The 72,089-nt window shown below is 39.7% G+C and overlaps 2 protein-coding genes across 3 annotated transcripts; both read right to left on the bottom strand.

Moving 5' to 3' along the window:
• Positions 1-25,543: 25,543 nt before the first annotated feature.
• On the bottom strand, positions 25,544-30,787 carry HYAL4 (hyaluronidase 4). The gene is given in 5 exon segments (XM_074903198.1): positions 25,544-26,662; positions 27,806-27,894; positions 29,939-30,074; positions 30,076-30,729; positions 30,731-30,787. Coding segments are annotated over 5 exon segments (1,308 nt in total). The 3' UTR covers positions 25,544-26,290.
• Positions 30,788-42,593: 11,806 nt separating this feature from the next.
• On the bottom strand, positions 42,594-64,930 carry LOC141958703 (hyaluronidase-1-like). Of its 2 annotated transcripts, none has more exons than XM_074901580.1 (4): positions 64,832-64,930; positions 53,487-54,440; positions 46,658-46,747; positions 42,594-45,509 (listed from the first exon to the last, which is right to left on the bottom strand). In XM_074901580.1, the coding sequence occupies exons 2-4, from the start codon at positions 54,402-54,404 to the stop codon at positions 45,081-45,083; spliced, it is 1,437 nt and encodes a 478-aa protein (XP_074757681.1). In that variant the 5' UTR covers positions 54,405-54,440; positions 64,832-64,930; the 3' UTR covers positions 42,594-45,080. The 2 variants fall into 2 exon arrangements, with proteins under 2 accessions (XP_074757681.1, XP_074757682.1); XM_074901581.1 differs by lacking the exon at positions 64,832-64,930 and adding an exon at positions 58,985-59,088.
• Between the last annotated feature and the right edge of the window lie 7,159 nt (positions 64,931-72,089).

The raw sequence follows: 72,089 nt of genomic DNA, 5'->3' as shown, positions 1-72,089 counted from the left end.
TAGCAATCTACATATTAAAGACATAAAAAGAACCACTTGGAGTCATAAAGACCAGTGCCAAAATAAATTCAGGAAGACCCATGGCAAGTGAAATCGTGATTCTGGGCAGCAGCGTCAGTGTTCATGCGTTATTTATCTCAAATAGTCTTAAAATGTTGTTGTACATTATAAAAATTACACTATGTTTCAACATGGCATTACCCAATATTTTTAGGCCCTAAAGGAATAGCTTTGGGAAATGGTAATTTCCATGACAATTTCATGTCTAGAGTACATTCGATTTTCAATAGCTTAGTTCTTTGCAATATAGGAATAGAATTTCTGGAGGGTATTTTTTTATATTCTTCAACTAGTCATTTGAGAACCATTACAGTTTTCTTCTGTGCTTGACTCTACTTGGAAAATGTCTATATAAAGATGATATATGAACTTCTAGAACACCTGTATAAAAGAGAGTGAATTACTTATTTCTGATTCTGTCTTTCAGACCCCAACTACAGGTATTTGAACTTGCTAACAAAACCACCTGTAATCAGTTCATTATGAAACAAATAGAATGTGAGAGCAAGATAGAGATTTAAAAAATGCAAGGTTTTCTGTAGGATTGCTTTAGATGGTGGAGTTTTTTTGCTTTTTTTTTGCTTCTGTGTTGAGCAAACACTAAATCATCTAGGACAGATGTTTCTCTGAACAGAAAATAAACTATTAGTTTAATGAAAAAGGGGAAAGCTCTTGCAAGCTGGGGAGATCCTACAAATGTAGGGGTTCCACTCTGAGTGTTATATCACCAATGAAAAAATGTTAAGAAGCATCTCTTTCTCTCCCTTTATATTACTTCTGAATTCACATGCTCCCAGATAAAAGAGGAAGATAATAATGGATTAGATACTAGTTAGTCTCCTATTTCTTAAACGGGGATTTTATCATACTTATTTTTTAAGAAAAGCTGAGAGAAATAATCACTCATTTTCAAAATCTATTTTCAAAGAAGTCAGTCACTTCCAGTTACCACAGGAAACACAACCATTCTACAACCATATTTAGTAGATCATCTTTTTTTTATTTGTTACTTCAAGCAGCTTTATAACATGTAATTATCTATAAAGCACTGCTGGGTATCTCAGGAATAGATTGAGAGTCAATTAATATACATCTTCCTCTGATCCCGCTCTAAATACCTGCTGCACCTTCACATAGGAGGAAGTGTTATGTGATTAATCCTAAAGCATATAGCATCTCTCCATAGCAGAGGGAGAAAGCTGTCTTGCTTGTGGCCATTTTATAAGAACTTGTTCAGAGCTACTGATTTACTTTTTGTAGACTCAGTCTGTGTCATAATCTTTGGGGCGGAGTAATTTCCATGAATCCAAAACATGTCACTCATGTGAATGATGAGATTATTATTTTTATCTTTCCTTTGCTATAAAACAGCTGCTTCTTGCTTGTAAATATTTCCATACTGGTTAGATATGAGCAGAAAGATTATGCTGAAGTAATTTGTTACCAAGAGAGTACAGAAAAATTACTGGGAAAATATACTGGTATAAAAAAAGATGTAAAAAAACCCCAAAGGGTAACTTCTGTTTGCTAGAGGCATATAGCAATATGACTCTTCATTAGTGTGACATGTACACATGTGCCTCACAGGTAAAACTGCAGAAAGGTGTACATATTTATATGTGTGCATGTTGATGTGCACTGAAGTTACATGCCAGCTCAGCGTGCTCAGCCTCTTCAAAATCCTACTAGAGTCTTATCTGTATTTTCAGACAGGTGTTTATTTTTTGCTTAGCATGGCCTATTACGTGAATGGCCTGCAGATCTGCCAGAAGTATGGTCTGGTATGAAAAAAAAAAAAAAATCATATTGAAGGAATGACAGGAAAAAGTTGGATTCAACTCGGTAGAGACATATGCAAAAATTTATACTGAGGTAAAAAATCAACTGAGTAGAATACTAAAGATGCAGCAGAACACAGAAATCAATGGAAATCTAGGAAATACAGCATGGTAGGACTGAAGGAATGAAGGACATTCTTTAAAGGAGATTATTAGGAAAATGTGGTAATAGTTTTTATAGGCACAAAATGGGAAAAATATTAAAAGAGATGAAGGAACGCTTACATTCTCCATGTCCACTAGGGGTTAGACGAGGACTAATGAATCTCATTAACAAAGACTTAAATTGAATAATAGAAAACTTTGTAGCAGTAAGAGCAGATGTAGAGTAGAAAACTGTGTCTAGGAGAGTTGGGAAATCTGTCAGGGAAGGCATAAGTATAATTAATCCTAACTTTGAAAAGCAAGGGATAATTAGATGATCTCCAGAGGACCCTTTCAGGATTGTATTCTTTGAATTCTGCAGTATTCAAATGTCTCTTTGACTTAGAATTATTTTTTTTACTTTGGTTGATACATAATATGTAATAATTTTTGGCTGCAGATATGTCAGACAACATTATAATTCAAGAGATGAGACACATTGCAAGATTGTTTGCTAGATAAAGCCTTTAAAAGCTGCTCAAATTTTTACTCCAAGTGTAGAAATATGAGAACCAAAGTAATTTTGAAAACTCCATTACAGTTTCTGGTGCCGCATATTTGTCTCCAAAGGCATTAAAAGCTCCTTACACTGCCTTAGCCAATGTAAGACTAATTCAGAAATTTTAACTAGTAAAGCCTCGACATAGTTACCTTGACATTGCACCACTCAGAATTAATAAATATGTTTTAAAATATGGGCCCATTTTTTTTTTTCCCAATTGCTCGGATGAGAAAAAATCAGGTTTAGGCTCATTTATTTCCACCTTGAGCAAAACCAAACTGAATTTCTGTGCAGCCAGTAACACTAGAATAAGTTAAACTTCAAACTCACACTTGATCTTGCTTCTGCACTGCAAAATTCATCCAAGACCTCACAAGACAATACTAAGCAACCTGTCCAAGACTGGTCTGTGTAGCCTTGCGAGGAATTTTTCAGTGTAGCAGCCAGTTTTTCACACTTGCGTGCAATATGATTACAGAATTATTAGAACTTTTCAAGGATTTTAAACTCTAGAAACATAAGATATAAAAACCCACTAAAAATTCATTGCAGGCATTGTTATCAAAAATAGGTCATCTGGACTTGAGAACATTAAAATCTTCCTGAAACCTACAATCTTTATCCCATACTTGAACAATAATGATCCTTTCTCCATCCCTCTATTAATGAATTCAAAGTATCTACAGTAAAATCTATTTTTTTTTCCCCTCTATCATGGCATCAGAACTAAGTTGAAAGTTCAGTTCCAATCTATCCAGTTAGTATCTTAGCTACCTGCTGCATTCACATAAAATTGGTATAGTGACTGTTCAGACCTCTGTCATAAAATTTGCAGTATGTCTGAAAGTAACTGAGTTAATGGCCATGAAGACTAAGCTATTTTCCAACACTTCAGGCAAATCAGAGCCTAATAACCTGAATGATACTCACAGAATGTTACAGGGAAATTTGCATCCTCCTGCCTATTTTATCCTACTGGATAACTTAAATATGACTACTAAGCTGCCAAATTGATATTTCCTTTATCATTTAGGAGGAAGTTCTTTCATCCATCTAAAAGTTAGGTCCCTGCTCCAAGGTAGTTATTTGAGACATGCTTTATCATTGACAGAAAAAGACACAAACCCCTAGAGCATGACTCATCCCATCTATGTACAACATACATCTAGTAGATTTATCCTTGACAGGAGATACCTTCTGCCTCTCCTGACTGAGAGAGACATAGCGGGGTCCACAGACCTAACACTTAAATGGTTACAGTTGTAAGCACTGAATGCCATGGTACAGTTTGCCCAGATAACTTCAGGCATTTAGCTGAGGTGCCTACTTTAGGAATGCAGTTGTCACAGACTCACATTCCTCACTCTGCAGGAACCTCTCAAGTTCATCTCAAGTCCTGAGTGGTGGGTGAAGGAGGAGGAACCACCCTGCAGAAGTGCCTGTCTCTCTTCATTGTCTGCAGATGGTACCTAATGAGAGCAGGCCTCTATTTAGCGCATGAAAGGTAAGGTATGTAGATGAATTTACAACCTAACTAGTCAGTTATTCACACAGAAAATGAAAAGTAATTTCTCTCCATAAGAGTTGGAAGCACTTTCTGCATTATATTGCACTACTCAGGATGTGATAAAGGGCGATGTGTATATCATCATACAAAATTACTCAATTTGAAAGTCACTGAACAGTCTGAAGGCATACTAGGGACCCACTGGGTCAGCAGTTGTCTGGTTTAGAGGTTTATCTACATTTTTCTCCAAGATGCTGCATAACTGAATGCTTGATGTTTAATCTAATTTTCAATAAAATTATATAAAGATAAATTCTAATAATTACTCACTTAAAAAAAACCAGACAAAAAGTAAAATGAAAACATGGATATCAGTAACTTTTCCAAAGAGCATATAGCATTAGACAGTTTAATCAAAGCATTACCTGGACCAAGTTAGCTCTGAAGACGCTCACTGTATAAACAATTCTTATCAAATTGCTGCAGTAATACACTGGAAAAATTATAGAGAACAAATATAGGGCATCACTACGGTTACCAATAGGGTCTGAGCAGTAACCGGGGCAGATTCAATAATGGTGACTCAAAGAAAATGAATGCAGACACCAGTAGCTGAAGTAGTTCATACATGCAAGCACACACACATTCAAACCCTTTGGCTTTATGAGTTACAACAGGGGCGCTACAAATAGAGTTTTAGAAAATCGGGAATGTTAACAGAACCTGAGTGCTTAATGACTGCCATCACCAAGCACTCATTGATCTCCCCGTAACTTAAAGAAATGGCTAAAATTTAATTTTTATTACAGATTAATTACCCAAATATTGGCCTCAAATACTTTGCAAGCAGAGAAACCACCCTCTTAAATTAATTTACTTTCAAAACCAGACGTTAAAGCAAGCCTAATTAAAGGAACTGCCCTGTAGAAACCCAGTATAAGATACTGTCCTATTTTACATGGGGTTGCTGCCCTTCCAGGTGACATGTGAATGAATGCATGTTGTATCAGCCAGCCATGAAGATGAAAAGAGCTGGCATTTCTTCAGTCCCTTCTCTGCATCACCATAGGTAAAAGTGTGCCTGGGAAAAATCACCCTAGTGTACTGCCCATGACTTTTCAGCAGCACTTGAAAACACAAAATACTTTTGCTGTGAGATACATTGCATATCAAAATGAAAGAATATATCTGCAAAACAGGAAGGAAAATTACCCTCTTTTTTTTTATTCAGATAACATATAAATTGCCATCTGGAAGCAGGATTCATAAAATGTAGCAAAATAGGTAGTGACAATAGACAACCTCAGGAAGAAAAATTGTTTGCACAATCCTCACCACTGCTCTCAGGCTGGGTTCTGTATCCCAGCAAGGTGCAATCTGTCTGGGAGCTGTGGGAGCATGCACGACTCTCTTACAGAAAATTCTTCCTTTAAAAATTAACTCATTATCTTGGATTAACAGTTGGCACTTAGCAAATAGTGTCTATGCTCTACTGATTTTACCTCCTTTATAGCTTTCTCTGTGACTGCCCTTGAGTTAATGGTTACATCATGTATGGCTAGGGTCGTGGTTGTCATTCGTGTCCCAACACAGTGAGCATTGTCACATGCTGGATCCTAAACAGGTCTAAACCCGCCTAAATCCTGTGTAATTAGCTTTGGCCCAGCACATGGAAGCATGATTGACAATGAGCATCATTGTCCCCATCGATTCCACAAAGGGAGGATGGGAGAATTCAGCTGGATGATATTAAACAACCTGGCACCTTTTTGCAGATAATAGTGCTAGGGTTGCAAGCGAGTGTCTCTGCATTGCACTGCAGGGATTAGAAAGCTGCAGAATGAGTTGTGATGGCCTATAGTGCTTCAGTTCTTTTAGTTCTCACCCAAAATAATTCAGGCAGTGATAATTTACATATTAAATAAAATATTTTATATTTTTCTTATACAGGAACAAGTGCCAGGTTAACTTATTTTATTGAAAGTATCAATGATATTGAGCTTAATCTCATTCTCTGAATATAGCTGTCAGAATCTTCCAGGTGAGATAAAGTTTAATAGGTCACTTGGACTGTTCTTGAAAAATATATGTATATCCCCTATTTCACATATTCTTTCAAATACTTTCCACAGAACAAAATAATCTTACAAGTTTAATTTTACCCTAATATTCACTAGACTTTCCCTCCTTTCCTAGGTTTAATCCACTGTTTTTATTTATACCCTTTGACATCAGACAAGGTAGATCTCTCCTTGTATTGTATCACAGCAATTTTTTTTATGGCCTACGATTTTGCCTTCTTTTACCAGGAATCACTGTGTAATTAGTCATTATATATATATATATATTTTATTTTTTTTTTAATGTATATAGTGGTCTCTTCAGTTCCTGTTCGTGTTCTTTTTCCCTAAATTGCTTATAATGCTTAACACATTTCTGAAGTAGGGTCCTGCTCAGATCCATGTGCACTATTGTAAATGCAGGGATACTGCTTCAGAATGTCCCACCACTACATAAAATTTAATTGGTATTTTTTTACAGTTAGCTGAAGCCACTAGTTTGTCAGCCACCGATATTTATTATTCCCTTTTAGCATTTCTTTTCTTAGATACAACTCTTCCACTGAACAAATGCTTTAAATTACTTTTCTTCAACTATCTTTCTTTCCTTGAGGGAGGAAGATTTTTCCTTCTCTGATTGTAACTACTAAGTTTACCCTATGCCCACTGGCCTGTGAAACTTGAACAATTTACTACAACTAATTCCCTGAGAACTACTACTAACTCAGAAAATGTACTTTTGTTCCCAGTGAATACAATTTTCTTACTCAGTGGCTCTTCTTATCTCTGAGGGAAAATCAAGCAGAGATAGTTCTTTTCTTGCTTTTACTTGTGAATAATTCTGAGATTGTTCATGCAAGGTAAAACTAAAACACTGCAGTATGAAAAGAATCAGCACCATCTTATACAACAATTTTTTGTAAGAAAGAGATGAAAGGAAGAGGACTTGGCCTAACAAGAGCATTAAGAAGCAATTCAGAAATAGGATGGAAGGGTAAAAAAGGCAACCAAATGCTAAAAAATTAGAAGTTGCTAATAGAAAGGAACAAAGAAAAGAGAATAAATGTATATTGGCTGAGGAGGTCAAGTAAATATATTTACTGCATTCATTCGCAGTTCTAAAAAAGCGGATGAAATACCTTGCCTAAGGATGTGATCCTGTGCCATCAAAATGAATGTACTTTTTTTTTTTTTTTTTTCATTGACTGTACTATGAGTAGGACCAGGCTCTAGAGTTACCTAAAGATTTAGAATGGAAAGAATTTAGTGGAATAGGACTGTTAAATTGCCATGAGCTGAGAGAGAGGATTACTTTGTAAATGCATCACAGGAACTGCTGCTCTGCAGTGATGCATTTCTATGATGAAACTTGGAGTGAAAATGTTTTCAGGAGCCACAGGAAGGCAGTGTGTAACAACTTCATTGTAGTTTTGAAAGCTTCATGTTCCATATCTGAGGAAAGGATGTATGATATCTATTGACCGTACTATGTAAACTCAGCTTAGAGTTGGTCAAATATTTTTCAGTGGCACATTATTTACAGGCAGAAGATGCTGACTTTTGACCTTTTACTTAATTCTGACCTTACCGTTTTGATTGCTATAATGTAAATGACTGATAAAATGTAAATTTGCATGTAAATAATCACAGGGGTGTTCAACATTTATAACATTTCCATCTTCAAAGTGAAGTCAGCCTTCTGTGAATGCCCTGAAGCAACTGCAAAAACCTGAATTTAGATCAGTAAAAGATGAGATGTGGCAAGCAGCAAAATGCCTAAAGCCACAAACATTCAACTGTGTTTCACAGTCCATGCTGGCCAGCTGCCCCTGGGTGGGGAGACAGGATGCTCTTTGAAGTTTCTTTACCGCAAGGAGGCCAACCAGGACCCAGGAGTACCAATTTCAGGGACAACTAATGAAGGCAGTAAGCAAAGAGCCCCTCACTCTCCTTTTTGGCTGCCATGTTTTAATGGCCCAAATGCTCAGATCAGGTAGCCAGGGTAAATGGTGCAACCCAACATGTAATTGCATTTCTTTGTGTCCCTTCAGAGGAACTGACAGGCAGAGAGTTACACCTCCTCACATGTTAACATACAAAAGGGCTGCAGTCAAAATCCCTGCTCTTTCAGGGTCCAAAGTATAAGATATAAAGAGAATCACTCAAACCTGCTTGAACTCCTCTTTTCTGGTTCCACTCCTCCTCTAATCTTGTCATTATTCCATTTTTGTCCTTGTGGACAATTGCAAGAGTAATAGCAACTATTAAACCACTAGTGAACAGTGTGTGAATTACATTTATAAAAGGAAGTGATGGGAGACTGGTGTATAAAATCCCTTAAATATAGCTACTGAGTGGCTGTCATGTCCTGGTGAAAGGGGCTAATCTAGTTGTCCTGTCCCCAGTGCTCACTCTGTGCTTTCTCCATCTTTAGAAATCTGGCCCTACCAGCATGCGGTCCTGGGTAAGCTGAATTCCCTGCAGAGTTGATAACCATGTTTCTGCCGTGTCTGTATGGAAAATAACAGTTTAAAGATTTATTCACAAATAATTCACAATATTACTGGATTCACTGTAAAATTTTCCTAACGTTTGACCTACATTTGTCTTCTGGATCACCACCTTTAGCCTGATACTCAGCCTTTTTGGCAATAAAACGATCATATGAATGAACCTTCCACATATTTTACTATTTTCCAAAGGGAAGAATATATTTTCTTTCAAAGATCATTTTTCAAGTTAATTAGTTAACATTAATACAGATTTTTCATTATGCAAATCACTTACAAGCCCATTAGCTCTTGGGGCTGTTGGTATTCTTAACTAGCTTAGTCCTGTAAGATGATGTGAAACAGACTCAGGCAAAGGTTTTGCTACAAGAAAGAAAAACTTATTATCCCTCTCACTTCGCAGGGATATATTTCAGCCAAGCAGAATTTCAGAAGCAGCTGTGTTTGCCAATGGGTGAATGTCTATCATTGAACTTGGATGGATATAACCTCCTGATGGGGGATATAGAGAATTCATCCAAAAGTAAAGCAGAAATTTGAAGAATATTTTTCTGAAGCAATAGCAAATGCAACAGTAGCAAGGGATAACAATGTTTTGTTGAGCTTTGCAGCTTGTATGTGGTAGAAAGGAACAGCTGGCTTGTGACCCTGAGAGAAGTTTTTTGAGGTATTTGCTCTTTGCAGTGTGGAAACCTAGCAACATTCAAGACCCAAAGGGGTCTTGACCTTCAATTCTGCCAAATTCTGCCCAAAGCCAGTAAACTTTGTGTCTGGTTTTGTGACCTTTTTACATGTTAGACTTTCTATGTTGCCTAAATTGTTGGTTAAAGTATAAAATCTAATGTTTATATACATAAATATTAAAAACAATGTTTTCAGAAATAAGAGGAAATTCAGAGACCTGAATATTCAGAAGCTTTGTTCAGCTTACAAAAAGCTGTCCAGCTGTAACTGAAACTCATTCAAGTTTCCTGAACCAGGCAACTTTCCTAAGTGATGTTTTATAATGCAATTACCAGTAATTTATCTGTTCTTGATTTTGGTAGGATCATCAGAGTAGGATATCTTCTTGCATTTTTTGCTATTTCCATTTCCATTTAAAATAAAAGAAAATATTGCAAGGAGTATGGACTGTGAAAGAAAACTCTTTTTTTTTTTTTTTTTTTCATTTTTTTTTCCCCTAAGAGTTCAAACTTAGTTTTCTTTAGGGTTTTGGTAAGGCTCACTGAAAGGTGCAGGTGACTGTTACTAAACTGCTTCTTTAGCCCCAGTTCTCACTTAAATTTGGGTCGTATTTCTTGTTCCTATTTTCAGTGGTGTAATTCCTGAATTACCAGTATCAATATAAATTAAACCAGAGGGAGTAAGTTTTAAGCCCACAGAACCACTTAAGCATTTAAAGGATTTCAAAGCCTGAATTCTATTTAAATCAGTTGGAGCTTGGTTGGTAAAATATATTCTTAAACACAGATCATAGAGTTCAAAGTGTAAATGTTAGAAAAAATATCTCCATCATGTGTTTATTTGCATTCTAAATATCTCTGGCTTTGAGATGTTAAAGACCCTCTGCATGGGTGGAAATAAGCAAATGATATGTAGCATTCTGCAGAATGCATCGAGCAAATATTTTAAAGATTATTTTGACTTTAGTATTTAAAGAGCATGAGGTAGATATGCTAGAAAAGCTGTTTTGATTAAAAAGAACACTACTTTTAATTAAACATATTTCTGAGATGCATTAAATTGTTTACTTTTTCTTCAACATAAAAATCTCAGTAAAAAAGGGAAAGTTGTAACAATATAAAAATATTCTGGAAAAAAAAAAGTTTGTCAATTCAAATTATTTTTTATTTTCATTTTGATTTTATATTTACTTATAAGTTAAAAAGCTGAAGGCAAAATCATTTGCTGAAAATGAAACAACTATAAATGGATTTTTTCATTTCTTGACTGAAAAAAAATTGGAGTCTTTAAAGTGACAGCCAGAGAAGCATCTGGGTTGTATTATCTGAATCCTTTAGAAATAAGAGAACATAACTGCTGGAAAATGCACTTGAAAATTAAGATCTCTCACAGTCATTCCGAATATTTTCGGTTTTTCCCCAAGCCTTGCCTTTTGCCTGCAGGTTTCTTTCAGAAGCCCTGATCCTGGCCTGGCTCTGAGGGTCAAACCTGGCCCAGGGCACCGGCACCTCACCCTTAGCAGAAGGAGGATGAACTCTTCCTTTGGGTTACACCTCTGCAGCTGGTGGGTGCCCTGAGCTGGGGTCATGCCATGGCCAGAGCCTTTCACTTCAGGGCATTAATCCAGGGGAAAAGAGAGAGAATTCCTAACCCATTGCCTGCATTTCTACCTTACCTGTTGCACTTTTATCTTTTTTCTACTTATCTCCCTAGGAAAAGGAGGTGTATTTTGATAAGTGACACTTCATTTATGATTTAATTAAAAAAAAAAAACCACCAAAAACAAAACCCTTTCTCATTTCTAAGATCTTGTTTTGTTGATTCATCTTATGGGCTGCTTTGTGTTGTTGAACTAACGGTAAAAACAGATTTATCATAACCTACACCCCCACCAATGTATTGATAAACAGAAAGACAGCAGGCCAGGCTCAGGCTGTAAGGTGTTTTCTTATATCAAAACCAGGTTTTGTTTTAACAGCCAAAAAATTCTATTTCATACATTGTTCAACTGCATAAATAATGATTGTAGTACCTTGATATAAATACTTGCAAATGACAGCACTTTCTTTATTGCCATTAACATGTGCAAACACAATGAGCTGGCAAAGATTAACAGGCTCTAACATTTTGTACCAACAGAGTTTGTCTACCTGCCAGCATCATGTTCTTTCATTAATTGTGTCTCTCTAGGAGAAGAACATGACTTTTTGAAATCTCACTACCGTTACTATTGTCATTAATTTAGTAGGAAGACACCATCTTGACTATCTGTCAATTCTGAGAGTTATTTTTGGTTTCGTATCCCCTACTTATGGTCTCTTAAATAGATATTTTAATGCATACTGTGCCAGACTGGTGGGAATTAATGTACACAATAAAACTCAAACACAGTCTTGTTATCAACACTAACACTGTTAAGAGCAGTAACCAATGCTGTAATGTTTATAGCAGGCCTGGCTGTGTACATGTAAGTAAATTTGACAGACTGAGCAATATATTTGTGAAATGATGCTCAGTATCCTCCAGAACATCTTTTAGTAGATATTCCTCACATAGTTCAGCTATTTTTTTCCCAAAGGAAACAATTTATTTTCAGTTGCTTGCCATATCTGTGCATAAAGCTCTTGATTTTTATTTTTTTTCTGGCTGTTTAGAATATTAGAAGCTTTGTGCTAAAATGTGCTAAAAATGAGGGGACTGTACATAAAAAAAAAATGCAATTTCATGGTTTTTACATGCTAAGTGATTTGGAGGGGTTTCCAAACTTGTCAGCAGAGAATCGGTGTGGTAGAGCTACTCTCTTCCTTCATTTCACTTGTTACTGAAGGAAGTTCCCTCAAATCTATTTTCACTTTCCTTGTACTTCTATTTCTCTACATTCCTGACCTCTCTCTGTGCAGTCCTAAGGTTAAATGAGGCACACAATGCTTTAATAAATATGTAAATTCCAGTCAGAAAAATAAATTGTATTAGGAGTAATTGGTGCTCATATTTCCAAAGCAGATCTTATGAAGATGATGAATTAAGAAAGTTTTTGAAGGTCAAAAATAATCATAGACTTTTGTATGCCTACAAAATATGTTAAGGACTGAAGCAGTTTCCAAGATGTTTTAATCCAGCACTTCATCCATGGCCTGCAGAGCTCTCACCTTACAAGAAGGTACCTGGTCTTGAATTTATTATTTGCAAGCTTCAAAAAACTCTTGCCCTGCCTTTCTTAAAATAAACACCCAGTTAGGGCACACTGCTGGGAATTCAGGGAATTTGAGCCTTTTTCCTGCTGCACCAAGGTGTTAGCAAAAGTACTTATGTCACAGTGTCCAAAGCTTCTCATGGATATGGCTCATCTCATGCCTGGAGCCCTTATCTTCCACATTTTGGTAATCACAAACAAAAGGTGTTCAACAAAAGGTGTTCAAACAGATCTCTGTCATGGCCCAGAAGGCACTGATGGCCTTTCCATCCCTGCTCAGTCCCCCTGGGGCCTCCGTCCTCCCCAGCCCATGGCCCAGGAGCCCCATTTCAGCTCAGCCTGGGGCTCTTGGCCCTTGCCCCAGAGACATTGCAGGGGTGCCCAGCTCCAGCCCTGTCCCTGGCCGTCTCCTGGGTATAAAGATTCACCAAGCTTTGTTAGAAGTTGCAGGAGGCCTGGGTTTAAGTCTCTGCTCCCAAACAGGATCAACAAAAGATTTTTCAAACACATTTCCTACAATACTAGCCTGTTGAATAAAATGAGATAGAGTTGGGGTTTATCGGTATTAGCTGACTCTCCCTCAGATGTCCTGGAGATACGTTTTAAGGACACCTATCAAATCACCCTTTGGCAGTCAGACAGATGAGACTTCCAGAGAATCCCACCAAGACGCAAGCGTGAAATAGATCTCCAGGTAACCAGGCTGCAAGAGAGGTCAGGTGATGATGATACATTACTAGGAAAGCCTCATGTGCTGAAGGAATGTATAGGTCTATAGAGTTCTAGGAAATAACCTGAGCAGAGGTTTTTTAGGAGTTCAGTAATATCTGCATGCTAAATGTAAGCATCTTAGTGCACTGTGGTTGCTACCAGTGCACATTAGTAAGCATAGCAAAACAAACCACCTTTGTGAGTGTCCCTATGCATTAGGACATACATTTATTTTCTAAATGCAAATTTATGCAGGCTAACCCCCCCAAAAACAGCGGAAACAGTTGTAAAAACACTTGGTGATGATTCACTTGTCTATATATAGTACATTATAACTGCCCTGTTCTTTCACAGGTATCTCCATGGGGTTGGCAGGTATGACACAGGATGCACAGGAGTCCCGTGTCCCTCTGGGACAGCAGCTGGAGGCCATGGGGGATATACCTGAATCCCACCCTTATCTTAGGAATGACCCAGCTTGAATAGTAGCAGGCTTAAACTAAAATAAGCAAATTCATGCAGAGTTTTTTTTACCTGGTTCTGATGAGATCTGCTGCTTACAAGGCTTTACAGGAGAAAGCTACCAGAACTGCCTGTTCCCAGGCTACCTTACCTTTATACTGGCTGGCAGAAATCCAGTTCGTCCAGTCCTTCCCTAAGTGGCACAGAGTGAAGTTTGTGGCACACCACTTGTGCCCACATTCACTTGTTACAGCATGTACTCTTTGGCACAGTAAACAAAGCGATCCCAACGTCCTCCCAGTGTTTGAAATCAGGAGGGGTGAGGGCTCTTGGTATGCAGACGGAAGCATTCAGTGCTTTGTAAAAACTCAAGTCCCTGATCAGAGATGTAAAGAGAATGAAAACAGGCCACTGGAAAAGCTGCAAGCTTCTGAAATGCTGGCACGCATCAGAGGTGTGACAGACAGCTGGAGACTTGAAGTGAGTGTGTTTGTACTTTTTACCATACTCTTCTTGAACTAGTGCACCGGGCCTCCTTAGTCAAGGAAGACATAGCTCACTAGTAAGCAATGCTATGTAACAGCAGGCGATGGGGATGCTTGGGCAGCCAGAGCACATTTATGAGAGCCATGCCCAAATGCCAGTGTGCTGCTGCAGACCCAGAGATGTTCTTTTCTGGTTACTCTGAAACCCCGTCCAGCAGAAGCAGGGCAAAGTTGCAGAGGACCAGTAGAAATCCTGCTCTTCACCAGCAGGAGTGAAGCAAATGGGTGCCCATGTCTGCTAGTGTAAACAGCCTGCATTTCTGATTCCCTCACCCTGTGTGGCCAGGCTAATTGCATGGAGGAGTTTGGTTTGTCGATCCTGTTGCTGTGTGGCTTCACCAGGTCCCCAGGCTCCTGCTCACAGCACTGCAGCACAGGAAGGGACTCGGAACCATTCAGAAAGAAGAGCCCTGGGAACCAGAAATGGGGCACATACAGTCAGAAAATATCTTTTCTTTTTTTTTTTTTTTTTTTTTTTGTCCTATCCCTTGAGTCATCCTGGAAAAAGATTTGGATTGCTTTGTCTAAAAATACATACTCAATAGTGAAGTCTGGAATAAGGAAAGGCAATGTCACTCTTGTATTTTCAATCACCAGAAAAGTTTGCCTTATTTTGGAAGCGGTCCTTTCCTAGGAAATAATATGAAAAAGTCATAACTCTCGCTATATTTGTTCATTTCTACACCATCAAATCTTCTGTTGAGCAAAGAGAAGATAAGAGATGTTATCTTGCCATGGTTTTCAAAGCAATGAATTGATCAGTGCTACAAAGTCTATTTGAGAAACTAGGTAATCACATTCCTCTAGGCAGATTTCAATAGATATGTGACCCTGTTCATGACCCTTTTCTGTCTGTTTCCAATTAATATTTTAATGAGCAATTTTTCTTTTAACAACCTCTTGAGGAAACCACAAATTTTATTTGAAAGGAGAGAAAATTTCTAAAAAGTAAATTTTACATTTTTGCCCATTAACAATTGCCTTGAAGCTTGATTGAAAGAATTTGATTGATCTGGTCAAACAGATCAGGTCACTCAGATAACATGATAAAATTGTGGCTATTGTTCATTAACCTTTCCCAAAAAAAGGACAGAACATAAAAATGTAAAGTTTTTAATGTAAAATTCAGGTACTGCATTATATTCAAGACGTAGGCAAACCATGTAAATAAAGCCAATCTACTACAGCTAAAGGAGATTTTATTTCATAGGTTTTGTGGCAACATAAAGAAATACCTTTTCACAGACTGTAGTTTCTTTATGTTGAATTTGGTATATGCAATAACATTTTCAGCAAGTAGACAAGACAGTTCTCAGAGTGCTTACATGTCTGTAACTCTGTTTTAATACTGTGAACAAAACAAACACGTGAACTAGACACCACACGGGAGGTTCATGGCTCTCCTCCCAGTGGTGCCGTACTCCCAAAGGTGTGTGCCCAGGGAGGTTTTGTTCCCACCGCTGGCGAGCAGGCTGTACAAGAGCAGCGCTGGTCCATGAACAGCCTGTGGCAGTGAGACTGGTCACCAGAGCTGCTCCTTTACAGAGATTTTAGAGACACTTTTCAGTTGAGTTCCTTCTTGCTTTCTAGATACTGAGCCTGGGGACCGTCTTTTGCAGCTTGCTTCCACAGGCTCGGGATTTAGTAATTTAGGACTTTTCTATTCAGCAGCTGAAACTGGGAGCAGGCAGACGAGGAGAGCTGGGAATGGTGCTGTGAACTAGGCAAAGGTGTGCATTTAAAGTGAGTGGGACTGACTGTATTGAAACCCTCATGTAGCACTTTTATTCAAAAGTAAAGGGCCCTTGCTCAAGTTGCTTTAAGAGTAAAGGAAAACTGGGTGAATTAAAGCTACTTTTACAAATTAAAAAGCATTCAAGAAAGGGTATGATCTTTATTTAAACCAGTTAAGACAGATAAACTGCTCAGAGCTTCACTTGGCAAACTCTGAAAACCCTTGCTGATTGGAATTTGCCTTTTTAGTTATTTTTATTCAAGTCTGTTTGTGATTTTTTAATTATTTTTTTTTTTAATGAATAAAAGTACCAAGGAGAGATAGACCATAGGTCATTTCTGGTACCATTCCTCACGTTTACTTGCTTTTGCTGGGAACAGATAGCATCAGGAGTTCAAGAGATGTACACTGCCATAACAGCACTGATTTGGCAAGAACTATGCCAGTGATTTTAACCGCAAGCACTGAAAAAAGCATGAGAAAGACCCCAGAGGAAACATAGATTTCTGAAGCAAAGAAAGGACCACTTGTCCATTAGGGCCTGCCTGTGCTGTTCTTTGGGATGTCTTCTTTTGCAGGACATACAGTCGCAATAGTTTGTGGTAAGGTGGGATTCTGTTCATCCTTTGGCTTTGGGGGTAGCATGTTCATTTGGCATCCAGGGGCTCTTGTCCTGTTCTTGGCTCCACCATCAGCCAGCTGCAAGACTGTGTCTTTGGACTACAGTCTGACTATCTATAAAATGGTGGTTTATGACCTTTGTAAAGCATTTCAAGATTCACGGTCTGGACATGCTATAAAAGAGCAGGTATTTACTGTAATAATTATGCAAGTGACTTACAAGCCTCCAACTATTAAAAACAATAGGCATTAAACTCTTATTGACATTTGGCTTTATGAGTTTTCAGTCATTTCTCCACACCACATAGGTTAAACCTAGTGTGGCTTGAGTGGTGGTCCAGCACTTCTAGGAGATGTTGGCTTTCTGGGACAAAATTTTTACAGCTTATCTGCAGAGAACTTCTGCTGTGTTTGAGATAGATACATCGGATCTGCAGCATGCACAAAATAGACATGCTGTTTCTTGACAGGGTCAGATTCAATGCTCAAATGTTATTTATCTGATCTCATCTGTAGCTATGAACATGAATAGAAATGCCAGACAGAATTTTCAGTCAGAAAAGGTGGGCATGCTTGGAGAAACCAATCTACAAGCTAACCCCAGCCAAATGCTCTCTTTCAGAAATGAAAACCATTATTTCTTCTGTACTCTATATTTTGCCAGCCAGCACTGGATAAAATCCTTCAGGTATTGAAAAGCAGTGGTAAATGTGCAGGGGTTAGTTAGCAATGCTGGCCAAGCCAAGGAGTTAGCTGATGGCAACTGGTAAGTAGCCCAGCAACTTACCTACCAGTGCTTCACCCCACTGCAGAGCACATGCGGCCCCAGAGCCCAGAAGCCACATCTCACCCTCACCTTCCCCTTTCCTCCAGAGCTTTGTTCAGTTCAGGCATTCTATGTGGACACAGCTCGGATGCATGTCATGGCCATTCCTTTCCCTGCCCAGGAGCTCACTGGCACGTGGAGGGTGGCAGTGTCAGGGGCTAGGGTGCAGGTAGCCCAGGGTGCAGGCAGCTCAGGGTGCAGGCAGCTCAGGGTGCAGGCAGCCCAGGGTGCAGGCAGCTCAGGGTGCAGGCAGCCCAGGGTGCAGGCAGCTCAGGGTGCAGGCAGCTCAGGGTGCAGGCAGCTCAGGGGTGCAGGCAGCCTAGGGTGCAGGCAGCCCCGGAGAACATGACCTCCTTGCAGCACTGCACCCAAGGCCTGGCTCCACAGTGGTGTTCATCACTGCCCTTGCTGCTCTGCCTTCAAATGCCACCACAGATTACAGTCCCAGCACTACACAGCTGAGAAGTGAATGTGTTCCTCTAAAACTCTGTCTGCCATCATTGCACAGGTCCAGTCATGCTGGTAATTCATTTTAAAGCTCTAATATGTATTTAATGACACCAAATTTTCTGCAATGCCCGTTGGTATGTTAATATCCTTAATAACAGCACATATCAGTAGCATTATTACTTGTTTGTGTAGCACTCCACCTTCACTGTGCTATGCTAGCAGTAACTAAAAAATGCACATTCTAGGAAATTCATCCATCTGAAGCTGATTTTTCTGAATAAAGCTTTAACTTCAGGGAAATGGGATGTGAGCTCAGTGTGGGAGTGGGTGTAAGAGAGATTTCACAATCTTTTGGAGCTACAGACCAGCTTCCAATTTCTGCTAAGGCAGAAATCAGTTTAAAAATAGATAATTCCACCTGGGCCATTTGTGTTTGTGCTGCTCCAGACCCAGCCAAGAACAGCAGACCCGTTGCACAAGCCAAAGCTGCCAGGAGGTAGGAATCCAAGATGGGGAGATGCCAATGTACCATCTTTCAAACAATCTTCTCCATCCATCCTCCCCATGAGTACAATATTATTAGCAAGAACAGATGAAATTAACAATATTTCTGGGTTACTAGATCAGTTTTGGGGTGTCTGATGAGAGCAGCCTCTTATATGCAGATGTTGGGGAAAAGTAGAAAACCAGGCCTAAGATTATTTTAGGTCTTCTGTTTGGCCTTGAACATTCTGCTTTACCCAAAATACCATGCAGTCATAGGCCTAATCTATCAAGTCAGAAAGGCAAAAAGTTAGGACTACAGCCAACAGAAGGAAGAAGAAAGCTAAATTCTACAGCTTGCTGCTGAAATTGGCCCCAGCCCTGGGCAAATGCTGTAACTATTTATAGCAAATGCTACAGATGCTTCTGAGGTGATTACTCAAAAGGTGGTTGGCAGCACTTCTAATAGGAGCCTGTACCTCGGGTGGTGCTGTGGACCCTCAGTGGGGGCAGATGTTAGCCAGACTTGTGCTGAATACTTGTCCAGGTTGGGTAGTTGACTTTTGCTATCTATTCGTTATATACTTGGTCCACACACTGAGCATCAATACCTCGACATCCTACACAGATCATCTTTTACTGGCACCGCCCTTCTTCCTGTGCCTATTTAGGAATCTGGTTAGCATCAGAGAGCTGGTGCTAATTTTAGACACACTGTTATGCTAAGCAAGACCTGTTTTGTCTCATAGCAGCTCCCAGGATGACGTGTATGGGATTTCAGTTTGACACGGTCACCTGAGGTCCTTCCTTTGGCTCCACATTGATAGCCAGTCCTTTGCCTTGCCCTACCCATCTGCTGAGATAAATGATCCCATCACACAAGTCCCATAAGGCTGTATTCACATTTCATCCCCTTTCACATACTTCCTGGCTACTTCTCTCTCTGCCCCAAAAGCATGTGAGGCTATAGCAGCTGCTTTGAGAAGAACCTGTAACTGCTACCTGGGCAGCCACTAAAAATGTTGAGAAAATTTTCTTTGCAAAAATTCCAGCAGAAAGGCCAAGGACTGAACTGGCAGTTGAATGTTTTTTTCACATCCTGACTGAAAGTTTTTCCTATTGATTGGCAATTAGCCTGTTCTAAAAGACTCAGGGTCAAATTCCCAGCTGGTGTAAATCAGAGAAGTGTCACTGAAGTCTCTGATTTATTTTCCAAATAGTTTAAAAATTCAGCAGGAGCTTTAAACTGCCAATGTTATACATCAAACAGCTGGCTAAAATTCATAAAGACAGCACATTTTCTGTAATGCTCTTTGACATTAAGTATTCCTAATGGACAAGAAAGATATAATCAATATAAGTGCTAGGGCAAACATTTTGAAGGTTTAAAAAATAAAAATAAATATTCAAAACAAAACACAAAAACCCCACAAAAAACCCCAACAAAAACTGTGGACCTGAGCAACATAAGTTTTAGGAATATGAGTTAAAATGTTGAACAAAATTTTACATTTTGAGGTTTTGCTAGCCTTTACAGATGTATGTAAGTTATCATAATGAATAAAACTTAAGTTTTAAGAGTCTCACACTTCTCTTGAATGGAAGTTTGACACTCCTGTCAAGTGACTGGAAGGATTTTACTAGCTTTTAGTGGGAGTGGATTGCATCCCTTGTGAAGCCTAGATCCCCAGCAGGTGTAGATACTGCCTATGTACATAGCACAGTTGTTGCTTTTCTGTTTCCTTTCTCTTTTCAGTTCTACTTTTCAAAACGTTTAACGTGTTGCTGTTCCAGACAAAACTTCTAATGAAACTAAAGGCCTGGGATCTGAAAGGCCTTGAGAGAACTAGGCAAAAAAAGGCAAGGGAAGCTCCAGAATCTGCCTTTTATCTGGTAACAGACAAAAACTTTGTCTTGGGAGATAATAAACATTGCCTGGACTTGTTTCATAACTTCTGGGAAGTCTACTGTCAAGCCTGCCTCTAACATCTATATATTTTAGGAAACTTTTGTAAACCTGGTAATTCTGGCTGCAGTTTGTTTCCTTCAGTTGCTCAACGAAACAGAACTGGTTTGGGGCTACTGTTCTTCAGTGTACATGTCTTATTTCTGGACATAAGTACAGCCATACTGTTTTCTCTATCTGCTCCGCATTGTTGTTCAAGCAAGCTGCTGCTACTGAAGTCTATATTGTATCAAGATAAGATTATGATATATGTGATATAGGGTGGTGATATTTCATTTTACCAGACAGAAACTCTAATAACCATTTAGATAAATGCAAGACCAGGCTGTAAATTACACATTTTTTTTTACCCTGAATTTATTTAAAACATAACCAAAGTGTTTTCTGGCTATAATAGAATCAGATCCTTTTGTATATTTAAATACAATAAATTACAATGCAGAATACAAAAAAAGTGTAAGGAAATGTGTGTTATTAAAATAAAAGCAATATACTCAGAAAGTGGAGAAAAGGATTTTACCACCTATAGAAATCGCCACTTCTTCCCTTCCAACAGTTACAAGTAAATTTTTGTATTCGTGTTGCCTGAACTGAATGCTAGTTAAGTCTGTGTTGCTTTCTGAAAAATAGTGATTTTCTTGGTAGCAGAGATGTGTAGTAGTCTTTATTTCAGAAAGCCAGTCTTTTAATCAAAGCACTTTTCCCTAAATGCTCAGCTGCCATCCCTTCTCCCACTCTCTGGGAGAAACAAGCCAGAGTCCTGTTTGTTTAATGTAGATGGCTAATATCTCACTTTTAAATACTGAGAAATCCAAGTGTAGCTTAGACTTCATTTTCTGTAGGGAGTTCATAGGGTATGTTAGTCTGTGAACAATGATCTGAGTAAGGAATCCCGTTGCCTATGTTCACATAGCAGAGGAAAACCACACCTCTGAACATTTTTTTAAAGACAGACCTGTTCAGCAAAACCTGCATTAAAGTGGGAGCCCAGTAGAAAATTCAGGGACTAATTCAGCAGGTTAGGATTCAAGATAAATAAATATTTAAATGTAATTCTGAAATTTTCAGAAAATTACATAACTCAGACTTTCACCAGTGGAGTACAAGGTGGAAGTATTTATGTAACAAGATACAAGAGATCTATAATTTGTTCTACTATTCTCAAAACAATGACAGTGGTGATTAAATTATTCAATATAAGCATAAAATAATCTGTCATAACTGAGAGTACTAGGGCTCAGACAGGTAGTTACTCTTTAGTGCTGTCTACATGAAAATGAGAATAGAAACAAACTACTAATCTGATTCATTAAGTGTATTTAGGAGCCATATTCCCATCAATTTCAGTACAGAATACAATTAAAAATGAATGTGCAATGCAATCTATACCATGTTTAAAATGCTGTATTTAACACTGATATTGCGGAGTTTAGCCATCATTTGAAGGAGTTATGCACCTGAATTATGCCAAGGCAAATCTTCCTGCACTTGACTGTCAAACTGATTTGCAGCAAAGCCCAAGCCTGGGATTAAGATCAACATTCAGACATCTGGAACTGGTTGAGTGATAAAGAAAAATCCCTGTCTGTAAAGCCAAGCAGTAGAAATGGGCAAGAAGATGCAGTATTACCCTTCAGCTACCTCAAGGCTAATGTGAGGGAAATATTTTAGTACTAAGTTAGGATGACTGGCACAAGGACTGCCTATAACAGATCAGAATTTGTGGTTTCATTTGAAACACTACTTTAACTTGCTGTCACTTGGATCTGTACCTCCTAACTGGCTACACATGCAGATGGGGTTTGCCTGGTTGGATCTAGATGAAGGAACAAGGCCACAAATTTTACTGCCACTTGACGGTATGACTACAACCAGGTGCCAGCTTCAAACATCTGTCTTTTGCCAGGATGACAGTAAATAGAAGCAAAAAGATATCTTTGTCAACATAAAGCCAGTGCGAAATGTGGTAAAACATGCCAATGCCAGAGGATTACTATAAATGAAAGTTCCAAATAACCTGAAATTCAGAATTAGTATCAGTTTAGTATCAGTTTTCCCATTTCAAAGTGACTCATAAAACAGCCTGGGAGGGAGATCAGCAGGTAATAATGTCAGAGCAGTTTTCTGTTTGTCCTGTTCTCATTCACAGCTGCAAACCCACTTCAATAACCTTGGTTGCTTCTGCTAAAAGACTAAATGTACTGAAAATTGTACATGGTTTCAATTATTAGTGAGATACATGCAGATATTTAGCTGACTTAATCTTTTGGCTAGGCAAAAGAACACAAGGTTATTCTCACGCCTTATACGAATAACTATTGTTAAATAGCAAATCACATAGGATATTTATTGGTTATCTAAATGCTTAGTAGCTTATAAAAACCTTTACCAAATTAGATAAACTCTTTTAGATGTTCTTTAGATATCTTTTGTATTTAGGTGCTTCTTCAAAATTTGTTTTTGCTTGTAATGCATGCCTTCTGATCTATTTTAGGAATGTTCTAGCATGGAAGACACACCTATCAAGGTCTCAAGACCCTTGTGGTGTAATTTGCTGGGAGACACCCCAGCTTGATGCAAGGCCTACTGAAACCAAGGGAAGCTTACCGTTGGTTTCCTATGGCTTTGGGTCAGGCCATCAAAAGCACTGACTAAAACATTTCTGTGCTGATCATCTGTTCTCTGATTTTTATTTTCATATATTATTATTTTCACATGATATTACTAAGAAATGTTTAGCCTCATAAAACATTAAAGGAAGAATCACAATTTGTACTATTATAAGAGAAAATATGTTTATTATACTTAAAAGCATCCATTCTCAGGGATGTACAGAGATTAGTTCATTTTATCATTACCAGTTAATAGGTATAATAATGTAAATTGAACTTTAATCCTCTGCAGAGAAAAGTCCTACATCTAGAATAATTTTTTCAACTGTCAGTTTTATTATGACATACTGCATTGCATTCTACATCCCACATGCAACAGTTTTAACCATGCAGCTGCTGAGAGTCCAGGTGCAGATTTTCAGGCCTGTTTAGGTGTCTAACTGCTACTGAAATCCGTAAAATAATTTAGTCACCATAATGCTCAGTTTCAGCATACCTAAATCTTAAGGGTATGGACACTGAGAGGAACCCACAGTCTGAAGTTTAAGCAGTTTGATTCTTTATAGGAAGCTCTATGATGGTTAGATCCCAGGAGAAAAATTTGCAAATGCCAGCACCTCAGTTGAGGATTGCAAAATATAGCCAACAGGAAACACAAAGAGAAGAAAACAGAAATCCAAAAAGTCATAAAACTGGAAATCAGAAGTACTCCTCACAGAAGAGAACAGAATAAAGTGGTTTGATCTTAGAGGTGCAGCTAATACATATTTATACCAGATCTCACAATGCCTGAGTGTCCAGCCTCAAAAGGAGAGGGATGCTAGCAGAGGAGACAGAAGGGACACCTGGCTCATCTTTCCCTGTGAAAACAGACCGTGTATGTGAGGTACCCTGATGTGGGGTTAACCTGCTATGTCCTCAGTGTACTGTCCTGCAGGTTATTGCTGCCACACAGGTCTTGGCTACTTGAACCTCACAGGATCATCTGGCCTGCCAATACTGCTGACAGAGATGCCATCTCCAACAACAGCTGCCCAAGGGCTACTTACCTCAAAACCAGCTAAACCCCACTGCACCTGAATTTGTCCTCAAGAGGTGCCCTTCCCCCTGATGGGTTAGATTCTAATTTAGTTGTCTCACTTCAGTGGATATATTGGGTGGGAGAAATCTGGGCCTGTGTACCTGGATGCACATTTGGATACCAAGGAATATCATAACATTTATATGAAAAACATTAATGTATTACACACGGTTGCTAATTTAACACATTCACAGAAGATATTTAAATTTGATTTTATAAAACACTAGTTCTCTTTCCCATTGTTTAGTTACTATGAGCCGTAAGATGTGACCTTAATGAAGACAGCAAGAAGAGTCAAAGCTAATATCTGATACAATGCTGCTCAGAAAACACTGACATTTTGTTTCCAATTAGCATGTACTTCAGTTCTACAGCAAAGCAGAATATAAAATGAATCATTTTACACCTTTTCCTTAAAAAATACACCACAATCATCACTTTGATTTTAACAAACTGCATTTTTCTGAGAAAACTGTTCCATAAAAAAAAATCAACCAAAGTATCTATAGTTTTCTTCACTATAAAAATATGCTTTAGAAGATTTTTAGTGGATCTCCTGCATTTATTTAAAAAAAATAATAGCCAGTATTTAATTTCTATTTTTGGGTTTTTTTAAATAAGGATCATTCTAAACTCAGTTTATTTCTTATTGATTGGCTCTGGTTTAGTCACAGTCTCCCCTTACTTAAATAGAATTTAAAATATTTCTTTCTACAATGAAATTCTGTCATAAAAAATAATGAAAGTTATTCTCACTTGCCTTCAAGAGCTTTATTAACATAGTGTTTGTTCACCTTACAATTATTTGTTTAACATAGTTATTATGGCAATAACTCACTGAGGCTAGATATAAGGATAATAGCATATGTTTGAAGAATGAAAAGCTGCTAAGAGGTGCAAAATCACCAAGGTCTGAACCTGATGGAATCGTTAAGGTTCCGGTACAAAAGGAATAATGGAGGCCAGTGGGAGTTGCATAGCATGTTTCAAATGTCTGCCTCAGTCAAACACAAAGAAAACAGGGAACTCAGCATAGGTCTCATAGATTCCTCATGGGTATTTGTCTGTTCTTTTTCCAGCTACAGAGGAACTTACATAAAGACACAATTATTTCACGTATATGTGTGCATATGCATCTTTTCATGTATATTAATAATAACCAAATGATTTGTAATTATTTCATTCAAGTAAATTCTCTTTCAAGAATACTTAACCCCTGGGAATCTGGGAAGCTGAGGAGCTGGAGGTTCACAGAGTGCCTGGAGCCATGCCAGTTATGCTTTCTGCTCATGGTAATCTCTAGAACATTCTTTTCCCTGCTGACTGGAAGAAGAGCCCTGGGAGCTTTTCTACCCCCTCCAGAGGACAGATCTTACAATGGCACTTGGGACATAAATAAGTTTCTTGTCAAAGATGGTAAACTTGCCTGATCCTTGTTGATTGCATCTCTGTAATAGCCATGGGGTGCTTTCATTAGCTTTACATTTAAAAGTCATTGGAATATTATCATAGGTTTGGGACGGAAGTAGACCCAGCTGAGATGAGTTGCTGCTCCCAGAATTACTTATTAATTTTATTTTGAATTGTCATGGCATTAAAAACCACAGGGAGATCCTTTGGTATTGGATTACAATATATACATTCCTTTCTCATTAAATATACTGATCAGCAGATTGTGGCTTGTCTTTTTCTTCCTGATCTCCTGACTCTTTTATTCCTTTCTACCTCATGGGGGGCTCAAAGCATGAACTTCTCCATCAATGGGACGTGAAAGAGGAAAATGGGGGCTTGAATTCACTCAAATAGAAAAGAAACTAGAAATCTCCCCTCATCTTTCATTTTCTGGGAGGATGCTCTATCCAGTATGCCATCCAGTATGAGGCAGATACGGGTATACTTTTTGCAAAGGGAGAAAGCGAACCTCACACTATTTTTTTCAGTAGTAGCAGGCTTCTGCTGTCCTGGTTGTGGCTGTCAGATGGGCAAAAACCTCGCTTCTAGCCTCCTAAACAGCCCAATCTCAGAAGATGGGATCGAGGGCCAGACATATTCCTACGACTTGTGTGGTTTTTGACTCAACCTTCAAGATGTCCCCCTCTCTCCATGCCTTACAGGCATTAAAGCTTAGGACACAGCTGCAGGGTTTGAATTACGTCTGGAACCATGACATGTCCAGTTCCCAGATGCAGAACATGTGAGACTTTTTGTTGGATCCACTCTATCATCCCTCTTGACTGACTGAAACCAGCCATTTGACTAAGCAGTCGTTAGAGAAGACTCATCAAAGGCAAAGGAAGCAATCAGATTGCTGCAAATCTCCTGGGTGAGACAGAGTCTGCAAAGCTCAATGGATGGTCATCAGCAACTTTAAATTTGCCACAGTCAGTTCCTTCATAACCCTGATAATAGTGGCAAACAAGTGTCTCTGCCATTATATCCAGATCTTCATTTGATGCTTTTCCTCTCCCAATAAACCCTTGGTCCTCCAAGGCATCTATCCAGAAGCTCTTAGGTTTCAAATGTAGATCTGTCAAGGCTCTCCAGGTTCTTTGCACATGTCATCCGTTGTCCTGACAAAGATGCCTGATGCACACCTCAGCTGCTGCTGTGACATTGATAATGTAGGGCCTTAATTCAGAATCAACAAATTCTTGCACTTCTGTGCAGTTGCCCTGTTAATGGTAGAAAAGAAATTTTAGCTCAGGTGAAACTAACCTCTCTATTTTTTTTCTTTTACATCCTGAAAAATATGCAATATGTAAGCAGCCTGCATTAATGAATTCATTCAGGATAACTTAAATTTGACAAATTTAAAGGATTATTAGTAAATTTCATACAGAAAATATAACCCAGTTAAGGTGCAAAGAGTTCTAACAATTTCTACTTCCCAGAAAACACCACAGTCTGTAGATCTACAAAGAAGCCATGATGTACGCTAGAAACACAGGTGATGACAACACGGTTGTGACAAGACTGTGGGGGTCTAGAGCTGATGGAGGTGCTCCAGGGCTTGCCTTTGTGACTTGACCGAGTCGGAAGGAAGTTCACCCTCCTAATCACATTGACTCTGACAGAAACCACAACTGAATATTTACAAAAACTTGCTGAAGTAATTGAATTTGCTGTGGACAACTGAAGACTTATTTTCAGCCATTCATTCTCATGCTGTCTGTGTTTTCTATACTATCTGTGAGGAGAAAGGCAGCCCAGAACACTCATTTCACAGAGCTTTAGGGACAAAGTCTTTTCTCGTAACAAAGTTTGATGTGCAGCTTTCTGAAAGCTCCAGGACATGACAGAACCTCAGAAATAAATCACTGATTTTAACGTGACTAGGTCTGATATCACATAATACAAAGCCTCTCCATTTGCTCTCAACAGCCTGCTTTATTTTACTTGCCCACACAGAGGCACAAATAGAGTTCCCATAACCTGAAAAATTGCTGGGCACCATGGGTACACCTAATCTGGCCTGACTGATGTGCTAATCAGGATCTAGATGCTTTCCTGGTGTTTTATCCAGCTGGAAAGAAATCTGACCAGGATGATAACTATTGAGGAACTGTCTTCCAAAATGCCTGATGTTAGCCATTGGCTTCCTTCCTTACCACTGGTTGCCTGTAAGTCTCACAGGACCTTGCTAGGCCAGGAAGTATTGACCATATTCCATCATCCTGACTGGGGGACAGCAAAGACTGGTTAAGCAGTCATCTCTGCTGGTATTGAGTACTCAGGACTGGTGCAGTCAGACAGTGTCTATTAATAGGGTAAAATGAGGATCTTACACATTGCATTTAAATCAGGCACAGGCTTACATTTGAAGAAGTTAAATTCATATCTCACCAAATAACAATGCCTGCAGTTCCCTGGCCACTCTCTCCAATAGTGTTAATAAGATCTTGTTACACTTAAAAGAGTAAAGACATCACTGTCAAGCTAATGCAGCATTTTGAAACCTTTCTAAAGTAATCTAATGGTTTATTATGTAGCTGTCCCTCAGACTACATTTTCTTTTCATTCTGGTCCTTATGGACTACTTTTTATTGTGGCTAAAGGTTTGCTGTCAAGAGTACAAAGACTATTAAACAAAAGTTGCCATGTTAGGTACTGCCTGAGACGTTGGTAATAAAGCAAGTGAACAAACACTGGGAAAAAATGCATTTTAATTTTCTTTGAAGAAAAATTTAATTATAGGTATTTGAAATCTCATCAATTACTAGAAGCAACTAAAATATTTTAATTAAAGTGGGATTCTTAACATGAAAATTCCCCCAAGCATTCCCTCAGTTCTGTTTTTGCTCATAAGGGGAAGGAGAGAGACATTCTGCTATGTCAGTCAGCTGCTTTCGGCTCCCTCTCCTATTTGAAAGCTGTGAATCCAAAGGCATGCATTGTTCTAGCTGCTTTCCCTAGGATCTCAGTCAGATTCTTATAAAAATGTTAGAAAAAGTGACTGTAAATAGGCACACCCTATACAAGGCAGAATGTTGGCATTGTGCAACCTTAAATGAAAGAGAAAACGCAACACTTGGACAACCTTAAGAATTTCAGATTCAGTTTTCATGCTCTTTCTAGGTTTGTTTCAGAGAGATGTCTTTCACTCTACCTTTTCCTCATATCACAGGCTGTAAGGAGAGAGTATTTGGTCCTTGGATGTTTATCCTTAATTTGAGCAGTGATTAAGGATCAGCAACAAGTGAATTATTATGCCACAAGCACTGAAGATGACAGACCATTGATATGCAAGACAACATCATCTATCTAAGGGAGATTGAGGGGCACAGCACATCAAGAATAAAAGTAGAAAAACTTCACAAGAATTAGTTGCCTGAAGGGGAAAAGAGGCAGAAACTGGGCATAAAATGGCAAAGGGAATGCACACCAGCTTGCAGCAGTTACTGATGTCCACCTATGCTCTTGCAAAGCTAAGGAAGGGCAATCTGGATAAAACCACCAAAGCAGCTGTCTGCACCTCCTTTAATGTCTAAGAATAGGTGTTTGCCTTCAAGATGGAGAGAAGTGCAGCTCCTTACTGGGAAGTGTAGTGAGTGATGGCAGTTCTAGGGGAGTAGTAGGACCTAGTAAGAGAGAGAGCTCCTTCCCAGACAAGGTGCCAGCTTCAGACTCTGTACCTGGGCCTGAAAGACTGAACATAGACTTTAATGAGTGAATGCAGCTCACTTGCTAAATTCTGAAACAGAAATTGAGACCTTATGGTAGTTCAGTCACTGTCTACAGGGGAGAATGAAGCCAGGGTTGTGACAGATAAGTTATGTTGCTTTGTCACAGGAAACCTACTGTCTTCATCCAGTTTCTGGGAGGATGTCCAAAATCACGTAAAGAAGGACTAGTGTAAGATACTTATCCTGAAAATACTTGCGTGTGTGTGTGTGTGTGTGTGTGTGTGTGTGTGTTCAGGTGATGTGAACAGTACTCCTCAGTTCTGGTGCACCTTTTGCTTGCTCCAAGGGAGGTATGGGACTAAATTAAATGTTTTTGAGATGGAGGCATGCAGAAACACCACTGGTTTCAATTTCCAATTCTGATGTAACACAGAGCATGTTTCTAACATCTCTGCCTCAGTTTCCCTTGTGTAGAAGGGGCAGCTATCTGGGGATTAGTTAGTGACTGCATACCTGAGCAGAAGAAAGTACGTCAGGGAGAATTAATGTATTAACTGCCTCCTATGTACTACCTCAAATTGCTGAAAACCTTTTAATCCATTCAAATGCATGTTGGAGTATAGCTTAGTCATGAATTAACACAAAAAAAAACCAAGTATTTGAGATCGATTTTTTTCTTCAGAACACTGAGCTCTTTAAAGCATGTGGACAATTAACATGAACCAGCAGAGTTGGCCAAGTAGGAGGTTTTCCATCCTGATGCACCATCTGCAAGAATGGTTAAAGCATAAATGCAGCCCACATTGTTCCAGCAAAAGCTTACCATAGAGACAAATAGTAAAGGTTCATCTCTATAACCTAGTCAAGTATACACAAATATGGGCATATAATCGTAGGATGTCATGGAGGAAATCCTTATGGATTCATTCAACCTAAACTGAGAAAAGTACAGAATGTTTTTTACTATTTCCAAGGGGTTTCTTAATGTAAGTGGGAGGATACAGGGCTGCACTGATATCCCAGAGCCAGGAGAGATCATTGTTCCTCAAAACTTCACTTTTGGGGCAGGAACCAGTGTAGTTCTGATCACAGAAACTGTAATTATGACAGTCAGGTTATAAATAGTATCCCCACAGGCCCTTTGGTCTGCTTTTCATTCCTAATGCAATTGTTTCCTTCATAAAAGCTTTTGCACTTTCTTCAAAGTAAACTCTGGGTAAATGTTCAATATAATTTACTGAAATATTGCCTTCCATTTCAGTTATGAGTTTTCTGGACTTTCTTCTGTAGACATCTTTTGCATCCCAGTTGTGGTCCCACTGAGGTTTCCAGTGCTCCCAGGCTATGAGAGCTAATCCACTGAAGTCCTCAGCTAGGATGTAATAGTTAATGTCAGAGTCATTTTTTTCCAGATGAGTTTGCAAACTGTCATTCTAGGGTAGGCCACCATTAACAAGGACTTCCTGTGATGTGTACCAAGGATAGTAGCTGAGCCTATTAAAATAAAACATTGTCACATTGTGCCCTCTTACGTTAGTTAATGGGCTTCCAATCATACGGAACATTTTCAGGTCCAGTACAGTGTCGCATCTCTTAAGGAGCACAGGTCTGCCAGTCATTCCAGGTGACTACAAAAGCCTTCCTCTCCCAAACTGGTGTTTCGGCTGGTTTCATAGCAAGGAAAGTCCAGATGAGTGCTATGTGCAGGCATGCCAGGGGCTGAAAGGTGAACAATGCATAACAGTGTCCCATTTTCAGGCTGTACTTTCACAATTAAGAGAAAACATTAGTCAGATCTCCCAGTCTGTCTGTAGAATGTAATAGAAGAGGCATTAGCACTTATTTCATATATAGCTATATGAATTGGTATCAACCACTTCTAAGGCATCTATCATGCTAAGACTGAAGAAACCAAGTCTGTACAATCTAACCCAGAAGGCAGGAGGAAAATTCACAGCTGAAGTAAATCAGTGGGTCTGTGGAAGTCAGCATAACCACAGTTTCTTGTCTCATCAATCCAGGTCTGACTGAAATCACCAAGGATGATCCCATCACTTCAGTGGGCCCCAGGGTGTCTTGGTGGCTGTGGCTGTTGCAGTTGGAAAGGTTGATGAAGAAATGGTTTCCTTACTCTCAAGCTTTCTCAATAATAACAAAGGTAACTATAAAATCAAACCTTGGGTTTTATCACCATTTTCACAGCTTCATGAACAACCCTGACCTGTCTAGTACATGGCCAGCCGGAGATAGTCCAAATAGCTCTAAACAAGCACACGTATTTCACTGTCATTTTGCAGTACCATAAAGGGATACAAGTTCAAACCCCTGACAGCACTAAAGCAGATCCATGAAAGCTTGCTCTGAGCTATTTATTAGACTGGCTGCACTATCACATAGAACTAGCACCTCCCAGACCAGCTCCAATAGCTCTGCACAGCACTGCATTGTGCAACATGGACTTTGATGTTAAGGCCTATGGCCACTGCTATGAGCAAAATCATTAGTTACAAGGCCCCTGCCGATTACGTGTGTATTAAGCAGAAAAGAAACCAGATATACAGCAAAACTTACACACTTATATGTAAGAGAGTGAGTCTTAGCCATCCTTCAACTTCAGGCTCCCCCCTGCATTCAAAACCCTGGGGAAATCCCACACAGTTGTACGATGAACCATCAGGGATGATCATGGATTTGTATTTGAGTCCTACTTGTTGTTCTTCTTCCTCAGTCCTTACTTATTTGTCTCTCCTGGGATTTGACCTACTGGAGATGAGGATCATGGGTGTCATATGCGCAGCCAGACCATTACATATGCTAATGGGTATAGCGCATCTGTGTTATCCTTCGTTTCTCCCCAGACAGAATGGTTAAGAATATCTATGCACATGAGGTACTTTTATGGACCTCCCCACACCCCCATTTCTTTGCTATTTTAGGGTAGGACTAGCATGGCCTAATTTCAGATACATGCAGCAAAAACATCAACATCCAAGTTAGCCAATCTAGGTACTTTTAATAAGACATGGATGCTTTTAGGATGCAGTAATCTGATAGTTTGAGACACCAGAGTACTCTGAAGTGTCCAAGATGTGCCCATTCCTCCTGCTGACCAGGCAGGCAGTCCACAGGACCAATGCAGTATGGTGTAGACACTAGATAACTCAATGTTTCATCAGAGAAATCTATCCCTATGAGACTCACAATACTTTGAGTTTAGTGGAGGCCCAGGTTTTCAAAACTACTATTCACATATCCATAAGTTCCCTACTGGCATTAATGAGCCTTTTAGAAAATGGTGTTAATGAAAATTAGCCTGATTTGCTGAGTATCTCTCAGAAAGCATATACCATACCAAGAAGTCAAATTCAGCAAAGCCACTCAGGGCTTGTCAGCATTGGTGGCCAAACTGAATTTTCTCTCTAGAAGGCTGTATAGCTGGAGCTGGAAGATGGTGGACTTGCTCTTGTGAGGAGACCACCAAGGAAAGGACCAGCTTTAGAGTCAGGCTTGCTGCCCCGTTGCCCCAGAGAGATGGAGAGAAGGGACAGAGCATTCCTGCCAGCTCAACAGCTCTGTCCCTGACACCAGCCCTGTCTGGGATCAGCATGTGCTTTCCAGGAGAGCTGCAGCAAAGCTGCAGCAGTGATGCCCAGCAGTTTGCTCTGCTTTGCTGACAACCAACAGGAAAATGCAGACACCTTGCTGTGCTGGAGGATCACCACTGAGCACTTCTCTTGCAGTTCACAGAGAATCAGAGCTGTAAGAAAATCCTGCCAGAGGGCAGCAAATCCCTACAATTTATTGGGTTTTTATATTGCAGAATGTGATTTTAAATTGTGGCATGTTGTGTTCCCCCTGTGAGAGCTGTACCACCATCCTGCCTCTCTGCTCCTGTGCCTGTCACAGTCTGGTTCAGGGAGGTGTCACTTGCTGGGCTGGGCACATCCCTTGGGTGATTTGCCCCAGGTTTCAGGGAGCACTTCCCACACAGGACCTATATCACTTGGCACAAGCATGACAGTGGCATGCACCTCTGGCCACCCGTGCCCTGGGGCACCTCACGGTATCGCTCCTTGGGGCAGGCAGGGCCAGCACTGCAGTCTAGTCCGTACAAAACCCCATGGGTCGTGCCAGATGCTGCTCTCACTGGGGTCTGCCTGCTGGTGAGAAGTGGTGTGAAGAAGGTGAGAAGCTCAGCACTGACATGGATCTGTGCGTCCCTCCTCTGGCACGGCTGGGGTGTAATTATCCTACACTTTACTGCATACTGGATATAATGATTTGCTGCACCAAGGCCCTCTGATCTGACACATGGGAAAGGCAGTATCAGCAAGCTGAAAATAGTAATAATAATAATAATAATAATAACAACAACAATAACAACTACTAACAATATCAACAACAACAATAATATCACTATAGATTACTGAAGACTGCAGGGAAGTGGCAAACCACCCTGTCCCCTGAGAAAAATTGTCATGGGGGACTTAACACAGAAAGGTATTTATAGTTGCTCTATTGTTAATGAGGAAACAGTTACCATTTTATATTTTGTATGAGGGCAAATCACTGAGGTTTCCTGATGTCTGATTTTATTCTATTTGATGTATTTAGCCACCACACAAACATAAACATGCTCCAAGTGGGAACAGGCTCTAAAGTCACTTATTTGCAGCATGAAGAAAGGATGTCCCATGCCCAAGCTCTGCTCAATATTTTTACCTTTCCCCAGGATTTTCAAATTTTCTTTCAGTTGTGCAGGATCGTACTATGCTAAAAAATCCTCCCCCTCTTTTTGTAGGTATTTTTCATTTGTACCTGTCATAGTTGACAAAAACCAGAATGGATGTATTCAGTTATACCCCTCTCACTAATTATATTTTTCACTGTAAACCAAGGCAACAGGAAAACAGCCCATCTTGGTGTCCAACTGACAGTGAAAATGCACAGTGGGCAGCAGTTCCCCACAGAGAGAAAGTAGAAACCATATATCTTTGTTAAACAGCAAACAACTCTAGCTAAGTCTAAGCAAAATCAGCTTAAAACAGGTAGTTCTGAATTGAATAAACATAGAGAGAAGTACCTGAACCAGATCACAGGATACTGCTGAAACAAATAGCTGGCTAAATGATAAGAATATGACTGAGCATTTATCAGATGGTATAAACCCTGTCTCCCTCTCCCCCAATTAATCTAGAGCTGAGGAATGCACTTTCAAGATTTGTCATTTATCTTGTAACAAAAATCCTACTCCAGTGATGTTACACTATTCATATCAAGGGATTAGAAAAATTACAAATGATGAATGAAGACAGTGATCTTTTCTCCTTTCTGGTTAACATTGTTACGACAGTATGACATTGATGCAGCACAACCCTGATGGGCTTAAACCAGCCTGTCTCAATAGGCAAACCGATTGCTAAATACCCTTATCAAAGACATGCATGGCTTTTGAAACAAGAATTTTCACACCCACATAGATCCAGTAAAATCCCTAGATTTTTACAGAATAATCCTTTTGTTGACTTTTTATCAGCAAAGGTAAAGCTGATACACATGGAAGTCTGATGGGGTGGAATAAGTTTTGTCCAGTTGCAGTCATGCTGTTAGCAGCAAACCTTGCTCTTTGTGCCAGATCTGGATTTAGAGGCAATATGGTTGGAGTCTGGTGACAGAGAAGACCCTGAGAGCTACAGGGCTTGCAGAAGCCTCAGGGAGGACAGTATGTGAGTATGTGTTGCTGCCGTCCTTTACCTTCCCTCATATGGATGGAGGCTTATTAGACCAGGGCATCCTTTTATGATTGGCCTCAGTGAGATTCTGCAAAGTATCTCTCTTATGTTAGTAAATGCAGAGGACTGAATATGCAACATAATGGATAAAAAAAATTGAGCAGGACATCACCTCACAATTATCTGACTGACCCAGTGACATTGAGGGCTTATTATAGTCAAGATCCAAATCTCTTCAGTACAGTGCTTCACTGATACTGATGAAGATGCTAGGAATCCTGCGCATCATGAACTGCCAAGAGACATTTTAGGGTAGGGCACCCTCCAAATGCTAGAAATTAAAGCATGAAATTGGTGCAGCAAAGATATTTCACATAGCACCTGGAAGGAATAAGCTGAATAAAGCATCAAAAAATATAATTCAGAATTTTAACACACGTATGGCAGGTTGGACGGCGGGTACTGATAGCAATTTTGTAGTAAAATTTAACTTATTATGATGAAAAATTCAGACTGCAGAACAGAGGAGAGCAGATTTTAGCAGACGAGCTACAAGTCTGTGTGGAGTTAATCAGGACTGTCATCTGGCATCTATAATCTCAGCTCCTTTTGTCATCATAATGGACTTTTCTTATTTTGTATGTGAGAACACTTTCATTCTAGTGGCCCACTAGATAGAGGAACTCCTGAATATGGAAAATGAAGAAAAGTGATTGTGTCCTTACGCTATTTACTTCTCCTCTACTTCTTGCTGCATAGATGTCTCTCATCTGTAGGCAATTACACCTGACAGTGGTCCATCCTGGGAAATTAGGCTTAGTCCTAACAAAACAAATAGTGCTTAGTCCTAACAAAAAGGTGGTTTGATGGAGTGATTTAATGGCCCACAGAAACATCCATAAAATCGGTCTTTATGCTTAGCTTGTACGTCCTTGTACTTCCTTGATGCTTTTGATGCCAGTGACTGGGTCATTTTCTGACTTACATTGAAATAGTGTTCCATACCACAATTCTTCCCTTTTTAATCTTAAATTTTTACAGTACCCTCCTTTTTCAAAGAGGGTAGCCTTTGGACTAGGAGCTATATTTTAGATGCTTATACTATAGAATCAACATAATGGCCTGAATCCTGGAATAGCATGAGTGGTCCACATTGCTACCACATTGTCTTCATATGATAGCATATTAGAAAATTATATGGATTATACCATGTGCAAAGCAAGAAGACTCACATTTTTTAAGGGTATGTCAGCCTCAAGATAAGAAGACTTCATTCTGGAGTGAGCTCAGACTGACTCCCAGGATGCCCAGGTTTCATGCCACACTGCTAGTTTACATGTAGTTCAAAATACCCACACTGCAAAGAGCCATGTTTGGGATGTGCTTAGAGGACCACAATACAGTGTAGCCAGCCACCTGACTTCAGGCTGCATTAGAAAAAAGTTGGAGTCCATTTTAAGGCATCAGAATTGCTTGGGCTCCCCCTCTCCAGGGAGCTCCTCAGCACATGGTGCATCTATCCAGCATGGATGGAGCACATTTTTGGACCAGAAATGGCTTCATGGCATGCCATTATCACCCTTTTCTTCCTGAATTTCTGAGGCTGAAGGAAAAAAACAAACACCAACAGATTAGTGCTGACTAGCTCTTATTCTTCATAGCATTTTAAATTGCATTGAACTGATTCTTTTAAAAAGTAGCTTTCCTCTCTGTCCACTTTCCAGATTCAATTGTATGGTAAATCTTAACTGAAAACTGAATAAGTGATGCTTGATATTCTGAGCATATTCTTCTCACAGAAATTAAACAAAAGTTTAGCCCTGCACAATAGAAAGGAGCTGTCTCTCCTCCCACTAACTTTACTGGGTGTCCAGCAGAGTTACTTTGTGTTTGCTCTAGGGTAAGACTGTGCCCCCAAACTGTGCAGAACAAACACCCACACGCACACTGGAGTGATTACAGCTTGCACCCAGTACCAGCAGATTCTGGTGACATTCCTTTCTTCCTACTCCTACAGAACTTCTGTAACACAACAACAAAAAGAATTTGATTTCACCGCCCCACCAGCTGAGTATTACATTAGAACTAAATGTTATTGTTGGAGGAAGTACAACAATTCAGTCTTGTCAGTCTAAGGGATTACTGCAATTATTTTAAGCCAGGAGTCATGTAAACCTTGGTCAGACTCATGTATGGATGGAGACTTTGAACAAATCTAATGAGCCTTGCTCAGTGGCTATGCCCCAGCGTGGCCTCTCTGTCTAGCTCTTGTCAGCTGTCATAGGACCTGCTGCTTTACTGGGGGAACAGAGGGGGATATTTTGAGGAACTACTGCTTGCTGTCCTTGCAGCAGCTGGTGGGTGCTGGGAACTAATGGACTAATGCCAGCCTAAAAGGAAAAAATCCAAGGGTGAACAAAGCAAACATGAATATTTCATGCCTGCTTTTCAGCTACTGCAAATCAATAGATATGCTGTTTTACATCAGATGAGGTTGTGCCCCTTTAAGAGCAGAGAAATCACAACAAAATTAAAATAGGAGATTGCATTCTGGAAAATCAGAAATCAAGTGCTTTAAGTCAAAAGTGAGGTAACTCTACCACTCAAGTCAGCATCTTCACTGCGATCAGGTCTGTTTATTACTGGGTTATAATCCAAGTATATTCAGAGCTGAGTATTGCTGCTGAGATATGAATGAATCAATGGTGCTTACACATCACTCTATTCATTCTAAATTAAGGAACATCAGTACCTGACTTCCTACAGAGGTCCAGGGAGAGCTTGTCTTGTTCCTTCTTACTTCTAGGTTTAGAAAAATTTTTATTTGTTCAAATTCCACAAAAAAAATTTGATGCTGAGACTTAAGAAAAGAGTAGTGGTCCATGGAGCATTCCAAAGTTTCTGAAAGGCTTTAGATCATGCTTGTGTTAATTAACCCCATGTGTTCAGCATCACTTACCATTATAGGTACTCAAGGATTTTGCGGGATTGTTGTTCATGGTTTGGTTTCACCAAGCTTGAAGAAGTTCCTGTGATAGAGCAGTGGAGTGACATGCACTGCCCTGCCTCCATCCTGTCCCCCACAAGGCCAACTTGCATCTCACCTGGGGGCATTACTTCCCCATCCTCAGGTCTCACTGTAGTGCACTAAGGGTAAGGAGGGGTAGGAGGAAGATCAGCATCACAACCAGGGCCTGTGCTCTCCCCTGTAGGGGAGTCCTGTACCAAACAGCCCCCACCAGTGCCTTGGGTCCTTCCCACATCTGCGGAGCCAAGGCAGCCCAGCACAGGGGAGGCAATACCTGGCATGAGCCTGTTTTAACATCCCCTTTGGGAGCCCTGTGCAGAAATGGAGAGCCAGGTTCAGTGAGTGTTAAAATGCTCATACTAAAGCTCACTTCCACTCCCTATGGGGAGAGGCATGAGCAGCCATACACACAGGGCAAGAGTAACGACACAAGGTGAATGCAAGTGTCACCTTATGAAAACCCAGCTGCCAACACCACAGTCCAGTCAAGGAATGAGGCGCTGGTCCCATAGGGTTTCCATAGCACGTTGGGCAAGTGGACACAAAGACAAGGAGTAGCTTCGGTAAAAGGAAAAACAAAATGCTTTTTGTTTTGCCCTTGAAATCCAGCATCTGAAGGAGCAATATAAAAAATGCTCATAATAATCTGCTGTCTAATTGATGGAGAAGGTTATTACTAGCATGAAAACAAACATGATTTTTCCAAAAGCTACCCACAAATGTCAGACTTCTCAACTGAGGAGAAAAAGCAGGACTGATACTCTAGGCTAATTTGCTTCTCGCAGATATTGGAGAGCACCTTAACTAAAAGCCAAGACAGTTCTTGCTGTAATGGAAAAATGAGAAAGGAGCTCTGACTCTCTCTGAGAAAAGAGGCTGCCAGCATGTTAAAATATCATCCTAGTCAAAAAAACAAATAAAATGTCTGAAGAGGACACATCTATTGTTGAAATAGGAGCAGCCACATGAGAGAAATTTAAAATATTGTCCTTTGAAATTATAGAAGTCTGCTTATTTTTAGCTTGTTAGATGCTGTTAGCTTCCTGTATAAACATGGTTACATAATAGACATAATCTGCACGGCAGCAGAGGCTATACATGCCAAGCTATAAGGTTACACAACTGCCGCTGAGCTTGCTCCCACCAGGCAGAAAACAAAGCCTCACGCCCATCATAATTGTTCTGTGGCTTCTGCATCAAACTTAGAGACACATGTATTACAATATACACATGCATATGCTTATGCATATATACACATACATGTAAATATGTAGGTATATTAACAGACACACATATCCCTTTCTTATTACAGCTTAAACAAGGTATTCGTTGAATCAGAAAAATACTACGTTGGAATTACTCTGGTGACATTAAAGGGATAAACTGGTTTGTTGTAACTATTAAAAGCAGCACAGTTAAATCTCAGATGCACACTTACTTTGGGAAGCTACCAAAACAGTTCTCCCTTCTTTTCTAGTGTGACCTCTAGCTGCTCCATACTGCTGCATGCTGTGGTATGTGGGAAGCATGCAGTGCCATTGTGGAAAAAGAACAATTTACAGGCTTTAATTTCATGAAGCAGTGTGTGACAGCATTGGTTTTCCTTGGGTTTTTTGAAGGATCAAACTTTTGTCTCTGAGAATCTGTAACTTTCCCAGCCACTATCATTCTTCGAAGTGTACAAAACTATCATTTCTGACTTATTTTTAGAGTAACCTGTGTTTGCAAATACTCCCACTTTTTGAGTCTGGCTCAGATTGACGGGAAATTACTTTTCCTGAAACGTACACAAGAAAGAGGTTGTGGCTGCCTCAGAGTCTTAAGCATATCAAAGTTTCTTTTGTAAAAAACTTTCATGTCTTCTTATTATGCATGATTTGTAATTTTAATTCACTATCTACAACGAATGTTTTCAGTGCAAAACCAAAGTAAATTTTAATTTAAGCAATATTTTTTAACTTAGCAAGGAGTTTTAACAGGTGAAATGTACACATGCATATTTGTGCACAGTGCTACAAATCCAAATTTATCTGAGATTTGATTCTGTTGGTTTTGACTGTGAGGCCTGTTAGTACTTTTTTTTTCTAACAGTATCATTCCAATTTTTACAAAGCCACTAACCCTAGCTGAGAACATTTAGAAAAAGCTGATGAAACACAAAAATGCCAGAATGTTTATGTTCAGCCAGTGCGCTTTTCTCATCTTTTTTCATTTTAAAGACTCAGTGGCAAAAGGGGACTCAGAAATATTTCAAATATCCACATCCCCGAGTTGGACCACTCCAGACAAGATTTACCTGCCCCAACTTTGGCATGTGAGGAGGCACCGAGGTCTGGGCTGGTTATCACAAGGAGCCCTCAGTGTTGGGGGACCCCAGCGGGTGCTGTGGCACAGCAGTACCCCCCCTCCTTGGACAGACGTGCTGCCCGCTGTCCCCCATTGAGGCACAGAGGAGGGCAGAAGCTGCTGGATGCTGCCTCTCCACTGTCACAGAGACCTGGGGGATGGGTTGGGTGAGCCATGACTGGTGCTGCCAACTATTATATACCAAAGCTGCTTACTCATGATGTACTGCCTTGAGTGGCAATACACAACTTACAACTTTGTTACCACTTCCCTATGGGTTTTGCCCACTTCCTTAGCCCTGGCTCAGTTGTGTGAGTCAGATAGAGGAATTAATGTGACTTTAGAAAAAAAGCCCTGGAGGGAGGCACCTTTTTTTAACAGGGGAACTTTCAACCTGGGTGGTTTTCCAATTCATATCAGCACAAGCACACCTGAACAGCCATGCCAGCACAAGGAGGGGACAGCACACCACAGTACAGGCATGGGAGTGAGAGGAAAGGTTGGGAGTGGCACCAAAAGCTGGTCAAACTGGGACCACAGCCCCACACATCTACCTGTTGGACTGAAGTGGAACAAAATGAGTCCCAGACTTTCCATACATTGATGAGTTACTCAGAACATACAACATTTTATTAAGTGCAATACCCAGCAGTGGTGGCAGAGAAAAAGGAAATGAGCACGACTTTGTCCCAAATTTCAAAGTTTTGGAATTTTAAATCAGCAAATCTGAGAAAAGTTGGAAACCTATCAGTCATGCTTCTGTTGGTATTGTTTACCCTCTGACAAAAAGCAGAGGATTAGAGCATTCTACAGCTCAGCATTTAGGAAGACTAAAGATATGGGGTCTGAGTCTATTATCATCTTGAAGCAGAGGTGGTTCAGATTAAATACAGAAAATCCTTGTTCCTATTACCTCTGGAAACCAATGCCCACTTCCCAGGATCACCTATGTTTTAAGAGCTAGTTCTAGCTAAGGATGTCATCATAAAGGTTAAAGCATGGTTCTCCGCTGCTTCAAACTCTCTCTCGTTCAGATAATTCTGCCACACATAGAAACTAGGTCTTGTGTCTCCAAAGACTGGACCATACAACCTGACTGTGAGGATCAATGAAAAAAAAATAAACAAAACAAACAAGAAAAGACATTCAAGCCTTCAAGTTAGCTGGGCTTTTCAAGAAAGCCTATTCACCTGAATTTAATTTCAGTATTGAGACCTGGATTAAGTGAATCAGTTCATTGCTTATTTTGAAGACTGGTATTAATTTAATGGTAACAGAAGGGAAAAAATGCTTGTTTCCAAGGTTTTGACTATATTTCACATTTCTCCACAGGGAAGATTAAAAAAACCCAAAACACCAGGATACCAGATAAGCCCTCCACTGGAAGGGTGCCGAGTCTCCCAGTGAGGGCAAAGCACCCACAAAAGAAGGGAAAGGAGCAGAGGAGCCTTTGGCCTCCTTTGCTTTCATGGCAGCTGGCCAGCTGCCCTGCAGGGTGGTGCATGCTCCTGCTGAGCATCAGGCTCAAGACAACCTTGCATGATCCCATCCTGCATCCACCCTGGTACAGGGCACTGATGCAGCATCACACTGTGACCCTATCCTGATAGGTCACCTAGGGCATAGTCACCTGTGGAGATAAAGGGATCAAATGCAACCTGACTTTAGTACTGCTTGGGGGAGTCAGTGGTCCCACATGGGAGCCCACAAGATGTGGAAGCCCTTACATTCATCTGTGCAACCTCTGCCTGCCCTCAGTCAGCAGCATAGCTGCCTCCAACCCCACCACTGGCAGCTATAGTTGTAAAGAACTTCCAGGAACATTTTCTAACTGTTAATCTTATTCTCTTTGCAAAAGAAAGGTCTCTAACTAGCTGAAATAGAAAAAATTCTGTAAAATTACAGTCACTTAGGTACTTGGTTTCTTCAATAATTATTAAGAAGCCCAGACCAAATTCTGGTTTTAGTCTTCTACCTAAGACAACCTGGTGATGAGCATGAAGAACTCTGCTTGTGGTTCTTCACAGAAATTATATCAGCAAAATTTTAAAAACCTTTGTTTCCAGGCAGATGTACTAGCATAGACACTCTTACATTCTTCTGTGTGAAGTGGTAATCTAGACTAAAGAACCATTGGGCAAATTTACACCTGACATAAACTGACAGCGCCCTAAGGACTTTAATAGGGCTCTGCCAGTGTATCTAATAGAGAATATACATCACAAACTGAATCAGGAATATTGCCGCTTCAACTACAGCATTTGCATAGTTTGTATACACTTCCCACAATGTACCAGAACTTTGCTGATGAAGACCTTATGTCAGTTTATTTGAATTATGCTATCCAAATAAATTGTGTGTATAAGTCACAACACAGTTTATTCTTACAAGCCTACAGAAATAATGGAAACACTTTACAGAGACACATGTTTTAAAAACACTTTTCACTGACACAGTGCATGAGGATTACAGCATGAGAATTCACATCACCTCTGGTTTCAGAACGCAAGACAGCATTACACAAAGCAGGAGTATCCAGTTTAAATACAGACTTGCACTGGTGACAGGTGTTTAGCAAAACTGGGCTAATAGTTTCTATGCTCTCAATACCCTAAAGTATGTGTAAGTTACTCCTGAAGTTTAGCAAACTCTGAACTGAATAAAGGAGCTAATGAAGAATGTATATAATCAATAAAAAATATCTGAAAAGGTAAACACCCTAGTTGCAGTCTAAAGGCATAGTTCTTAACAACTGTCAGTTTTTCTAAACTTGAATTTTAATCCTTTCTCTCCAACACCATATTAATGACATTTTTTACCTTCACCTTTGCTGTCATCCATTGCTGTTTCATACTACAAAGCAAAAGGTCAGCAGCAAAGCTGTCCTGTATCTTCCCAGCAGAACGTATCAATACAGAGTGACTCACTAAGTAGCACTAAGTCTCTATTCAGCTGAAGTCTGTCCCATTTCAGTGTCTAGGTTTAAAGGGATCATTGTAGCCTTCACATATCCACTGCAGATCTGTTATGAGCTGGGGTTTTGGCTCAAGTGAATCTGTGCATCACAGTTCACACCAGCTGCGAATCTGGTCCTGACAAACCAAAGAAAGTGTTTTGGTGGGGTTACCATGAAGAAAATGTCAAAGATATCAGGACAATACAGAGAACATAAGACACCCCAGCAGATTAAAATGCATAGAGGCATGTTAATGTTTAAAGTAATTTAGGGCAGTATCAAGAAGGTGGCCTGCCTAAGGGCCAGATTCAGACTTCTTCACTCAGTTGAGTATCCTCTCCACATAGCCTTGCTGATTTTAACCAAACTGCTACTGTGTAATGTGAGCAATGAAGTCTGGTCACAAATAATCAATACAGACACTAGTCAGGGGGAAAAAAAAAAAAAAAGTCTTAGACCCACATGTGGGTTTCTTACTAATTTCTGTGTCCATGCTCTGTAATGGTACTCAGTTCAATCCATCACACAAAAGCCTCAAAAGATAATTATTCTAGTATGTTCCCTAAGCCAGAGAGATGTAGGGAATTTCTTGTGTTTCTGTTCAGTGAAGGCATTCATTGTTACATTGAAAAGCTATGGGAAAGACAGGTAGGTCTTTGATGAAATATGTTTGTTCACACATGAACATGGACCAGTGAAAAACTGCAAATGGACATGCCAAAGCCTGACAGGATGGCATGTTGTGGATGCTAAATTGACCAGTAACCAGTAGTTCATAAAGCTATACCACCTTCAAAGAGGTCTCCATCTGAAGCCAAGGGCTGCAAGCCAAAATGTTGCCAGTGAGTAGAGTTCTTCATCTCCTCCCCTGCATGAGGGAGATGCACGCTGTCACTGGGATCTGTCAGCCTGTTCCCATTTCTCATTTGCTGACTGCTCAAGAGCAGTAGGAGAGCAGAGTTACCAGACCCATGTAGTTAGCAGAGCAGAAAGCAAAGACACATAGTGGCCCCAAAGGCAGCCACGATGCCAAGCAACAAGGCTGCCTGCTTCCCAAGGGGTCAGAACGAGAGAAGTGCTCTGCCATCGCCTGCCCAGGCAGGAGCACTGCAGGGTGCCAGCTGCCAGCAATTCTCTCAGAGCTCAGGGTCCCTCATCTAAACATATGTATGTTCTGCTGCTTGGCTGGTATGGTGGGAAAATGAACATTTGTCACAATGACTGGCAATTGCAGAGATTTTCAGTCAGACAGTACCTTTGAAACTGATGACACAAAATTACCACTGGAAATACTGATACCTTTAGAAGTAATATGAATCAAATTAGTCCTTGAAATACTGAAATATGCATTTTTTACAGTGTGCACTGATGTATAACTCTATAGTCTTCACATCGTCCATGCAGAAGCAGTAGGTTCAGTGAGTTGCAGTGGATGTGGCTCTGGGCACAGTGCTGCTGCTACTCACACAAAGTGCCATTTGACTTCAGCATGAGCTGCAGCGAATGGTTTGTGATCCCTGGTCCACGTGAAGACTTTCCTCATCACTATATGTTACATCATCCAGCCCTGAAACAAAAAGGCTGTGTCCTTTTTTAAGCCTCTGCATGGATGAATTTTTGTACAAGTTTATTCAACTTTTTACTCAGGTAAAGCTTCCACTGTCACAACAGAAAATTTATCTGTTGAACATACGAGTAAAACACAAGAGTAAAGGAACTTGTAAAAAAGGAGGGGGCTGCTTTCAAAATGTTTAATGTCTGAAGCAATTCCAGAAGTGAGAGATGAAGAAAACAGAATAGAACTATTTAATCAACAATGCCTTTTCCCTATGCAATAAAAACTTGCTAAGGAACAGAACTCTAAGTGGCACCATTTCTTATTTCCTTGCACTGCCTCAGAAGACTTTAGTGTGTGGTACAAAGCAGAATAATCTGCACAGCTCCTAAGAGGAAGACATAAAGCTTTTGCTTTCTTGATCTACTGAACAAAACATGAACCCAGTGCTCCATTATCCTTTGGTCAGGCAATTCACAAAATATTCCTGTCCAGCCCTGGTAACACTGACACATGAATCTCTGTCTCATGACTTCAATACTCTCCAGACTGGGTTCACCAGTCGCCTGGAACATGGGGCCCCTCTCTGAGTGACTGGCTTGGATCTTAAAATTAATGGGTGATAAATGGAGGTAAGCAGAAGAGTCACTGTTTTTGCGGATGCATCTTCCATTCTTCTTGCACAGGACTTTGCTACAGAGTTTGGCTGCTGAGGTCACATTAATGACATAATGTCCTAAGGGTCCATCAATGTACCGTTTCACAGTTGAACAGCTTTCCTGTAGATAATAAAAGGCCATGACACATTTCTCAGTGACTTGCATTATGTTCATATTTATTATACATAAGATGCTAGCACAAAACTCTTGTTTACTACTTGGCTGTAGTAACCTGTTGAGATAAATCTTGTTGGATTTATATACTCAAGTAATCTATTGGGTTTAAGTGAGTTTACTTCCATGAGTAAGATTAGCAAAATATTGACATTTATTGCCTGTGTTGTCTATTTGGGTGCTTGGTAGAAATACACACTGTTAGACTAGAGAAGAGTCCCAGCAAACAGAAAGAGACTTTATATGCTGATCTGAGACTAATTCCTTTAGAAGAGATTTCTGGTAACTGCTTACAAGGAGCAGGGCATGGGACTAATAGGTTTTAAAGCACATATTGAGTCACGACTTTGGTCCTGATCTTTCCAACTCCTTCAGTTTACAAGGAGACACATAATTTTCAGAAAACGGAACAGAAGTTGCTGTAATTGTGGCTGGAAAGTTTCAGTTCAGATTTCCTCTTCCTTTGCCCAAGTCAGTGGTGCTTTGCCAGAGGCTTCAGGAGAAGAGCAGGCTGCATGAAAAGCAGAGTGGGCACCAAAGCCCAGCCCAGGTTTAGGAGAGGGCTAGCCTGCTGTGTCTCCTGTGAAACCTCAGTGCAGCCTCCTGCCTCCTCTGTCTCTTCAAGGATTATTTGTGAAAGCCTGAAGAACCTGGGAGGAGGAACTAGGCCTTTTCTTGTAGTAACATTATTTTTCATGTGTCATTTCAACACTGGTGACCAAAGAAAATGACCCACCTCCAGGCTCCATTCTTTCTCTGCGGATCTGTACAAATTGCCATCGATACAAAGTAGAACACTGTAATACAAGCTGTGCTTATATGTGTGTGTTATTGCTTTAAATCATGCCTCTTCTAACCTGGATTAATTATTCCACAATACTACAAATGACCTACCCAAAGCAGTGTGCTCTGAAACAACAGGACTTCTCAGTCTAATGAAAGTATAGAATTAACAAGACCTGAAATTAATACTAAGCCATCATCCTCACTCACTGGCTGATGACATCAATAAAGATAGATAGGTGCTATGGAGTGTGGTGTCAGGGAAGAGGCATTGAGGTGATTCCTAAATACTAATAAACGATGCGACCTACCTTTGAACTGGCATATTGCATACTGCCCCAGAGGACAACTCCAGCTGCTCCCAAAGCTGCACTTTCACCAATGGTATTGACCAGATCCGTCTGAAAAAGAAGGCCAAAACCAGACATCGGGAAACTAAAGATATAAAAATAAAATTTAAAAAGGACTAGGATATAGGCGCTTTTTTTTTTTTTTTTTTTTTTTAACCCCAGAGGAGACATCAGTCCTGTGGTATATTCTTCACAATAAACTTGCTATTTAGTTTAGAAAGCTCTTCTGTGTATCTCCACAGGTTTGCACAGGTTGCATTCATGAGTGTAACTAATAAATAACAAAATCATTATAGTTTATTCACAAGGTGTCCTGCAGCCAAGCTGGTCAAGTAAGAATTGAATGATCTATTTTATCTATCAGTCTTTGAAGTGATTGCTATACCTACGTAGGCACAATTTTTGGCAAGTGATTTTATAATCATAAGTATGATCCCATGTCATTGGATCACCCTTATAGTGTCTAATTGCAGTTGATAGGCTTTAGGCAGGGGTCTATGCTTTAGCCATGCCAATACTGTTACAAAGCTACTGTTCCTACTAGCATGAATGCTGATATTCCAGGAAACATATCTTTGAAAAACAAGCCTCTCCTGGTGATAGATAGTGCCAAATGAGAAAAAAAGCACGCACGTTAGCATACTGACTTAACCACATCCACTTTTAGAGATGCACCGATAAGCAGTCAAGTTGTAGAGATAGTATCACAGCTCCACCGGAGCACAGACCATGTGTAGAACAGGAGTTACTAGTGCTTTGCCAACAACATAGCAATGTACCCTGCACGTGTCTTAAAGCCATTCCCTAAGACCATGAATACTGTGTCTAGAGAAATGCAATTAAATCTTAGCAGATATGGAGGAAGAATCTTCTTCCACTCCTAAATTTCAAGGCACTATCAATTACATCTAAAACCATTTCCATCTACAATAATTGATTGAAAAGTAATTCCTGATCAGTGTTTGTAATGACAGATATTACAATATGTCTCAATGTGATGAAGACACAAAAAATTCCTTTAAAAACTCAATGGTAGTCTTTGGTACAGTCTTTTCACCTCTTTTAGGAGAAAACAATCCAAAAGACCAGCCAAATTATCACAGTATGGTGGTGTCACCTTAGAAGTACAAAATTATAGTGGAAGAACCATATTATTATTGTTAATTACTACTAAATAATTTATTTCACTATATAAGTGGTCCTGTTGGTTTAACAATGCATGCTTAAGGAGTTCCCATTCCTGAAACATTTATGGCCCGAGACATATAAAAGAAGCACAGATAAATGCTTTGGAAGAGGGAGAATCCACTGAAGAGTTGAAGACAATTACAGAGAAGTCAGAGCGAGCAGTGACTTTGACCCTTAACTAAAGGTTGGACAAAGCAGTGCAGGAAAACCTGCAGAAGTCTGAAAGAGTAGAGCTTGCCTACTGGCTTTTAGTGTAGGGTGCAGAGTGATATAAAGTATAATTGGTCTCACCTTAAGTTTGTGTTTCTGCTGATCATCCAAGCAGTCTTTCAGAGAATGTGATTTCTCTTACAAGTATATAGTCTGGTGCTAGTTTTATAAAAGGATAGGGTGTGGGCTGTAGGTGTTACTTCCATGTGGGAAACAGTGAGGGTTCTTTTCCCATGGGAATTAATTTATCAGTAAAAAATAAAAAAATAGTATGTGAATTAAAGATCAAAATACCAAATGTTAAGAGAATGTGAACTACAGCCTGACCTCTTGGTAATGAGGGTTCTCAGACTTTCCTCATCTGCAAAGCATTTTAAGAAGATTACCCAGATACAAAGGCTAGACTGTAGTTCTAGATTATCCATATGATGACTGAGTGATGTACCACTAACACAGTTCAGATCTCATTAATAAATTGACACCTTTTCAGAGAGCTGATATAAAAAATCAATAGATATTTAACATTTCTGGATGAATTAAGACCTGAGCAAACCCTGAAATACATATTTTTGTAAGTAATATGCTTTAGGATTTAGTGTGCTTGACCAAGTCAAGTTTTTATTCCCTCATATCTCACACCTTTCTTTTCTTACTTTTAGAGACCATTTAGATTCAGATCCACAAAGGGATTTCAGCACTTCACCTCTAATTCATATGGATATAAAATATTCAAAACCAAGAGCATCACCCTTAAAGCTCACCTAGTCCTCTGGGTGTGTGAAGACCAATGGCACTGATAATTTGACAACTGAAACTCCCAAGGCACCTATGCTTCCACTTTCACACACACCTAGAATTACCACCTTAGCAATGCTGAGAAACCCAGCACCTTTCTCAGGCTAAGGCCAAAATCTGGCATTTGATTGGAAGGTATAGTACTCTAGGGCTGATTAAGGGACTCTAGTAGCACCTGCACAGGTGTTGGATGCTGGTAAAAACAGCAGTTCACTGCAAAAAAAAATGTATGTGACTTCATTTAAACAATCTCCTTCCACCTTACATCTCCTCTTTTTGTATTCTTTAAAACAAACATGGAAAGCTAAGAGTCCTCCCCAGGAAGAAAGAGAATTAGAAAGACATGGGCTGAATTTTTCTCTCTTCCCCCCATGATTAAAAGATACATCATCTCCAGCTAATCCTGGAGAGGGTTATCTTCATCGTGAGGTTACAGACCACATTTAGAGGGGTGCCATTTCTGTTTCTGATGCCGTTTCACTTTACACCAATCCAATGAAGATTCAAAGAAGCGCAAGAGAAACAAGTGGGGACCTGACTACACCTTATGATTAATTCAGCTTAATAACTGGGTAACTTACAAGGAAAGAAGTATGATTTCTGACTGTCATTTCTAGGCATAGTTCCATCTTTTACTGAATGACTGACTCATGTTCAGTACCTCAAAAGCCATCAGCATAGAGGACTCTTGCCTGAATAACCTATGAACAGAAGGTTGCACCCTCTCTGTTTTTGCTCTCTCATACACTTTTTATCTGGTGATTCCCTAACTCCTTCCTGGTGTCTAACATGGAGTGCTGGATTCATACTGAGCAGGCTGGGAAGAGAACTGAGCCAAGAATTCCCACATCAGAGGTGGGTGCTCTGACCACCAGACAGTCACACGAAGAGGGAGCTGGCCCCACCACCGTCCCCTGCCACAGACAGGGTTAGAAAATACGTTTCACTCCCCATTTAGGTATTTTGAGAAAAGGAAAGATAAGTGCCTCTCGTAATGGCTGAGAGTGGCAATTCAGGAACAGAGATAGGGAGGTGCCTCCCTGAAGCCCTGAGTGAACCACGAGCTCCACCAGTGGCCTCAGACACAGCAGTCCTGGTTTGGGGACTGAACCTAGTGCTGCTTCTCACATAGCACAGCGTGGCATTAGTGGGGGCTCACTGGCATGACTCTTCTGTGTGAGTGTTGAGAAGTACCTCATATGGAAGAAAACATGCAAGTTTAAAAAATTTTAGGGATCATTTTAATTATGAGCATCTTGGCATTTGTCTACATGGGGAATCCTATTTTACTCCTTGTATCAGACCCTCATCTTTCCATGTTAGAGGACTGTCCTGAAGAGGCAACTTTAAGGGTCAGGTGACACTTAGGCTTCTGGTATTTCTCAAAGTGATAAACAAAGGCTCTTTCCTTCTGATGCTCATTCTCATTCAAGCTTTTGGTGGCAGTGTGAGATAACCAAAGATCCTCAAGATTATGATGGGCTATTTCCAAGTGGACAGCTGATTTGGCAGAGAGGAGGAGGGTCTAGTTTCTATCGATGCTCCTCCATATTTTGATCAGCCAAGTCACTGCACTGGACACTAAAAAAAATAGAAGATGAGCTAAATCGTTTCAGTTTTGCAGCCTGAGAAGAAACAGGACAGTCAGTTCTAGTTACATGTTGAGGAAAGAAAAATAAGTACATCTGGAATCTTTCCTTTAAATTTTGAAGAGTCTTAATTACAGACATGCTTTTTCTGTATTTAGGAACGGTAGTGCAAGCCTGGCATGGTTGCAGAGAATGGTCTCTGTACACATACACACCTGGTCATCAGATAAAACTATCTATAGGTAAACGAGAGAATTGTTATCCATTATTCATCACTTGCTAGTTGTCCTCCTGCTTTATTAATGACTTCAGCCATCTAGTCAGGAAGCACAGATGCTACTCTGTAACTTCGCTCTCCCACACGCTTAGCAGTGAATTGTCAAGGCAGATAGTTTTTAAACACCCAACAGATGGCAAACTGCTTACACGCATTTCCAGCAAATACAGAAACCTTTCATAATGATTGGGATCCCAATTCAGAATTTATAAATTGTTTCCAAGAAAAAAAAGCAGGATTAATTTCTCAGATACCTTATGTACAACTCACCTGATTTCCAGGTGCAGTCAGAGTGAAAGGTACAGCATACATAGCTACAGCAACCATTTGGGACCTGGGTCTTTTGTCTTTCTGAAGGTCTGCTAGACCTCTGTCTCTACCTCAGTGACTGACTGACAACCATTCTTTCTATTTTCTTCCACTGTGATGTTTACTGTGTACAGAAGGGCTTACACACTAGGCTGGGATGTGTCAACAATTATTTCTGTTGGACCAGAATGTCACAGCTTTTGCACAGCTTAATGGAGCAGGACAGCGGTTCTCCTGGCCCAGTCTCTGTCAGAGCCCAGGTATCTATTGGCCTGCTATGTCAATTTTTCTACGGCCATTTAGCCTGGATGTCATTGTACTACAGTGGCTCCTTTCCTTGTCACAGTCGTGCACATTACTGTTGGATCCCAGAGGTTTCATGCCTTGTTTGAAGGTTTGAAAGCATCACTTAAGGGCATGTCATGGGTCAAGTGAGAAGCTCCAGTGTAATCTAAAATCTGAAAACATGAACCATATTTAAAATATCTTGGTGGCTTCTGGGCTATGAAGGGAAACAAGAACATTATTTTCTTGATCATTCCTATTTATCGTTTTCTTAAGTCAACCCTGCAAGTTCCTGGTAGTCCCCAAGATGTTTGCATGAATGATGTGTATAGTCTGGAGACACGTCAAGCTCTGTCCCCATGGCTGCCTGCAGAGCTAGGTACTGTCCTTATTAGAAAATATGTAGTGGAGCATAACCCAAAGATGTTTTTCTGGCTGTGCAGGGACCTTCCCTGGCTGCAGAACTGTAAAGTGATCTTTAAAAGTATCCAAAAGTAAATGGCTACATGCAATTGAAAAACAAGACAGTGAGTTAAAGAGTGCAACGTAAGAGGAATGTCACTCCAAATACCACTGTACTTAAGCTGAAAATAGCTTAAGGTAAAACAGTAACTTTATACTGGCACAGATTTTGATCTTGTGCATAACTGGTAACAACATGTTAGTTTTCATAGCTTTCAGTAACATTCATGGCATTTTTATATCAATCAAGGGATTAATTTCTATTATAAAAATGTATTATTGCATCCTGCATTTTAAAAGTGCTTATTTATTTCATAGCCTGAGTTCTTCAGTGAAGGTGTTCTGGGTGAAATCCTGCCTGTATTGACCTCAGTGGCTGCTTGCCTTCAGTGGGACCCAACCTGGCCTATTTGTCCACAATTTCTGAGTCAGCTAGGACCTGCAGTTTCCACGTCACACAGAAAACAGCTCCAAAGAGTCCCTGATTACTAAAAATGAGGCAGACAGGATTCATGATTGCTTCTGTGTACCATTTGCTTCCTGGGGTCAGCCTGAAACACTTCTCAGGATGTAAAGGTTCCACTGCACCTCCCCAGCCCCAGCTCCAGGCTGAAGCCACATGTAGTCTGTGGTTTGCTGGACTGACCATTACCTTTTCCCTTTCCCCTTCTCTCCCTTTTTCTGTTCTGGTTTGAGTCAAGAACTTGTCTCTGGCAGCAGCAGAAGTGAGCTGTCATGCAGCTCTCTGTAAACCAAAAAGAGAGAGCAGCCCCAGACACCCTTAGCTGTTGAGGGATTGTTTCCATGAGCTCCCTGCCCCAGATTTCCTTCCCTCCCATGGAACTGATAGTGATCAAAGAAAAACTTCTGTCACTTTGGACAACTGCTAGAGAAACGAATAAGCATGTGCGCCTCTCTATCACGTGCATAAACAAAAAGTCAGAGCCACAATCGTTATTCCATATCCAGAAAGTCTGGGATTTGTACACATATATTTTTACCATCAATGTTGTGGCCACTATATATTTATTGCACTTGATCATTGGTTGAAGGAACATTACATGACTCAAAAGCTTGGTTTCTTTATTAAAAGAACTCCACAGTGTCAGCACTAAATGTTGGATCATGAAGGTATTTGAACTTGTTGCACCTCTGAAAAGTGAGATGGCCAGTGCTCATCTTGCAGGAGTTGGGAACTCCAAGCCAGACTAGTTTACTTGACTGGTTTATTTCTATGCTGAATGAATTTACATTTGGATAAAGAAACAAAAAAACCCTGAGGCTCCTTTCTCATGAAAGTTTATCTTTCCATTACCCTAATTAGTTCTAAACTTCACAAAAATTTGTCAAGTTCCTTTCACAAGCTGTCCTGAAGAATTAAAATATCAGAATGAATCACTTCCTTAAGGAAATAATTTCTTTGTACATTCTTTCTAAATTACCCTCATTAAACATATACAATGTTATCCTACAGACATAGACCAAAGCACTGCAATATTAACTCTTGAATGGTGCATAGTTTTGCACTGTCACTACAGTATTTCCTTTTACAGGGCCTGCCTTAAACATGAAAAAAAAAAATGCATAAGTGCTTTTATACAAGGAAGACTTTTAGACAGTATTTTTTCTGAGAGGCTGCTTCTAATCTCTAAATTTCTAAAGGCTCTCTGCTTACCTCTGTTAAAACATGAAAAGTATAGGCATAAAATGGTCTGGAGTAAACAAACACAGGCAAAACGTAGTCTTTTCTAGCAATTGAGGCAACACGTATTGCCTCCTTAACCCGATAGTGAACAAATTTTAGTGCGTTTGGACTTGACTTCAGTATATAATCCAGGTATATAGAAGGGTAGAGAGCAGTGCTTTCTTTCCACAGCCAAAGCAGGAGGTCATTGCGGAAAGACTCAATGGCTGGGCATTTCCCCGTGTATGTTTGGGGGTGTTCTTTGTAATCATAATTGTAGCAGTCTGGGTAAAGATAGTAACCCCACAAACCATTTGGCCTCATGTGCTCAGCCAGAAGGATGGTGGTGTTCATAAAACTCTTGCCAGCGTTTTCAAATTCCTCTTTAGCCACTTTCCTAATTTTGTCCTCTGACCATTGAGGATGCCGTCTCCTAACCATCTCAAGAGATTTATTTCTATAAATGCTTTTATTGCCCCAGTTCCTATCCCACTGGGGTCTCCAGTTTTCCCAGTCAATGACTGCAAGTCCCTGAAATTTCTTCATGGGTATGCAATAGTCTATGTCAGACTTTGCTTTATTAAGGTGTTTGATAAGACTTTCATTCTGGGGAACCCCTCCATTGACAGGATCTCCATTATCTGAGTAGTAGGGATAGTATCCCAAATGAGTGTGGTAGAAGATTGTCACATTGGACCCACTCAAAGTCTCATTGGTGTTGGATACAATGTCAAAAACACTGAGATCCAGGTCCACCTTGTACCGCAGCCTGCACTGCTCAGTCGGTGCATTCCAAACAACCATGAAAGGCTTGTGCAGAACCAGAGGGGCCCGTGCTGGCTTCAGCAGCTGAGCATCAACCGTAGTAAGCAACGCCATCACTGCTAACCATTTGACCCAAACATCCATGGTAAGTTTTTTTCTGGGAAATTGTTATGATGTATCCTTGAAAACAAAAATGAGAGAAGACATGTTAGAAGGGCAGTAGCCACCCCAGAGGCAGATAGGATGACAAAGGGATGTCTTTTGGTTGCTTTTGTTAACATTATACCCAGCGCAAACAGAGAAAAATGCAAAACTGTGATCTTGTAAAAATTAAGTCTAGTTTCAAATGCTTTGAAAGACTTTTTGATAGACTTTGCTGCCCAGAAGTATATTCTGATGCTCAGATTTTTTTTGCTTTCCTTCTCTCTCAGACACCTCCCACAGTTGATTCAGACCTTTTCTTAACAATTATTTGGTCCCCGGTGTCTACAAAAAATGAGTTAATAAAAGAATAACTTAAAACAACAGCATAAAAAAGAATCTGCTGCTCATTTGGGTTTTCAGCTTCCAAGTATGTTCTGCTATGGTCAGTCTGACTTGCCTAGAACATCATCACAGTGGGACTAATGCCTTCTTTACTATTTGTATATGGTAATGGTTACAATACGAAAGGTAATTTAAACAAAAAGCGGACACTTCTATCTCACACAGATTAACCACGAGAACTCAGAAACACTGCAATTTTCAGTATATCTTAAAAAAGTATATTGTTATCTACCCCTGAATTTAATTTTAATTTTCTAAATGAATAGATGCAAGAGTGATAATTAATCTGCAGGCTAGAAGGGTGATATTATTAATAATGGTTTAAGCTACTTATTATACTGAAAGCAAATTAGATATCAATATGTTAAAGAAAATTAATTACATTAAGTGTATCTGAACTAGCTGGAAAAGCATGCAGCATCTTTGAAAAAGGGACCTAGTCTATAGAAGTGGGCTTTTACTAGTATTATTTTTAACTTTAATGTCTGATGTTTTCCCTGGCAGTCACACTAGCCTGGGGAATACTACTACTCTGAGAGCCATCAGAGCTGCAGGGCTGCTGGCATCCTGGGCACCAACATCCCCACATTGCACGCCATGGGGCAGCTATTCACCTGCTGCCCACAGTTGGCTGCTCTGAAATTTGCCCCTGCTACTACCTCTTTCCCAAGAAGCACAGCTCAACTCTGTCCTGGGTTTGTCATTCAGGTCTCTTTGCTGGGGAATACAGTACCTATTGTTGGTGCTGATGAGCAAACACTACATGGTGGGGTCCATCTGATATATCAGCTTTATGTACATTACCGCATCTATAATATGACATGGTTTATCCTCCCAGTTGTTATCTTCTACCATTCATCTGTCAAGTTTCTCCATTTTAGTCACATGTTAAATCGCTGCAATCACTGTCTGCATTGCAGGTTCAATTCATGCACTACCCATGTGAATTTTAAATGTCCTGAAACTGGATATTTCCCTATTCTTACATCCATTTTTAATTATTTCTCTCCTTACCTGTAAAGTTAGACCCAAGTTATCATATTGTATTTTTTCAGTTAACATCAGTTAATCACTTAACTCCTTTCCTAGACAAGGAGAACCCTTCACCTCTATCCATCCATTAATTCACAGCTAGGATCCCTTAGGTTTCTTGCTTTCCAAACCAGTACAGTCAACACACCACTCTACTAGATTTTGTAATACTGCTTGGATATTACCTTTTAATCTGTAATGGGATGCCAAATCTACAGGAAGGCTACATGTACACCTATCTAAATCTGCCAGTAGGCTTATTAAAGAAAAAAAATTTTTCCACTCTTTGAAAATTTGCTGGCTCTCATAAGTGATATAATTCAAGATTTCGCTCCCTGACATTCGTCCTTCCTTGACATTCTTCCACCCTTTGGGATTTTTGGTGTTTCTTTTCCTATCTGCCAATGCTGTCCAGATTTTCCGCCTTTCCGTTACGTCTCTACTTTGTCTTTTTATTTCCTATAGAACAGCCTTTCTTTCCTCTATCACCAGTCTTGTGTTTTTGTGTCCTCAGTCCCAGAAAAGCATTGAGTCCCCCCAACCAGTGGTCTGGTACAAAGAGCACTTTCCCAAGAGGTGGAGGAAGGCAATTTGCATTAAGCAATGGCTCAGGGCAGCGAGTGTAGAGCAGACTGCAAGAAGCCGTAAGGCAGGACTCCCCAGGAGTAAGCCCTCATTAGCAAGATAGAGATTTATGTTCTTATTTCCTCACTGGCTCTCCGGATGCCTAAATATAGGTTTAGCACCCAACTTTTAAAACTTTGCTCACATCCTTGAGCAAAATGGGCCATTGCAGGAGGCCATCAAGCTGGCCATACAAGCATGCCTGTTGGAAAAGGATGCCAGGTTATTTTCACTCCACTGATCTGCTGGAAAGAAGTCTTATGTTTGCAACTAGTATTTCTTTCTCTGTTTTCCTGCAGAGTCTTGCATAATCATCTAAGTAATGTCATAGGCTGGGGGGAAAAAAAAAAAAAAAACAACAAAAAAACCCAACCAAACAAAAACCAACCCAACAAACCAAACAAACAAAAAAAAGCCACAAAACCCGCCTTTCTCTTCCTGTTTTATAGAAACTGATGAATGTATCACAGTGCTTTGCACTTCTTCTTTGATGCAGCAAACTGACAGTACATTTGAAAGTGCTTTTTCATGATTTGGATTGGATTGCTTTGCCATACATGAGAACAAGCCAGTAATATAAACAAATATTTTCTCAAAAAGTGGGAGCTCAGATGAAATGGGAAGAACACCAGGAGAGAAAGAAAATATCTTTAGTGAATTTCTGTGTAAGAAAAGCTTTGGGAAAAGATCCCAGCTGCCTCTTCCCACAATCCAAATGCTGATATTGTTCAGCCTTGTGTTATTATGTACATATAATTAAATCATTTTGTCAGGTATTAATGATTAATACAGTACAGTTCTTGTCTAGATCTGACAGCTCTAGGCTTTACAACATTGCAGATAATAAATCATACTATAGATAGACCAGGAAATAACAATGCAGGATAATTTTAATTTATATTTTTAGTTCCTGGCCAATTCTTGTCTCTGTCCCTGACAAGGCTTTCAATCACAGAATCACAGAAGGGTTGAGGTTGGCAGGGATCTCTGGAGGTCATCTGGTCCAACCCCTGCTGAAGCAGGATCACCTAGAGCCAGTCACTTGGAACCATGTACAAAACACTAGTGAGAAAAGGAAAATGTTGATCTCAGGACATGTTGAATAATTCTTGAGGGTCTTTTGACTGGATTAACCAAATCTTTATTGAAGTTGTGAAGAAGCCTAAGCACCTTGCTCAGCTGTAGGCATGTAGGTGTCTGCATCTCCAAGCTGAATCTCACACAAAAAAGGCAAGAATCTGTCTAAACCTGTTCAAGCTGTTTAGAAGTTAGGGGTCCAGTCAAGGATAGTAATTCAGAGCCCTCCAGTGGATACTGGACACTTCCCAAAGCCACTATAAATTCCACATTTAAAGCTATATGGAATTAGTCACCCATCTCCATTAACTAGAAAAATAGGTGATAAGTGCCTAGATAACATGCCTGCCTTTTTAGATGGCTGAAGTATCTCATTGCAAATCATCTCACTTTTCCTGCTACTTTCTATTACACACAGGAGACATTGCCATATACACAATTCCTTAAAGAGGAGACAATTCCAAAATATTGTCCTTTGAGAAAGTTTTAATCCAGTTGCATTAATCTGAAATTAATTCGGATGTTATGTGCACATGGGAATTCAATCACAGACGCTTACTTTTTCTTTAAAAAGCCATCTGAAGCCAAGTGAAAAAAGTTTTCAAAGAAACATATAGACCTATAGTTCTGAAAGGGGAAAATAATTTATCTGTTGTTTCACAAATGTACAAAAGAACCTTTAAACAACAATAAAACATCTTTTATTATAATTTCCACTGCTGTATCTTTGGACTATGGCCTTTTCAGTCTCATGCATGGGCACTAATTGGACTGCTTTAAACCCTGTTTTTTAATGAGCAGAGAAACTAACCATGTCTCCTTGAAGCTCATTATCAACCTTGATTCAAATTCTCCTGTTTTTCTGATTCAGTGACATATTATCATGGTTAATTAAACTTTCCAAAGATGCACATAGCTTTCTGAGGCACTACAGTGTTTTCAGAGTAGAATCTGTTCTCAGTGTTTCTGCTCTATATTCTAAAAACAAAAATGAATTCTTCATAAGTGAAAGAAGTGGGGCTCGATCACAAATCCATTGAAGTTGATGAGAATTTTTTTATTGTATTCAGGAAACTTGGATCATGTTCTTACTGCACAATATAACATGTTTTCTATTTGCATCGGTTTCTACTATGCAGGTTAGGATGAAGCAGGTTAGGGCTGGATTTCAATATATCCTTTAATAACTGCGGTGAAACTCACCATTTCTAGAATAGAAAAAGCGAGTTAATTTCTTCATCATTTTTGTAAAAAAGAAATAAGGGAATGTTTGCTTTTCCCCACCAAATGCAGTTAACCTAGGCCAACCTTTATTTCAACTGTATTTATTGGTCAGAATCCCACTATATTTCCAAATAGTTGCTAACAGCTGAACTAGACATCTTAATTTCACACTTTGATTACAAAGTAAACAGCTTAAAATCAGTAAAAATATAGACTCTCACCCTGAAGAAACCTATTTGCACGCGATGTGTTCCAATACAGCCCAATGGTGTTCTCCAGATTGTCAGTCCGGGTTTTTATTGATCATCCTAGTGTTCTTTGCACTGTAACACACGATGTTACAGCTGGTACTTTTGATTATGATCCATATGTTGGTCATACAGCCAGCCAGCAAAACTTCATAATGGTCAGCAAATGCATCCTCTTATTTCATACTCATCCTTATGCTGACTTTTCAAGGACGTATAATCCATACAATTAGCTATAATACTATTCTGTGTTTTCACCTTCTGCTGAGTTTAATTGTTCTTGATGCCCAAGGTTATAATCTCTTCTGGATGAGCAGCTCCTTTGTATGGACATACTCGCTATTCAGATTTATCTTGCAGGAGTTGGACATTTAATTGTTTTGACTACCTATGCAGTTTAATGTCAATGGGCAACAAGGTAAGAATTGTTCTTCAATTAAATAAGCATTTCATAAAACTTATAAATCATTTACTGTATACTTTGGTTAACAGTTGATGTTCTGGAGACTTCATTTCTTTATCATTCTTTACCTGTCAGGTGCAAAACATACAGGATAACTATGTCATTTTGTGCTCATTTTGAAGAAATCAGTGTCATTTCTCCAGAGCTACAATAGCAAAGTATGATATAAGGAGAAAGAGATTTTGTGCAGAAGTTGAAATGAAGCACAGAGAGAGTAGATTTAGACCTAATTTGAAGTAGCATTAAAAAAGATGGTTTATTTGACATTTCGGTATTTCTGAAACATCGTAAAGATGGCCTTAAAAACTAAATTTTATTAAAACTCTAACATCTGGAAGCCCATATCCTATGACTAATTTGGGCTTATCTATCTCACTCATTCAGTTCCGACAGGGAAGGGAAAACTATACCCTCAGTTTTAAAACTGTTGAAATATATGCAATGTTGTGTGCAGTAGGAACTGCACAGACCTGTGGTTTTACCTGTGAAGCATGTGTTAGGCTGGACATCTTTCACTGAATTCTGTAATTATTTTAGAATTCAGAAACACACTTTGAAAAAAAAATAATCTGGAGTTCCTACAGTAACAGCCACTCCAGATTTCTTCATTAACTGGTATCTGACTAACATAATTTAAAATCCAGAATAGGAAGGAGGTACAGTTAAATTCTACAGGAAAGGCATTTTTTCCAACAGAAAGGAGTCATGCTTTGTGGCCTAAACTAGATTTGCAACACTTTAACAAACTCGCTTTCAGCCTCTCATATGCATGATTGACTCCTGTCTTGCGACAGCTGGATGTAGCACTGTATTTTCTTTCACTGTATACACACATTCATTTTAACTAGTATTTCTCATATCTGTAAAGAAGCATTTTGCCTGGAAAATAAATTAAATAGGATTGCACTAAAAAAGGAAATTAATGTGACTGGATTGTTTGCCTTCCACTGAGGAATGTGCAAAATTGGCAGTGAAAAGAAATGTCCTTTTTTGAACATAGGCTGACCACGTTTAGGGTAGAAATTATTATTGTGGCTAAGAAATATCGACATTTCAACTGTATTTAAACATTTTTTCCACCATAAAATCACATTTGAAAGTACCTTGTAAATAACTTGAAAAATCTTGTGCATTGATATGTTATTCTCTATGACCTAGGTATGATTTATATGCACACAATACTCATTTACAAGATACCATGTGTTTATCTACACATGTATGTATATTTCTCTGTCTTCTTGGGAAATAAGGGAAAGACCAAATCTGTCCATCCTGTCTCTGTCTTGTTCCCTCTCTGCTGTTATTTTTTTGTTTCAAAATTATGTAAAAAGTCTTACTTTTTCTGGTTCTGTTGAAAAATGACTTGCATTAGACAAGTTGGTAAGACGGACACAGACTGCCTCTCTATCCTGAATCCTTCTATGGTCCAAAAGTATAAAACTGCATTAGAGGGAGATTATCATAGAATCGTAGAATACCAGGCTGGAAGGGACCTCAAGGATCATCCGGTCCAACCTTTTTGGCAAAAGCCTGGTCTAGACAAGATGGCCCAGCACCCTGTCCAGCTGAGTCCTAAAAGTGTCCAATGTTGGGGAATCCACCATTTCCCTGGGGAAATTCCAGTGGCTGATTGTTCTCATTTGAAAAATTTTCTTCTTGTGTCCAGTCGGAATCTCCCTAGGAGTAACTTGTACCTATTATCCCTTGTCTTTTCAATATTCACTATATCCTCACAACTACTGGTTTTCAGTCTCTTAACTCACATTTCTTCCTAATTCTTAATCTCTATTTCTCAGACTAGATTTCAAGTTAAAAACTGAACAGAAAAATAACACTAAAATGTTTTCAGTCTTCCTTACAGATCACTAAAAGTACAAAAATGAACATATAATTGACTTTTTCCTTTGTAATTCATATTACAGTTCACTTCCAATAGCTGAACAGAGATACCAGGTTGCAAGGCACAAAGTAGAATACCTTTATTTTTGTGGTTTTGTTTTATGTGAGAAGAGATTCAAAGAGTGAGGAGATGGGGATTCAGGCCTATGCTGTCACTGCTGACATTTTTGTGAACTGTGGATTATTCATTTTAAAGCAAATGGAAAATGCCAGAGGACATTCTTGCATGCATATCACAGTTCTACAGTAAGTCATGTTTGGGCCAGAGATCTGCTTAGGCATTTCCTGTTTAGCTTTATTATTTCTGTTATGTGCAGCTTGTGTCATGCCTCAAACTAGAGAAAAGACTGCAAGGAAGCATGGGAATAAAAAGGAAAAGAATTGGTATTGAAAATAATTAAAATTCTACTATTAAAAACAATTATTTTAGTACTTCATGTGTCCTGGTCTATCCTAATCTACCTGTAACATCTTTGACGGATAGTCATTAGAGGCCACACTCTTACATCTTCACACACATTGTTTCTTATGACAAGTCACTGCATGAGTACCAAGATGACTGAGGGCTACTCAGCACGATAAATGGTGACGGTGTTTCACCCCACCCTTGGCTGTAGGACTGGTTTCATAGAAATATAAATCACTCCTTAAACTATTTTTACCCAGTTATAAACCTTAATAAAACCAAGAGACTCGTAACTTTTAATTTCAGTGTGACTTTTCATTTCCAGAATGAAAAACAGAGGTTTTGGTTGTTTTTAAAAGCGAGAAACAACAGTGCAGGTTAGTGAGGGGCAGAAACATGGGGCTATCCCAGCTCCCTGGTACCAGTGCCAAACCCGTGGTGTAGTCTGCAGCCAGCTGCATTCATTCTGCTGGGCTTTGCCATCAAAAGTGCTTTTTGTCCGTGCAGTTAAGGCTTGGGCTCTGGTCACTTCCAGATCTCACAGAGACAATTAAAGACACCTGCAGCCGAGTGTCACCAAAGCACCACTGGTAAAATATTTGACCTTTTCCCTTCCACATGCGCAGTTTAGGCAGCCTAAACATCTACTGGTCCAAAGCTCCTGTGCTGCAACAACTCTGTAAATTGTCCCAAATGCCTTCACATCGCATTTTTGGAGCCTGCATCCTCTTTTTTTTTTTTTTTTTTTTTTTTTTTTTTGATCTGGCCGTTCAAGGCTGCGTACAGCCTGCTCAATCACAAATGGGTGTGTCAGGGTCAGCTTGTCCTTGTTTTGTGCTCGCATACAAGCAGTGGAGACTGCCAGGCCTAGGGATTTCCTTCCCCCCGGCTCTTCTCCCTGACTGTCCTACTGCCTTTAACACAGGGACCCCAAACTGTTTTTCAAACATCAATTCTGCCTGCTAGAGAGAAAAACATTCCCGATTGGGATACTGAAACTTTTCAGTGATTTACTAGAAAATCAGTGACAGAAGGAGAATTAAGATACAGGTCGTGGCTCCCAGTACTGTTTCAGTTAAAAGACTGCCCTGTCATTTTAAATCACTGCAGATTATTGCTGACACTTTGAATACCAGAGAAAGATAAAGTAATATGGTTTAAATCTGTCTGTGCAGTAGAGGGAGATTAAACATATATGTGCCACAAACAATTTTTCAATTGCTGAAGGACTGAGTAAAAGAAGTATTTTCTGAGTGGTTGAAACTATATAAAATCTGGAGTATTATACCAATTTAGGTATCTAATACATGAATTTAGAATGCATTTTATAGAAAAGCTTGATGTATCGTTATTTTCAGTTCCATTCCATCTGCTTCTATTGCATTATAAATTGGAGACAAAAATATTTTAGAAAAAAATATTCTCAATATTTAAAGTTGTAAAGTTTATGCTAGAAGTATTTATATGCAATTTTAGTATTTCTTTCTTCCCAGTATGCAAATAATAAAGGAGAAAAAATAAATTGGGATTTTTTTCTTTCTCAAGGAGCCATATTGTCAGAGCTGCTAAAGCTTTAATTCCCTGAATAATTAAGACTAATGTCCTCAGCATCACTGTTCTGGCTCTGGCCCTTGATGGGTGAAAATAAAAGTGCCTACCAACTGTATTCTGAAAAGAAGTTCCTACTGGTTTATAGATTTTCCTTTTAATTTATTACTAAACACTTTTAACTGAAGATCATGAACATTAATTGGCACTAACAGAATATATCCTATCTTCTAGCATGTAATTTTAATAGCTTCTAAGAATGTATGAATAGGTAATACTGTACAATAAATAATGCATGAGTTTACATTGTTGTGGAACAATTAAAATAGTTTAGCTTCTTTCACACTATCTGCTTAATTCACATATTCATTTTCTGAAAGTTTTATTGTTATTAGGGGCACTTCTAAAAGAGAAAATTAAGTTGAATTGATAACATAGAGAATCCTTACAATCAGGCCTTGGCTTTTTCCTGAGAAAATGCTGTAAGCTAAATTAACTTTAGCTCTCTTGAAAATAAATTCTGCTTTCAGATGGTGTAATTCAAGAAAATTCAATTGAAATTAATTGAGGGATGTATATCTGAAAATATTCCAGTTGAATTAATCGAGTTATTAAGCATTTATAATCTTGTGAGAGGAAAAATATGTCCTTTAGTCAGCTAAAAAACCCTAATATGTTGGCAAATGCTTAAATCAGTTGTGTATTTCCACTGTAAACCTCTGCTTGCAGTAAATGATTCCTATTCTTTGGATAACACAAAAGGAAATATTACACTTTGCCGAACAGAAACTCAGGGCAATTTGGAAAATATGTGTAAAGCATTTGAGGTGAAATTACTTCAGACTTCATTTGCATGCCAATACACAGCTTGTCTGGCATCTACATTGTCTCATATAAATGAATTAAATTAATCTCTAGCTCTAAAAATAGCCAGCACAATATATTAACACAAATCATTAATAAACAGAACTCACTGACAAACAAGTAACTTCATCATCTTTTGGTCTCCTTTTGAGATCATTTTAGAACACACTGCTTGTAGGTGATTGACTACCTTACTGTGAATCATCTTGAAACAATTACCCGGAATGTTTTGCTTCTAATGAAAGAAGATTTTTTTATTTTTCATACAGGATTAAATACATGACCAACATATGAGTACTTTCTAGGTGTGTAGCGTTGCATACACAGCCCAGTGCATTTAACTATTAAATTAATTCATTAAACTCTGAAATACCTTTAAAGTCAAAACAATACTCTTGTTTTTCAAATGTGAATTTTATTCACAGAGAGCATTTCAAAATCAGTTTTCTAATTTAAAATGGCTGTTACACATTGGAGTGTAAAGCACCAAATAGCTATTTGACAGAAAAAAAAAAAAAAAATCCAGAACTGACATGCTACAGAAAATAACACAGAAATCCTTTCTAATCAGTAGACTACACGCAGATGTGAAAACTTTCTCTTTATTGATTATTAATTAAGTAAATAACATGGCACTTACCTCTGAAATCAGTGAACAGCAGAAAACTTTGGTGGAACAATTTACAGCAGCTGATGTGTTTGTCCCCGGAATGTGCTCTTCCTAATGAGTGGGCTTTTAACTAATGAGAAACTGAGGGCATCTGAAGATAAGGGCAGAATTTTACCTCAACACTCATCATGTCATTGCAAAATAAGTAAATAAATTCATTTAAAAGTTAGCAGTATTGCTTGTAAGCAGCCTGGCTCTTGCTATAATAATTTTGTATCACCTACTTTTATGGCCTGATAAGGGAACAACTAGACTGGTGTTTGAGAAGAATTGTTGTGTTTTGAGAGTTACATGCTCTGGACTCAGCAACAACAGACATTAACAGCAGGGACAGCTCAGTCACTGTGGCACAGGGAGAAGCAGGGATGTTTGCAAAACCGAGTAAATAAGATACTTCAAGAAGAGTTATTTTAAAGAACTGGATGGATGGATGGACCCAGAGAGTTGTGGTGAATGGACTTAAACTCAGTTGGCAGCCGGTCACAGGGGGTGTTCCCCAGGTCTCAGTGTTGGGCACAGTTCTGTTTAATATCTTTATCAATGACCCGGATGGGGTTATCGAGTGCACCCTCAGTAAATTTACAGATGATGCCAAGCTGAGCTGGGCTTGATCTGCTTAAGGGTAGGAAAGGCTCCACAGGGGGATCTGAACAGGCTGCATCAATGGGCTGAGGCCAATTGTATGAGGTTCAACAAGGCCAAGTGCCAGGTCCTGCACTTGGGTCACAACAATCACATGCAACGCTACAGGCTTGGGAAAGAGTGGCCAGAGAGCTGCCCAGTGAAAAAAGACCTGGGAGTGTTGGTCAACAACCAGCTGAATATGAGCCGGCAGTGTGTCCAGGTGGTCAAGAAGGCCAATAGCTTCCTGGCTTGTATCAGAAATAGTGTGGCCAGCAGGGACAGGGAAGTGATTGTCCCTCTGTGCTCAGCACTGATGAGACCACATCTCAAATATTGTGTTCAGTTTTGGGCCCCTCACTACAAGAAAAACACTGAGATGCTGGACCGTGTCCAAAGAAGGGCTACAAGATTGGTGAAGGGTCTAGAGCACAAGTCTTATGAGGAGCAGCTGAGGGAATTGGGGTTGTTTAGCCTGGAGAACAGGAGGCTGAGGGGACACCTTATTGCTCTTTACAGCTACCTGAAAGGAGGTTGTACCAAGGTGAGAGTTCATCTCTTTTCCCAAGTAACAAGTGATAGGATGAGAGGAAACAGCCTCAAGTTGTGCCAGGGAAGGTTTAGATTACAGAATCACAGAATCATCTAGGTTGGAAAAGACCTTGAAGATCATCCAGTCCAACCCTTAACCTAACACTGACAGTTCCTAACTACACCATATCCTCAGCGCTATGTCGACCCGACTCTTAAACACCTCCAGGGATGGGGACTCCACCACCTCCCTGGGCAGCCCATTCCAACACCTAACAACCCCTTCTGGAAAGAAATGCTTCCTGATATCTAGCCTAAACCTTCCCTGCCGCAATTTGAGGCCATTCCCTCTTGTCCTATCACTTACTATGTGTTAAAGAGACTCATTCCCAGCTCTCTGCACCCTCCTTTCAGGTAGCTGTAGAGGGCGATGAGGTCTCCCCTCAGCCTCCTCTTCTCCAGACTAAACACCCCCAGTTCCCTCAGCTGCTCCTTGTACAACATTTGTTTCAGACTTTTCACCAGCTTCATTGCCCTTGATTGGATATTATGAAAATTTCTTCACTAAAGGGTTGTCAAGCACTGGAACAGGCTGTCCAGGGAAGCGGTTGAGTCCCCATCCATGGAGATATTTAAAAGACATGTATATGTGGCGCCTAAGAACATGGTTTATTGTGGTGGACTTGGCAGTGTTAGATTATCAATTGGACTCGATGCTCATAGGGGTCTTTTCCAAACTAAGTGATTCTAGGATTCTATGATACGGGCATAAACCTCCCGAAAACTTAACCTGAAGCATTCAGTCTTTACTATTCCCTGAACATGACACCTGCAAGCGGACCCCAGGGACTGCCAGTTCCTGATTCCAGCAGCTGAGTGCCATGAGATGGTGTGAGTGACCAAAGCAGGGTAGGAGGGACCAGCATTATCACAGCACCCTTGTGTGCTCCTCAGAGCCAAAGAAGCTGTTAAAATGACTCAGCATGACAACAGCTTAAACAGCTACATCTTACCTCAACGACCAGTCAACCTCCCATCATATATATAGGGATGGATAAAAGGAATCCCTGCATACAGATGTATGATGGTCAAGGGCATTTGTGTATCATAACAGTGTGGACAAGGAGGTCAGAAATGTCCACATCCCCATGTGGAAACTGTGAAGTGTAAAACAAGGAAACCCCAGGTTTCCTCATCTTGTCAAGAATGACTGTTGCCAGTTAAGTATTAAATTTGAAATAAATACAGGAAACAAGTACAGAGAATTACTGGAACAACTACAGACATTTTTGTTGTTGTTGTTGCCACATTTGCCTCCAAACCTGCACAGCTATTTGAATTAAATAGGAAACAAGTAGCTCCCTGAACCCTGGAAATAATAAAGGCAAGTTTCCTATGGGCCTGTGTCTCATCCTTGACTGGGCTCCAAACTAAGCTTTCCCAAGGCTGAGGCATGTACAGATCTCTCCTTCATTGGTTCTCTGGCTTACAGCCTGACTACTTTTTTTCATGCCTTTTATTTAGCAGATGGTTTCCAGCAATGAATAGAGATGAGATGGTCTCTGAGACCTGAGCCCCTCCTGAGTGTCTGGTTGATGGTTGCTGTCAGGGAAGGACATGCAATTACAGAGACAGACAGACTTGTTCCCACATCTACACGTTCTGCGAGGGCTTTAGCATCCCTTCTACAATGGGAAAGTCTGAAATAACTTCTCATTAATGACTGTTGTCCAACACTTTCAGTAGATACGCTAGGAGGTGCATTTAACAGTTCTCCCAGCCATGCCACAGGTCAGACTGTGTACCCCTGCCATGCTTCTGAGGTGCCCCTGAGCACCCATCCGCAATCTGGCAGCTTCCCATCCCGGAGCACAGCAAGCGGGCTCACTTGGCCAGAACGGCCAGAACGGCTTTTCCTGAGCATATGCCAGGACTCAGCAACAGCTTATTCAAAACAAAGTGCAATTTGTTTGTCTAAAATAGAACATAGGACACAGGGTAAAATTAAACAGACAACTTTTCGTATTTGGCCTTATATCCATCTTCCTTTTTAAGCTGTTAGAAAGGTCTCTTCAGCACAATTATTTCAGCCTGTAGGCTCAGGAGTAGACACCAATCCAACACATGAGTGCAATGTCTCTTTCTCAATGTGTTTCTAGGTGCATCTTTCCCTTGGATGGTGGCTGCTAACCTAGGTGTTGCACACCTCTCCCTTACTACACCCTTACCCTATTTGTAAGGGTTAGCATCCCCTTAGAGCCTTAGCTCTAAACAGCTCAGCTTTGCTAGCCCTGCAGTGAAACCCCACCTTTCCTTTCATTCTTGTCCTGGGTCTCATCTCATTCCACCAAAATGTTTTTCTTTTTCTTATCCTGCACTCAGGAGGAACAATATGAAGCAAACTGAGGCACAACTGATGAGGAATTGATTTCCATTATTCTCTTTGTTCTATCTGTTCAAATATATCATGTGAAGAATAACTTTCCAATTAAATGTTAACAGAAATAATCAGTGTGTAAGAGTAAAATATATACATGCTGTGCACATGTATTTGGTTTACACTGATATGTAGGTAAAATCTTTGGTATAGTCAAAAACTGAACCTGAACACACTTAAAATAGAGTAGTGGGCTGGAAAAAACAGCTCAGATAAACCAGTAGAAAGGATCACATTTCTTGTGGGGAAGAACAACAAATTTGAAATAAACAGCTAACACCTACCAAGATACTACACATTCCAGGGTTTTACTCAGAACCCCACAAAAAGTGAATCCTGCAGGATAAACAGAAGACAAAGACAAGAACTTGCTTCTTCAAGACATCTTAAGTCATCAGACAGTGCTCTGAGCTGCTGGAGCAAGAGAAATCCCTCCAACCACTAGGGAAAAAAAGCCAGCAAGAGCAAAAAACATGTGTTCAGGATAATAAAACAACCCCAAACAACCCGGAATGGAAGAAGCAGCTTTGAGAACAAGTAGTTTCTGGTTTACAATACTACTTGATGGCAATACTAATACTTAATAGAAGTCAGTGTAATACTCCAACCAACAAACCAAAGGTTTGGGGTTTTCACCTTTCTTTCCACCTGCACTTGTGTGGGCACTAAGATCTCAGGATGTTTCACTGCTGTTGTTATTTTGACTTGATATTGCAGTTACATTTGATATTTGAGAACTAGATATCACAAGGGAGGTGCAACAGTTGCCACGAGTCAGGAGTTACTGGTTCCTGCCCTTTGTCAAAAGGGATGCCTGTGCATGCATATATATAATTCTAACAGAGAGGAGGCGAATGACACCAGGATCTGCAGTCTAGCTCCTGCCACCCTCCCCAGAGCTGTACAAAGCTTCTTCTAAATCTGAAAGCCCAGAGCAGCCTTTTTGTGCCTCCCTGAATTAAGGTGGAGGGCATCTACATCAGGATCCCAAGTTCTGCTGCTTCTCAGCAGCCAGACCTCATCCCCAGCCATGCAGAAAATGTCCTGTGGGACAGAAGGAATGACAGGCTGCAGCAAGAGAGAGGGAACTGTAGGGAGAGATTGTTGGAGGAAGAATTCAGAGAGACATTTATGCTTTGGTTTTATTTGAATTACAAATGAAACCAAGATCTTTAATGGAGGAACTTGAGGAAGAAAGCTGCACTTTCTGTAGAGCGATATTTGTTTAGAGCTGGAGAGGAAGTTCAGCTGTTCTCAGTCTCTTATTACCTGTCTGAAAATAATGATGTTTTTATTTCAAAGTTTCATTCCTGATAAATATAATCCAGCCTCCTATGGATCAAGAGAGAAATGCCTCAGGAAATCACAATAGGAATATGGTTTGCTACTTGAATAAAATATAGTCTGTTCTCAAATACAGAATTGGCTGATTAGGTTTTTTTCAGATAACGGACAACATATTAAGAATGTATGTTTCCTAAGTAACTACCAAGTAGTTATTAATATTTGTGTTTAAAGAAAATAATAAAAAAAAGAAGTCCTGATATATATTAAAATCCAGGTTCCACACCTTGTCACAAATTCATTCTGAACAATAAATGCTTCTAAAAACCTCACAATTGGACTAATTCAGCAATTCTATGAATAATATTCACTTAATAACAAAATTTATTGTAAGAGTTTCAGAAAAAATTAAATTCAACACTGCCTACAGAATAACTCCTTATGATCCATAGCTAGGAAAAAAAGGCTGAGAAGGGGTATGGGAATAATCCGGTATTAGACTGGTTTTAATAACAATTTTAAAAATAAATATCAAGTTGATTAGAGATGTGGGCTATAGACTTCATTTCAAGCCCATACATGTACCTAGAACAGAATTCCACTCCTATTTTATTTAGTGTGAAGTAAGAGTGCTCATGCCCCTGTGGTCAGAGGTCAAAGTCACATCATTGCCTAAAGATGCAAACAGGCACTTACTGACATTGTTAAAAGCAGTTGAATGGATTGGGCTTCATAGGACTAAGGGCTCATATATTTAAAATTATTCAAATATTTAATTCCTGTTTATTGGTGATTTCAGTGCGGTCAGGCACCTAGCTATCTTTGGGCATAAGACTGATAGCACTGAACCATGTTTGCTGCTTTTGAAAATATTATTAGATAGTTATCTGCACTTTAAGCCCTTACATAATTTTATAAATCTATCCCTTCAAGGGTTAGAGGGTTAAAGGATTAGATCTCTCTTGCATTTCTGAATACATTTAATCATAAATACTGGGCATTTGGCTTTATGGCTAGATAAATTAAAACTAAAACACACCCTAAAAATATCTAGCTAACCATGAAGCTGCCACTCCCAACTCTGTTTGGACAGGGACAGGTTTGAGATGCTGGTACCAACTGCCTTTTTGTCAATGCTTATCACTGACACCTTTTTGGAAAACAGCTTCTCATTGTGACAGGCTTTAGGTGAATCTTGGCTGAAGTTAAGGATGCTCAGGTCACCTCTGCCAGAAAAGTGCTTGGTCCATGTTGCCAGCACTCAGCCTCCAACCCAACGTCACATCCACCTCCCTCAAGCTGCTTGACCAAATCCAACCTACCACACTTATTTTGCTGGGAGGCATTAGACTGCCTGCTGCTGAACTGCCAACACAACCCACAAATGCCAAACCATATATATCTATATACATATATATATATATAATATATACACGCACACATAAAAACTCTTTCCAGTAGGAGTGTCTCTGAATAACATATATATAACCTGCCACACAGAAAAGAACAGTGGGTGTGCACAGGTTTAGGGTGAAATAAAGTCCACACCTGTAAATACCAAGGCAATTACAAATCAGCCAATATGAATGCAAAGTTTGGGCTAGCGATCTGGTTTCACGAGGAGAAAGATAGGGGATTCAACAGTGTTAGAAGGAAATTTTGCAATAAGGTTGGAGATTCTGGTCAAGGAACATCTAACTTTCCTTCATAGCCTAACACAAAAAGTAAGAAATTAAAGATAACCTCCCTTCACTTTCCTTATGTTTTCTAAAGAACCTAAAAATCCATTTAAGACAGAACCTCTTACAGCAATATCTCTCATAAATATTGAATCCTGTGGGTAAATGCAAAACATGTGCATTTTAGTTAACATTTTCTGGATATATCCAGTGGCTTGGTCAATCTTGGGTTTTAGGTACTATTGCAAGGAGGCCCTGAGAGTACACCCAGCATACTAGGCCTTTGCACTTAGCTGAGATCTTACTCCAGCAATGATTATCTTTACAATACAAAGATAGAAAATGTGTTTAAAGCTCAACGCCTGAAAACATTTATAAGTTTATCACACTGAGAACATAGTTTTGGAGACATACATGTTTTATTAATAACTCTTACAAAATCACATCTGTGGCTTCCCAACTCTTGGCACATCTATCAGAGAAAAGTCAGGCTGACTCGCTGAACCCATTTCCCCAAAGATAAGACTCACCAGGTCTGAGATGCTGTTGTCTGAAGACATACTTCACTCAAAGACCTTTTCCTATTATTTTTCTGCGATATTGCCATTGTTTCCTTTAGAAAAAAAAAAAAAAAAGTGCATTCACTTTTTTTCAGAACACAGGTGAATTTTCATTG

The sequence above is a fragment of the Athene noctua genome, chromosome 3 (genome assembly GCF_965140245.1).
Source record: "Athene noctua chromosome 3, bAthNoc1.hap1.1, whole genome shotgun sequence".
In the NCBI taxonomy this organism is placed as follows: domain Eukaryota; kingdom Metazoa; phylum Chordata; class Aves; order Strigiformes; family Strigidae; genus Athene; species Athene noctua.
This window is presented reverse-complemented; position numbering and strand designations above follow the sequence as displayed.

Bases quoted from the DNA above. Each gene is read 5' to 3' on its own strand.
- LOC141958703 (XM_074901580.1), bottom strand. From the start codon at position 54,404: ATGGATGTTTGGGTCAAATGGTTAGCAGTGATGGCGTTGCTTACTACG. The intron at 46,748-53,486 runs GTAAGCAGAGAG...CTTCTTTTTCAG, and splicing joins CTTTTCATGTTTTAACAGAG to ACGGATCTGGTCAATACCAT. The intron at 45,510-46,657 runs GTAGGTCGCATC...TATTATCTACAG, and splicing joins TGCAATATGCCAGTTCAAAG to GAAAGCTGTTCAACTGTGAA.